Below are 71,240 nucleotides of genomic sequence, written 5' to 3'. Positions count from 1 at the left end.
TTAATCAGCAGGATTTTCTATACATGTATCGCAGGGGAAGAATGTGGCAGTAGAAATCAGAGAGAAAAAGCGAGTATCCACATATGTCAGAATAACTGAATTGAGAAACAGAGAAACAATTCCAAGTGTTGACAAGGGCGTGGGGCACCTGAACGCTCATGCACCGCTGCTGGGGATGCGGCCGGCACAACTGCTTTCGCTCGATGAGTCGGCGATCACGTCGAGCTGTTTACCCCAAAGTGAAAATACACATGCAAAGCTGTTCGTAGCAGCTTCTTCATAACAGCCAGAAACTAGAAACAACACAAATGTCCATCAACTGGTGAACATACTCCAGTATATCCATACAACAGAATACTATTCAATGATAAAAAGGAATGACCCATTTTATTGATTCACACAAACGTGGATGAATCTCTAAGCATTATGTTAAAGCTCGAGGAAGAAGCCAGACTCAAAAGACTATGTAACATACAGCATCTTGGAAAGGGCAAAACTACAGGAACAAAAAACAGATCAGTGGTTGTTGGAAGATGGGGGGAAGGGGAGGGGTTCATTGTAAAAGAAACATGAAGGAACTTTTTGAGGTGATGAAAATATTCTGTATCTTGATTAGTTACATAACTATATACATTTGTCAAAACTCACAGAACTGTACAACTGTGAATCTTGTTATCTATAAATTATATATCTGACTTGAAAATATGTGCACTTCTTTGGTTTTGGGGTTTTAGAATCCTAGGCCATCAAGGGTAAGAAAAAAACTCTCTGGGCAAGAGCAACGTATTGGTAGAAAACACCATAAATGGAAGCAAGCTTTCCCTGTCTCCACCTCTCACTTGAAAGGGTTTCCTAAAGAGATTAGGGAAGAGAGAGGAAGAGGAAATGATCAGACTAGTGTGACCTGAAGATGAAGAGGCTGAACTTAAAGGGGTTCCACAGAAAAGATCAGCGTCCAAGTTCACCAACTGCCCAGCCTCCAGCTGAGTGAGCCCACACACTGCCTGCCTCCAAGCTATCCTGTGAGGTCTATTCCGGGGCAGCAGAGAACACATCACCCTCTGACCACCACCTGAAATGACTCATGTTTGTGCCCCCCCCCCAGAAATGCTTCGCTCTCTATCCAACATACACCATGTGGAAAAAACCTCCTCCTTGCTAGGACGTGAGTGCCAGCCACCCCGGGCTCCCCACTGGGGAATGAATCATTCGAGAACTGTTAACAGGTTCATCAGAGATTCACTGAGCCGCTGGTCCAGCCAGCTGTAGCGTCTGGGCCCCTGCCCTGGAGGGAGTCCCAGGGAAGGAGACAGACCTGGTAAGGACCACAGCAGAGGCCGGTACAAGTGCTCCAGGGACCCAGAGGAAGGGCAGCCGGGGCCCCTGGGAGTATACTTTGTAGTCCAAACAAGCAACTGCTATAGTAACCCTGACCTTCCACTGGGCGACTACCCACGCCCTGAGGGGACTGAGAAGTCTCCCTGAGGGCAGGTTCCTTGTCTGTGTACCCCCTAGCCTAATGCCTGGCTCCTGACGATTTTTTCAAAGAATGTGTCAATTATTGTTTGGGGGGATACTGAATATTTGCCAAATTCCCTAGAAAGAAATATAAAACAAAACATGTTTAGAAAGTGCACGCAAAGAAAAAGGACATGAACCATCCTACCAATAATCTAGTAGGATCTGCCTGGCGATTCACACGCATCTTCCCACTTTGAGTAACATACGTCCACGCCTGAAGCCACCACCCGCCAGGGACATTCCTCCAGCTCCGGAGTTCCAGGCTTCCCCGGGCCCTGGTGTGTGTTCGCCCACCTGGTCCTTTCCAACCTCTCTCACCTCAGCCAGCTGAACCTCAGGTCCCTGACCTGTCCGAGGACACACAGCGAACCAGAGCCTGAAGTCTGCTGTTTAATCCCCACCATCCTGTCAGTCTCCTGCCACAGGCAGAAGGGGTTTTACAGGCCAATCCTGCCCGCCTCGTGGCTCTGCTTTCTCAGGAAAGTCCCCCAGGCGAACCTCGGTCCACCTGAGGCGAGATGAAGTCTTTGAGCACTGGACACAGCAGGTCCAAACCAGTCCTGTCCGTGGCAACTGCGACCTGTTCTTTGCAAGATGAACGCCCACTCCCCGTGGAGAACCAGAAACTCCCAGCGGCCCCTCCCCCAGCGAGGGCCCAGGTAGTGGCACTGCTGGGCACCAGTCCTGCCTCCGACCGTGCCGGCTCCCTCTATCATTTAGGTATGAGCCGTGAACCTTGGGCATGTCTCGTCACCATGGCAACAACTTCAAGCCTGAGTGCCTCCAGGAATGTGGGTGCTGCTTGCCAGGGGAGATAAGGGACCGGGGACTGGACAGAGCTCACACACACTCCTGCTGGATTAGGGGCGGTCTGGGTAACAAACGTGGCATGTTCCGTGTAGGACCATGTTTATATTACGGTCAGCAGCATTAGCCTCTAGTCTCGGTGTCTGACCCTGTGCTGGCTTGGTCTAGAACCAGGGTGGGGAAGGTCTGGCCCGTGGGCTGTATAAGGCCTGAAAAATCAATACCAGCTAATATCACACCAAATTACCAGCCTCACCAAATTAGCCTGACCAAATAAATATTGCAGACAAATTTTTAAGTTGATCATTTTGTACGGCCCGTGAATGCCGTTATAAATGTCCAAGTGGCCATTGGCAGAAAAATGATTCCCGACCCTTGGAGAGCATGTCAGCCAAATGAATGGAACTCAAACAATCCTATTTGTGTAAAGGGACATTTTTTTTTTAATCCTCACTCGAGGACACTTTTCCTTTTTTTGTTTTTCAGATAGAGTGGGAGGGAGAGAGAGAGAGAAACATTGACATGAAAGGGACACATTGAGTGGCTGCCTCCCACATGGCCCTGACCCAACCAGGGCCGAGGACAAACTGCAACCAAGGTAAGCGCCCCCTAGCGGGACCCGAACCCAAGTCTCTCTGGACCACAGGCCGACGCTCTAACCGCTGAGCCAAACTGGCCAGGGCTGAAGGGACATTTTAAACTCTGTTAAGGCCCTGGCCGGTTTGGCTCAGCGGTTAGAGCGTCGGCCTGCGGTCCTGAGAGACCCGGGTTCGGTTCCCGCTAAGGGCGCGTACCTCGGTTGCAGTTTGTCCCCCGCCCTGGTCGGTTGTGCGGGTGGCAGCCACTCGATGTGTTCCTTTCACATCGATGTTTCTCTCTTTCTCTCTGTTCCTCTCTCTCCCTCCCACTCTACCTGAACAAAAAATGGAAAAATGTCCTCGGGTGAGGATAAAAAATAAATAAATAAATAAACTCTGTTAAGGTGGCTCAAGAATGTGGTAGGGTCCTGGCCAATTTGGCTCAGTGGTTGGATGGTTGGCCTGTGGTCCAGAGACACCTGGGTTTGGTTCCCACTAGGGGCGCGTACCTCAGTTGCAGTTTGTCCCCGGCCCTGGTTGGGCATGTGGGTGGCAGCCACTCGATGTGTCCCTTTCACGTCGATGTTTCTCTCTCTCTCTCTCTCTTCCTCTCTCTCCCTCCCACTCTACCTGAACAAAAAGTGGAAAATGTCCTCAGTTGAGGATTAAAAAAAAAAAAAAAAAAAGTGGTAGGAAAAAAACATAAACAGCAATAAATTCCAAGAACATTCTGCAGATGTGTTTTTGCTTCTGGGAATGGGAAACCAAAAACTTCCCAAGAGACTCCATTATTAAGGCCATAAATAAAACATCGCTGCTGCAACGGCTTGGTTGCTGTCGCTGTGCTTGCGTGGCCTTGCTCTGGAGTGGCCTGGACCGGAGGCAGCCGTCCAGGGAAGGCTGGGATGGGAGCGAGGCTGGGAGGGGTCGGCGTCCTCTCTCGGGTGTCGCCTGCGCAGCCAGCCAGGATGCAAGGACAAGGAACACATCTTGCTTTATTGAAGACCACCAACAATGGTTACTATAGAAATTTCAAGCAGGACCCTAAAACTCAAGGGTGTTTTCTAGCTGATGGTATTTTTGTTCCATAGACGTATACACTCTCCTCGAGAAGCAGGTAGTGTGGTGCAGGGACCACTCACCTGGTGGCCTACGTGCTCTGGATTTCAGTTCCTTTTCTGGTACTTACCTGGCCCATGAGCAAGGGTTGGTTTCCTAGTGTCCTTGGTAGAGGCGGGTTAGAGGGATGCAGGTCGGATCCTAAATATCCTATGTGCCAGCAGCGCCCGTCACAGTGAGTTCCTGTCACGCAGCAGAAGACAAGACAATGACACTTGCTGAAGGCTATTTGATCTGGGCCCTGTGCTGGGCACCTTGTGATGTCCTGTGACGCTCACGATAACGTACGAGTGTTTACAGAGGCTGGGAACTAGCCCTGAGACCCGTGGTGGCTTCCTCGGGTGATCACATAGAAACGTGCAATCAGCTCAACATGCCCGTCTGCCCAGCAGCAGAGCCGGCCTCCTTTCTACTTGACCCTGCTCAGGTTTGAGCTTGGGATAAATCATTAACGTGGCTTTAATTTAAAATAAATGGAACTCGATAGTTCTGATAGTTTTCAAGTAATTGGCTAATGCCTTAAAGAATTCAGCCTCTCGTCGTGGCCGGTTTGGCTCAGCGGTTAAGAGTGTCGGCCTGTGGTCCAGAGGGACCTGGGTTCGGTTCCCGCTAAGGGCGCCTGCCTCGGTTGCAGTTTGTCTCTGGCCCTGGTTGGTCATGTGGGTGGCAGCCACTCGATGTGTCCCTTTCATGTCGGTGTTCCTCTCTCTCTTCCTCTCTCTCCCTCCCACTCTACCTGAACAAAAAATGGAAAAATGTCCTCGGGTGAGAATTTAAAAAAAATAAAGAATTCAGCCTCTCTATTCTGTCTCCCATTAAAATGATCTCACATCACTTGGGAATTAGAAGTATCTTCATGTGACATGAACTTTTTTTTTCTTTATTGATTTGAGAGGGAGAGGGAAAGAGATAGAAACATTGATGAGAGAGAACATTGATTGGCCGCCTCCTGCAAGCCCCCCACTGGGGATTGGGCCCACAACCTGGGCATGTGCCCTGACCAGGAATTGAACTAGCGACCTCTTGGTGCCTGGGTCGACGCTCAACTACTGAGCCACACCAGCCAGGCCATGTGACATGCAATTTTAATCCTTGGCTTGTTCCAAGCTAGTCTGGAGAGTTGGTCCCAAATGGCCTCATAGAGATGTTGTCATATGTTAGGATACTTGAGTCACTTCTGCGTGGGCAAGTTTTCGGATTTTTATTTTTTAAGGCAGTCTCAACAACTGAAAGCAACACATTTTCCCCCTCCTAAGAAATATGAAATCAACAGGCACCGCAATCACCAGGCCTGAAACCCTATAAAATAAAGATAATAATACAACTCAACCCTCATCTCAATTCTAAGCTCTTGGCTTCACTGGAAAAGCCAGAATTTCCATTTCATGAAAAAAGAATAAAACAGAAAAGAACAAAATAGCCATGAAATTTTGGGTGTGTGCTTAGATGGCCGGAAAGTTTCCTATTTGGTAGTTATTCCTGCTTCCTGAGTGGCAAGCCAGGGCCACAGATAGAGGGTGTAGGCTTCAGAATCAGAACAAGTTTTAAAATCCCAGCTTTCCATGGCAAGTTATTTATTTTTTTTATCCTCACCCGAGGACATTTTTGCATTTATCTTTAGACAGAGCATGGGGCCAGGGGGAGAAACATCGATGTGAGACACACATCAAGTGGTTGCCACCCTCACGACCCCAACCGGGGTGGGAACAAACTGCAACTGAGGTATGTGCCCTTAGTGGGAACCGAACCCGGGACTTTCTGGTCCACAGGCTGACGCTCTACCCACTGACCCAAACTGGCCAGGGCCCTTGGCAAATTATTTATACTCTCTGAGCCTCAGTTTCTCCTCTACAAAATGGGGAATATTTGCTTCATAGGATTGTTGCAAAATTAAACATACAACGTACATAAAGAACGAACACAATAATCCCCTTTATTCCACTCCCAATTCAAAACAGACCTGAGCAATCTGTTATAATCATTATTTTATTAGTGTCTCCTTACTATGCAGCAGGCACTGGGCTGAGCCCTTCCCATATATTTCCTTTCACGAAGGAAAACAAGTGTTTGAGGTTAGGTTTTCTGACTCTAAGAGCTTGCCCTGTGCCCTGCTCCAGGACACGAGCCATTTACTGGGTCCAGATAAAAGGATTTGTGGGCAATTGCTCCTGCAGGAAACAGCTGCCCGCGAGGCTCGTGGCTGGCGTGGCTGGCGTGGCTGGCGTGGCTGGTCTGCGGCCGGCAGCGGGGAGGGCCGTGCACGGCCCTTTGTTCTCCCACTCAGCACAATTAGTACCCCTGCTTTTCTGCTCCCTGGGGGTCGTTTCCTGACTAGACGGGGCACATATTATGTCAAAAAATGCTTTTTGAATAAATAAACACAAATAACAGTTTGATCGCCCATGGTGGAACCATTTACCTCACGTAGAAAACATCTAACGCTAACCTCACCTCCATTCTCCTCTTAGGGATTCTAACACATCGAACAGATTTTTCCAAGCTGTTAATGCTTCACTCTCCACATTAATTCAGGGTTCACCAAACCATATTAAGTACCTACTATTAATCGAAGGGCCGAGGATTACATATGTAATCCATTAGGGTATTAAGAAATAACAAAGCCCCGATTATGTGCAGCTACGGCCTCTACGATTGTTTCAGGTAGCACTGACTTTAATGGCTTTGTTTACATGAATTCTCCAATTTGCGTTCCCTGAACCCGCACTTATTAGGCAGTCACGTGGGCAGACTGGGGCAGTGTCCTGTGAAGCCACACTAGAATAAGGCTGGAGGAAGAAAGAGGACACAACTGGGCACCCAGGACAGGGAAAGAACCCAGGGCTGAGGAGTCGGACACGCTGTATCCTGACCCTGTCGCCGGCACAGAAACCTTGCAAAACTTCAATTTCATCATCTATAAATCGGGAAGAGTCAGTATTTAATTTCAAATCAGCTTCCCCTCCCGGTGGTGAGGACTCCTAGGGTGACGGGAGGAAGTCAGTCATGTGCAGATCCTAGGTGAGACCACGCAGGCTAAGCGCAGGGCGGCACCGGGCAGGCACACGGTGGACACTCGTGTTCTCACAGCGTGACCCGCACGACCGCTGGGGGGCACGAGCGTGGAAGCAGGAGGACCCACGGGCTGCTGGTTTGAGACGGGTTGTTTCCTGCAAGTTATCTTTTCTCTCCTGTCTGCCTGCCAAAGGCAAGCAAGAATGAAATGATAACAGGCACATCCACTGAAGCAAATCAGGTCACAGGAAGATACCACAACCAAGGACAAGTGAAAGTCAACGGTGTCTGGGCCCAGAGGGGCAGGTGAAAATTCATGGGAAGGAAAGGGATTTCCTATTTTTACAGGGGATTTAAAAATATTATCACCAATGTGAAAACACACCCACTTGTGTGGATTTTATAATAAAGTATAAATTGGTGACATCTGGGCAAAAATGTATGGACTTTTACACGAAGGCACCAAAATACAAAATTGTACGGGGCTGTGCAGGACGGTGTGCGCATGTGGACAAGACTGCAGGGAAGGAAGGTACTTGGAAGGTACTGATTTATTAGGATGTTGAATTCCTCACCCCATGCCTGGAATCTAATAGATGTTTAATACATGTGTGTTCAGTGAGTAAGGAGACTTGAGGTCACTGGTTTGATTCCCGGTCAGGGCACATGCCCAGGTTGTGGGCCCAATCCCCAGTGGGGGGCACGCAGGAGGCAGCCAGTGGATTTTCTCTCTCATTGATGTTTCTCTCTCTCTGTCCCTCTCCCTTCTTCTCTCTCTAAAATCAACAAAGAAAAAAACATTAAAAAAAAATTATTCAGTGATCATGCTGACATAATTTTGTTTGTTTCCTCCCCCCACCCATCTGATGCATTCTTGTTTCCAAAGACACTGGCATAAACAGAAGAGCTAAGAATGTGGGGCTCAGCAGACTTGCATTTCTGATGTCTGAAGCCAGAAGCATTTGTAGATAAGCAGGAGACCCGTTTTAAAAAAAACATATATATATATATATTTTTTATTGGGTTTTAGAAAGACAGGAAGGGAGAAAGAAACATCGATGTGAGAGAACCATCCATCGGCTGCCTCCTGCATGCTCCCTGAGGACTGAGCCCGCAACTCGGGCATGTGCCCTGACGAGGAATTGAACCAAGACCTCTCAGTCCATGGGATGACCCTTAATCCACTGAGCCACACTGGTTAGGCAGGAGACTTGATTTTTATTCATTAATTGGCCAACTGTCCTTGGAGAAAATAATGCCTCAGGGTCTCAGCTGACAGATGTGTGAATAGAGTTCTGGGATGACCTCCTGCAGGCCCTTCAGTTACTTTAAATATTAAATGTCAAGATAAAACTGGCTGAGTCAATTAAGACAGATGAGTCTCCAAAGAGTTAATATTTGAAAACTTTATTTTCTCAAATGAGCACCAACACAGATTGGAAATATGACAGAAACAATGTACTTTTCTCTAATACTGAACCACTATGTACAAATAAAGGAAAAGGTAAGGACAAATTATTTGAAAACAATTATCTTTGTTATTAAAGCAAAGTGACCTGAAAAATGCCAACAACAAAAAAGATAAACGAAAGAAAGTAACAAAACCCAAACCCAACAAATAGTTTGTAAACACAAGCATAAATAGATTCTGTATTTAAAGATAGTCTCTGCAGCGTGGAAAAGGGAACTCACTGTCACTGAAATGTTATACAAAAACCTGGGCAGAGAGAATTTGGTAAAATGAGAAGAGTTTGCTTCTTCTGAGCTTTACCTGTCACTACTGGCAGATCCCAGGACTGTATTTTAATTTTAGAAATTAAACATCTCTGTCGTCTCTACCTAGACCATTAGCACATTTTCTCACTTGAGGCAGACTTTTAAAAAACACGCAAGTTGATTGTGTTTAAGATTTGATTTCTCAGCCTCTTCCTGAACCTGAGGCAATAGCCTTAAAAAAAAAAAAAAAAAGCTGTTTACCAAGAAGGTATGTGCATTCTTTTATTGCTGCTTTGCTGCTGTTTTAACATGATGTGGCTTCAGCAACAACTGGAGCCCTGGGACATGTGATGAACACACTCCCGTCTCCGAGACAGATCTGACTCTGCCCAACCTTCACAAACAGCAGGCTTCCCTTACAGTCTGAAGAGCTGAGCACACAAAGAAAGAAACAGGCATAAACTGGCAACAGCTCCGTGCTCAGGAAAACGAGACCCTCGAGGTCTGTGCTGTTGGTTCACTCAGAAACAAAACCACCATCAGAGAGAAGGAGAAGAAAAATCCATATGTGCCCAAGGTGTAAACCATAGGTATAGTGTCTCCAATAAAAAAGAAAACAGGAGGCACAATGCAAAGTGCATTTTACACACACACACACGCACACGCACACACACGCACGCACACACGCGCACGATTCCAATTTTTCAATTTGTTCCACTCTAAGTTGTTACTAAATGCATTTGATTATGTTTATTTTCTTTTCTAGCCAATACTAGTACAAGAAAACATTGCGATTCTCAACCTGGGAAAGCACTGTAGAGTCCGTTCCATGGGGGGAAACAGAGGCTTTACTGCCTCCAGACTAATGTGATAGAGATCTTTTTTTTTTAAAAAAAAGAATACATTGGTGATCACTGTTTCCCTTAAAATATACTTCAAGAAACGCAGAGAAAACCGTAAAATTTAAAAATGAAAATAAAAAGTGCTCTCAGGGGATCTGAGAAAACAGCACCAAATATATTATTTAAAAAATTAAATATTATTTACAAAAGTATATACTCACAAGCAACTGTTTCTTTTCTATATATCCACTTGAAAATCTTTTTATAAAGGGGGTGCCTTTCTCACGCACCGATCCGCCCACGGAGGTCTCCTCTGGCCTATCTCCATGTTCGTACTGTCGGGCAGGACTCAGGCCCAGCTGACAACCTGTCACCATCAGCTTTGGCTGAATTTGACTCTTGTCAAATCAGCCCATCAGCAGCCTGCGACTAATGTCGTGGTGGGATGGCGGTGGGGCGGGTGGAATCCAGGGCCACCAAGGCCGTATGACCTAGGATGGAACGAGAGCCTGCTCCGGACTTCAGCTGGAAATGAAGGCAGCTGCCGGCTGAGGCACATCCAGGCCTTTTCCTTCCTCCCTTCTCCCTTTCCCTTTGCTTCCTCCCTCAACGCCACCGAAGTTTCTCTTCGAACTCCAATTCCCTGAACCTACCCGGGGTGAATGGATGAGGTCTTTGGTTATGCTCTGAGTCAGTCATTTGGTGAGGAAAATGAAAGCACGAACGGGCTGAGGCCGTGCGCCGATGCACCTCCACTGCTCAGCTGCGGTCTCCCCGCTACCACCAGACATCAGACAGACAAGCCATGAATGGAGCTAACGTTTCATTAAGAAGCACTTTTGGTTTCATTGACACAAAGGGAAAGCCTAATGGGCTGGGTTTTTGTTTTTCTGTAGTTATGGAAAAACCAACATTTTACTCAGCTCTCTCGCACCACGTACGGCGCCGCCCACCCCCTGGATGCTCGGTGGAGAGGAATGGAAAACAGCGAATCCAGGGTCCCAGGGGGGCTTGCTCTGATCTGCGCAACAGTCAGGAGGCCCCATCCCCAAGGAAGAACAGGGGCACATCGGTCTTCTCTGTCCCTTGGAAATTCGAGGGCACCCCATGTCTGGCTTCTATATTTACTTTTAAAGACAAAACATCTACCCATGTTTAGCCCCATTTTCTTTTTATGGGAAGGAGTATCAATCGCCAGGATATTCCCTGAGCAAAGGGGCTGATCAAAATCCACGAACGAAGGCCACTACCTTCAGTGGGCCGACGGGGGAATCTGTGATTTCTGGGCTGCAAGCCAGCTGAGGAATGTGAAAGTGGAAAAAACATTTTTTGGCTATCTTGGGCCTGGGAGCCAGAGGAGAGCTCTCTCTGGGAGCAGAAATGCAAGATTTTTCCTGAACGTCAGCAAACGGGAGAACATCATCTCCCAGGGCTACAAAATCACCCAAAGATGTGGGCAAGAAGCCTTTGAGAACAAAATTCAAGGCCTGAGACTCCCGTTGGACAGAGGCAGCCTGCAGCTGGACCCCGAGCTGCCCTGCTTCCTGACCCGCGGGGCGCTGGGCCCACACGGGGCGCCCTTCTGCAGCCAGCACACCGGGCACGGGAAGACATCTCCATCTCGGACTCTTCCCCCGGGGCAACTGGTTCAGTTCTGAAAACGGCCTGGGTCGGCTGCTTGAATCGTGGTTAATCACTTTTATAGACTCTTGTCTCCGTGAACACTCTCTTTTGAGACTTCTAAGGTGAATATGCCTATCGGATCAGCCTACTTGGAGAAGGAGATACTGAGATTACCTGACATAACCTACACACATCTGGACAACAATATTTTCAGTCTAAGCAATGAAATGAACTCAGCTAAGAGCGTTTCGGTCATGCGCCGTGTAACTGGCTGAATTGCTGTAGAACAGACTTCACAGTGTTGATTAAATGTAACAAACTCCTCCCTGGCTCGTGAGCCTTCCAGCGACTTGTTCTCCGCTTCCCCTAATAGAATGAACTTTGGACAGGGAGGTGAGGAGCCAGGGTAAGATGAAAATTTGCGACCTGGTGCTTGACATCAACCCTAAGCCCTCCCCACTGCTGGGCCACGCTTGACAGTTTTCTCTCCACACAAAACGGTCAAGTCCAAGGAGGACTGCTAGGGGCACGAGGAACCAACCAGCCAAGCTATTGCTAAGCTCAAAGCCTTGGGACTTTGTTTTCCACAATCTACAAAGACAGGACTGGAGAAAACCACCCGAAACTCTCTGTCCGAAGACTGCGGACCTGGCGGAAGCCACTGCAGACCGAAGACGACAGATGCACGGAACCTGCAACGGGCTCAAGCCCGGCTGGCGCTGCCCACCCCCCCTGCCCCTCTGACTGAGGGTCAGGAAAAACGGTCAGGCAGGCACAAATGCTAACTGGCTTTACCCCCCCAGCCCAATATCTATGCCATCTCTGCGGGAGCTCCCAAACCGCAGCCCCCTGGGCTCCCGGTTCTCAACAACTGATTTTACTTGGTTCCTGGTCAAAGCCTTTGGGACGCTGGGATTTTCCACCACCGCGCGCGGTAGCCCCTCCTGTCACCTGTGACCTCAGGAGGAAGCGGAGATACCCAGCGGAGCGGTGGGCTTCGGGGTTGTCAAAACCCCTCTGGACTTGGCCCGAGCCCCTCACTGCTGCCAAGACACCCCGAGTGCCCCGCGTGGCCCAGGAGAACCAGGCCGCTGCCCCGCCAGCCGGGATTGGGGCCACTTCTGGTGCTGACGGGCCCACCTGGCACGTGCGGTGTCAGGAACAGAAGCTTCTGGTCAGAGAGACGCGGTCATGAGGTATTTTTTTCTCTTTGTCCTTTTAGACAACTTGGTTATTTCAAGCCTAAGTTACCAGGACTCCAGGAGAGCACACGTGTGCCCCCGCCTCTACCCTCCCGTCCCCTGCCCACGCCGGGCCCGCGAGGCCCCTTCCCGCACGCTCGCGGCCCGGGCGCTGCTCCCCGAGAGGCCAGGCGCAGCCCCGGGCGGGCCCTCGACGGCGGGCTGCCGCCACGCGCTCAGGCACCTGTTCCTTTCGTTGTTTTGTTTTCAGCCAACACTAGAACAGAGAGAGAAGCCAGGATCGACTCACAGACAGAGAACAAAGCAAAGAGACAGAGAGACAGCGATTTAGAGGCCGGTCACCAGAAAGATGGCGTCAGGGTGGGAGAATGTCCCCGCGGGCAAGGCCCCTAAATGGATGGAACCAAGTGTCCAGTCACTCTCTCACGCTTGGGCAGGTGTTCGGTCGGATGCCTTCACGTGGGCACGGGGCTGGGTGGCTGCTCTCTGGTCAGTCCCAGCCATTGTCCTTGATCATGTGTGCGAGCTCAATGATGTACTTGCCTTCTTTATATTTCTGGCTGCTTTCAAAGGCATGTTCCTAGGAGACACAAGGAAGAGAAAAGGTGCTGAATGACCCCAGACAAGCGGGTGACTTTTGTGGCACAGGAACGCACGCGGGGCCAGTGACGGGCACTGGAGTCTTGCCCCTGCTTTACCCAGACGCACCGAGACGATGCTCATCACTTCACCTGAAGTGCACTCTGTCCCTTTCGATTAACGACAGACTGCGGCGACACCAGGGCTTTGTCAATACTTATAATAGAATTTCTTTAGGATCTCTGCCCATATGTCACCGTCTCGGTAAGCTCTTCCCCAACTACTCAGCTACTTGACGCCATGGCTTCCACCGTGATCCCTCCTCTTTTGCTTTGTCTCCACAGCATTTATCATTTTTTAACGGACATTAACTTGCACACCTATTTTGTGTATTGCCTGTCGCCCTCTACGACAATACCAACTGCACGGAAGGCAGAAGAAATTTCCTCCGTTCTGATCAAGGCCGTGCCCCTGGGGCCCGGAAGGCGGCTGGGATGTGACACGTCTTCAGTAGATAACTGTGCACGCGCGCACGGACACCTATTCTGTCTCAGGGAGACTCGGTTTCTGCCACTCACCAGAGATCTGCCCCGTGGATGGATCTGTGAGATTTCTGTGTCATCATTTTAAACTGGATTTTGTTCGGCTTAGAAAAAGACACTCAGGGACAGAAACAAAGTACTGTGAGGCCAAACAGGTCTTTTCATTTCTGGTCTTGCTGTTTCTGTGAGATGTGCTCCGTGTTTCTCCCTCGCTGTTGTCCAGCCGCACCAGCTGCCAGGCCCCCGGGGACGCTCAGGACCAGGCACCCGGCGGCTGACCACCCTGAACTCGCAGCACCGTGGACGCTCCCTGCTAAACGCCCCACCGAGGGGAGTCCTGCACAGGAGTGGGGGCAGAGGGCTGTTTTATTCGCAGGCAGAGCTACCTAAAACATCTTGGTGCAATCCGTCATTAGATGGCCAAGCTCGGTGTGGAGAAGCAGTGGGCAGCAGCTCTTCCCCCGAGTCCCCACGTTAGGAAGTAAGTCCTCCTGTCCATAGGTCTGGGCGACACTTACATCAACTATGTCTTCTGTTCTACAGCTCAGGGTCTTTGGGTTGCAGAGTTCACGCTACATCTTTGGTTGACAGGAATCATTCCACACAGTGGAGAGGGAGGGGCACTGAGAGGGAACGTGCAACACACTACACACACACACGCCACCCCCCCACCACACACACACATACCCTCACCCCCCATACCCTGCCACACCCCCCCTACCCTCCCACACACCTACCTCCACACCATACCTCCCACACACACCCCTCCCCCTCCCCCCCATATCCCCACATACACACCACACCCTCCCCCCCAACCCCACACCCCTCCCCCTACCCCCCACACCCCTCCCCCTACCCCCACACCCCTCCACACATACACCCCCACCCCACACATGCACACCCACACACAACACACACACATGCACATGACACACACGCACACCCTCCTACACACACATCCACCCCACACACGCAAGAGCTGTGGGCTCAGCAGTAACTTCCTTGACACTTCATTATTCCCCAGCTGTGTGTGTGTGTGTGTGTGTGTGTGTGTGTGTGTGATGTGTATACAGCCAAGAATGTGGTTCAGGAATAAGACCTACTGTTCCACAGTAGTGTGTTCAGGGTGGGGAGACGAACCAACAAAACTAGGAAAGTGAGAATGTATCCTTATTAAATTTAAAAAAACCCACATAGACAAAAAATCAACAGCCCCCAAGCCACCGGGTGTTTCCAAAGCGTCACATGGGCTCCAGTGCACGGAGGACCACACCTGGAGTCCACAGCAGCCAGACTGACCTCCGCTCTGCTCCAGTACCAGAAGCATCATTTAACTGTGTACAACGTACAGAATGATGAACTGTCCATTTACAAAGCTGGGATGATTATCAGCAATGCGCAGGATTACTGTGAGGGTCAGAAGAAATAACGGAATGGAAGGTTGGCGCAGTGGCCCAGCACACAAGAGGTGATCGATCATTACCTGGGGGGAGAGAGATTTCTCCCTGTCCTGTGCGTACCTGTCACACACTTCTGTTTACCTGTGGCTTTCCCCCCTGGTCGGGACGGAGAGCACCCTGAGGGCAAGGACCAGATCCTTCACTTTTGCAGCCAGCACGGAGGCTTCCAATAAAGCCTCGTCAAAGGAGCCAGTCACTTCACCCGAAGGGAGGAGCAAAACCAACCAACTCAGACTGATTGTCTGTAATCCAGCACAGCCAGGAAGAAAGGAACCAAGAGGTTGGGAAACAGAGACGAGGCAGAACATTTGTGGATAATCAACCCAGAACTGTGGCCCCCGGATCACCCGGAGGGGCCAGGGGCCACACAGGGGGAGCCGAAGGGGCAAGGCCAGCTCCCCAGAAGGAACAGCCAGGGCAGCCATCGGAGCGCGGGCTGCACCTTCTGGCGTCACGAAGCGCTGTGCGCAGGTTTCCTTCCTTCTGACCCTGAACGTTCTGGGGAGATGAAGTGCTGCCCATCACAGACTCCAGTATTTAAGATTTGCATATTTTTGAACTTTATTTAAATGCAGGCATGCTTTTATGCCTGGCTTCCATTGTTCCACATCACTTTTTTAAATAGACTTCATATTTTTAGAGCAGTTTTAGGTTCACAGCAGAAAGGGGCAGAAGGCGCAGAGATCTCCCCTATACGCTCTGCTCCACACACACACCCCTCCCCCACTATCAAATCCTGTAGAGGGATGCCCTAGTTACCACCGACAAACCGCACCGGCATGCATTATCCCTGCCGCCGGCTTCGACTCCTTCGGGCTCCCCCAACTGCCTAACCCTGAGCCAGCCCCCCTGACCTTAGGCAACTGACAGACCGAGGCCCGGAATCCACTGCCCTCCCAGAGACAGGGGGACTGTTTTCAATCTCCCCGCAGTGACGGAGGGCGGAGAAAAGCACTGTGGGAGATCAGCCAACAACAATGACAAAAGCAGTAACGTGAGTTTATTTTCATTGAATGTGCCCACCTCCTCCCACCCTGGCGAAGGACTGCTCACTTTCCCAGGCTCCGAGACGACACGGAAAACACGTGTTGAGTTAAACAATGAAGGAACGAATGTCCAGTTGGGAAAAGTCCAGCCGTGACTAAGTCTGACAGTGGCCAGTACCTACCAATGTTGGATGACGCCTAGCACAGGGCCTAGGACCAGAGACGCTCTGGGGACACCTGCTGGAGCATCAGAGGGCATGGGCTCTGCAGCTGGACCACGACCTGGACCCCCATCCTGGTTTAGACAGGTGACCGCCAGATGACACTGGACATACTGTTAACTCGTCAAGCCTCAGTGTCCCCATCCACAAAACAGGACCTACCCTCTAGGGATGCTGTGAAGAGTAAATAAAACAATGTGTGCCTGGAACACAGTAAGCTGTCAAAAAATGCTCTGTGCTAATACTATTACTATTTATTACATTAAAAGGCAAAGGGGTGGGTGTCAGGGAAGGAGAGGGGACTCGGTGACAAGGGAGGAACGAGGGTGGCAAACGGAGGATTGTGCTGGAGCTGCCCTCTGGGCTGTTTCCTGTCCTGTCGGAAACCATCCCACCGGCCACCGAAAGCTCACTTCTGAGGCGAGGCTCCCCGCCATCCCCTTCACGGCCCTCCCTGCACCAGACGGCTCAGTACTTACGTATTTCCAGCCCAGAGTGGTTTTGCAGTTTTCACAGTAAATGTCTGCGACCGCGTGCAGTCCCGTTAGCAACACGCGCTCTTCGGCCGGCCCGCAGCCCACGTTAACTCTGCGCCAAGGGACAGAGAGAGAGAGCGGCAGTCAGTCACGTGCCCAGCATCTGTCGCTCAAGCCGAGCTGCCAATAACAAATTAACCGAGAAGGACATCATCTGTAACCAAAATCAATAACAACCCCCAAAAGGCAGCCACATGGAAATCTCCACTGAAGTGAATTTCAGGTCTGCGAGTTCTGATCCAATAAGTCTACTAAAAATAGGCCTGACGGTTGCGATTTTGCTGGGAAGTTTTCTAACAGGTGCTTTTCGTCTGGTGATTGAAGGGGACACACCATGGAGTCCACAGCCATGGGCACAGGCCCTCAGAGCTTCCTGGGGACTGACTGTAGCCGGAAACGTCCAATATGACGGGCCAGTCTTGCCCTGATAACGAGGGTGAGCGAGCCCTGGGTATCGAATATACTCTCCTCCACAGGGCACGCCTTCTCTCAAGCTGTGCGTGTGCTCCATTTCCACTCCCTCGGCTCGTCAGGCGTGTGAGCTTCCCTGCCTTCCCAGGGGAGAGCCCGGTGAACGCCTGAAGGGCAGACTGCGTGCCTGCAGGGGCTGGGGCCTCCCTCACTAGGCCTTCCTGCAGCCCGTCCCTCTCCGGCGATCCTCAGCCCTGGTGCAGGACTGCACGCGAGGCTCTCAGAAGCACTTCGGCTTCTTCCCATGAGACCGCCGCTCTCTGATGTGCCTACTGGGGGGTAGTGAATATACTCTTTTTTGCCAAAGACGCTGCCCCCCAAAAACTCCCCAGAGATAACTGGCTACCAGTTGTGGAGAGGAACGTGCCACGGGTATTTTAAGGTGGCATAGCCAAGTGTTATTTTCCCCGCCCCTCCAATGTGCACCGAACAATGGACGCGCTGTGGAGACACTCACACTGAGTTAAAGAGGTATGCTCGTCCTTGACTTCCTTGGAACGACTGAAATGCAAGAACACAGATCGACAGTTAGATGTCCCTTTCACCCACCCGCTCCGGAAACCAGCCCAAATCACGACCGTGGTGGCCTCCCAGGACTGCCGCAGCGAAAGGGGAGCAGTCCAGCCGGTGGCTGGCGTGGCGGGAGGAGAGGGCAGAGCTGCGGACCGGGCAGCCCACACGAGGGCTGTCTGCAGCCGCCCGGGTGAGACAATATGAAAAACACCAACTCCACGGTATCATTGAAAACTTCTTTCCTCCTGACATCATCTGATAAACGAATCCACCGAGAGAACCGATTCGCACTGGCCTTTCCTAGACCCACCTGATTTCAGCCACCTGTGCTGGCCACAGCCTTCCCGAGCTGCCTTCCTGGGCAGGGAAACCAGTGCCGGCACCTTTGCTCGCCCTGTTGGTCCAACTCTGCAGCAGGCAGCAAAGAATCCCTGGGCCGAGAACCACCAAACCCACCTTCCTGTCACTGCTGCCTTCCAGCAGATTCTAACCCCCAGGACAGTTACCATCCTCCTGAACGGGAGGTCTCCTTCTGAGGTGGAAGAAACCTGACCTCTAGGTCCCGGGAATCTCATTAGGCAGCAAGCCCATTAACTTTCAGCTTATACAGTGTCTTTCTTCGGGCTGGAGGGTGGCGGGGAACAGGAGAAACAGGAGCCACGGCCTGCCATGCCGGTTGGCGTCTACTTCCACTAACACCAGCCCTATCCATGTTCGCCTCCTCTGGTTACACTGAAATGTCGGGCTGACATGAGCCAGCCGTGTTCTGCATTGCTGCCTGCATTTTTAATGAGGTCTGACGGTTGTACCCTGAATTAAATATTCTAGGCTGCCCTGAAATCCACTCTCAAAACTACCAAACGCACAGGGGGGCTCTCCCATGGCCTCTGTTATTCAGTGGCTGGAGAAATCTGGGGGTGACTGGTTAACCAGACTGGATACAGATCACTGCACATGAGACAGTCATTGTCAAGAGCACAGGAATTTAGGGATCAGTGCCACCAGCCGGAGACAGAGGCAGAATTCTTGACTTGTGGCAAAGCTGCCTTTGGGGCAGCTGAACTGTTGGTTGCCTCCAACATACAAATATACCAGAAGCCTTTGCTCCCAGGTGTAGCTCCAGATGTTCCCCAGCTGCTGCTCAAACCTAAGCCAGCTCTCTTGGGTCCTGAAGCGTCCCTAGGGAACACAGGAACCGCCCCCCAGACTAGAACTGAGCATGAATATGAGTATCACAGCCTGGGACCCGGGACCTGAAAGTCCATGCCAAGTGTTTGCATGAGACAATGTTCCAGTGACACAGACCACAGATTTGGTCAACCTGGCAGCTCAACCCTAGAGCACAAAGACCGCCGAGCCCTCTGGCCCCACCAACCTCCGCGGTGTCTTCTCTTGCTCCCTTCCCATGGTAGCCTTTGCTCTAGTCAGGCGAAACCACATGGAGTTCCTGGAACTTGCATTTCACCAACTTTGCCCACAATGTTCCCCTAGATGGGGAGGCTCCTTGCCTACCAATCCTGTCTCGGCTCAGCTTCCTCTGGCCTCCCCAGGAAGAGGTACCCCACAGGCACCTGTGCTCTGGACGCCTCTTGTTCCCCATCTGTTCATTTTCTATTCAATTTTAAGAAGGAATTTGGACCAGCTGACCTCCAAGTCCCCTTCCAGCTCCAGAATTATATTCGCGTATGGTTCCATGGTCGTACATCATGGATAACTGAGAGTGTCAGCCTCTAAGGAACACCTGTGAAGGCCTTTAAGTTTAGAGTTGAGAAGAGGTGGCTACGGGGAGACGAAGTCTACAAGAACCACAGCGTCACCGTTTACGCCAGGAAGTCTGTCACTCACAGCTCATCTAGTACCCGCCAGGCATGACTGGGACACAGGAAGAGAGGTGGTGTGCTAAGACTTTTCAGGGCAGCGGTGACCCCAGAAGGTATACAGGACAATCTCCCAGGGCAAGAAAAAAATGCTAGAAATTTTATCTATTTAGTTTTATCTTTAAAAGTTTGACTAAACAGCCACAAGATAAGGATCACCTCTGGGCTCTTGCTGGTAGGTGTCCTGAATGTGAACCGGCACCTAACAGGAAGAATGGGGCTCTCGCTGTGTGAGTGGGGGTGGGCACCCTTCTGCCTTGCTTTCAGCATATTGTGAATACCGGTATTTCCGTGCAGGAGGACGGCAATAAGGAGGCTGATCTCATAAAAACAGATCTTTAAACAGTAGAATCCTTGCCCGGCCGGTGTGGGTCAGTGGTTGAGCGTCGACCCATGCACCAAGAGGTCACCAGTTCGATCCCCAGTCAGGGCACATGCCCAGGCTGTGGACCCAATACCCAGTGAGAGGCATGCAGGAGGCGGCCAATCAATGTTCTCTCTCATCGATGTTTCTGTCTCTCTCTCTCCCTCTCCCTTCCTCTCTCACTAAAAACTAATGAAGGAAAAAAATTTAAAACAAAACACACAAAAAAAACAGTAGGATCCTTGCAATTTTTGTAGTGGGATAAAGTACCACAAAGAGGATCGTTTACATCAAAGAACTTAAAAATGTATAGGTAAATTATACTTTTCTTTTTGCAAAAGATGAGTACTCCAAACTAGCTGGCCTTTGTGGCAAAAAGTAGGCTAATTTGCAGTATTTTCCAAGAACATAAACACATTAAATCTACCCCTTAAAAGTAAAGGTGACATTTTAACAGGGAATGGAAATAGAACTTTTCAAAAGAAACTTTTGCTATGGAAAGAACTGGTATTTGGCAATATATTCATTTTATATGACCTTTGTAGTTTAAAATTGATATACCTATAAAACATTAACTAAAAATTAATGGTATTCAGAAGAAAATGCAGGAGAAAAATCTTTGTGAAATCTTTGTGACTTTATCTTAGAAAAGACTTCTTAGATACAACACCAGAAACAATTTATTTTTAAAAACCGCTCAATGGAACTTCATCAAAATTTCAAACTTTTGCTCTGAAAAAGACACTATTAAGAGAATGAAATAAAAAAAAGACTTAGTTGGGGAGAAAATATCCGCAAATCACATATCTGACCAAAGACTTGTACCTAGAATATATAAAGAACTCTCAAAACTCAACAATAAGAAAATGGGCAAAGGATTTGAACAGACTTTAACAAAGATAAACAGATGGCAAACGGGCCCATGAAAAAATGTTCAATATTATTGGTCATTAGGGGAAATTCAAATTAAAAACACAAGGAGCCAGGAAGCTCAGTTGGTTCAAGTGTCTCCCTCATGCCAAGATCCGGGATTCATCCCCGGGCAGGGCACACAGGATCAACCAAGGAATGCGTAAAGAAGCCGAACAACAAATCAATGTTTCTCTCTCCTTTCCTCTCTTTCTAAAGTCAATCAATCAATAAAAATGAAGACAACCACCACCAAAACCACCATGAGGTATCACCACACACATCCGAGAGTGGCTAATTTCTTTCGTGACTGACAAAACCAAGGGCTGTGAAGAATGTGAAATGGCCACTCGGGACAAGAGTTTGGCGGTTTCGTTTCGTCGAGTAAAATGTAAATCTGTGTTTACATGAAACCTATGAGAATGTTTCTGGCAGCTTTATTCGTGATTGTCCAAAACGGGGAACGATCGACATGTCTCTCAATTGGTGAATGAATAAACAAACTGGTACGTCCAGGTAACAGGACTCTAACAAACAGAACAAGGACCGAGACAACCATGTGGACGAACCTGAAATGCATTAGGCTGAGAGGTCAGTGGATGCCAACGGCTGTGGGACAGGGGAGACTCTGCCCATTGGACGGGGAACTATTCTGACAGCTTCACTGTGGGGGTGGATACACGATTAAGTATTTGTCGAAACTCACAGGACTAGACACCAATGAGTGAATTTTATCGGGCGCATAAAAATAATTTTAGTAATTCAATTAAATAAACAAACAAAAATTAAAATCCAACAAAAATGTAAAGACTATGCCATGTCTAAAAGTCCCTGTCTCTCTCCACTGCCCTCCCACAGTTGCACAGTGAAGCATTATAAACAATTTCCTTATCTATTTAAAAGAATTCCAAACACAGCGTTTCAGAGGGGTTTGTGGTCTTGTGAAAAAACCACTTTTCTGAAAAATTTTCAAGAGCAACTGCCAAGTTCAGCAAAAACCTTTGTGTAACTGGTGGAGGTTTGGAAAGTGGCGATCAGGATTTCTGGAAGCACAAAGATGCTGCCGCCGTCGCATCCGCGTCTCCCCTTCTTTGAAAGTGAGTTTTCAGCGAGGGAAACGGAAAATGAAGTACCGAAATGCACTCTGCTCAGGACACACCTTTGCATCACCGTGTCAGAAATGATACACAAGTTTTATTTTTGTTTTTAAAGAGTATATCAGTGACATATACCTTCAACAAAGTAAGATTAAAAGCAAATTTATCATGGTTTTATTTTTCTTCCATCCTTTAAAATTACATAAATGGAAATTTTCTTTTCCTGTATGTTTATAATGTACACATGACGTAGCAGCACACGTAGACCACTGACCAGTGCACGTGAGGAGTGCGTGCTGCAGTGTACCGACGGGGTGGGGGTTGAACAGGAGCCCCCGCTCCGGGGCTCCAGGGCAGGGCCGGGGGGAACTCTGTCTGGCCTGCCTGCCGCAGATTAGAATTCCTAGACAGTGGGGCCAGGGGAGGACACAGGCACAGGAGGAGACGCCAGCCAGCCCCACGCGGCACCTCGCAGGGCCACTTCGGTTTTCGCAGGCTTGTTCCACGAGAGCGCGCTGGCAGAGGCCACACTCTGCAAAAGGGTGCAGAACCCAAGCAGGGCTGCCTCCCGGCAGCATCCCCTCAGGTGGCCCCCAAGGACAGTGCCTGTGAACCTGCTCCTATGCCTGGCACTCAGGGGCACCCGAAGTCCCGGGGCAAAGCTCCTCCACCCTGCCTTTCACAGTGGGACCCCTGCCAAGTCCGCGGTTATGATGGGAAAAACAGCATCTGAGAACAACAGGCATCTTGCAAACAGACACAGACGAGAATAGCCCCGGCTGGGTCACTGTATCCTGTGGGGCCCGGCCCAGCCTGGCACCACCAGGCACAGCCTGGCACTCCCCTGCGTGAGGGTGGTACCAAAGGTGGGGAGCCTGAGGGAGGTTAAGGGGTTAAGGAAGCAGTCAGAATGAAGCCAGCAGAATCGTGGCCAGGAGATCCCAACCGGCTGGCTGGCTGGCAGACACCCCGTCAGTACTGCCTGGCAACCGGCAGCGCTTCCCCTGCTGTGTGTCAACCACGGCTGGTGCTCAGGGCTCCAGGAAAGGTCTTTTGTTATTTTTTTGTTTTTTAAATCACACAAAACTTTTCTTCTGTCCTTTATAGGAAAGTAATCATTTCAGGCCCAGCCCTTCCAGCCTGCTCAAAGGAACGGAAAAGGCTTTGAGTTTCCTGTTTAGTAGCCAAAACCACTGGTTTCTGGCCCCTTTGAAAGTCTGGAAGACAGCAGTTCCTTTTAAAAGCAGGAGGACCACTGGAAAACGAATGCTTCTGGGGGGAGGTGGCAACAGAGCAAATGTGTGGGCCCCTCCCCCTTGGTGGCAGGCGCTGGCCCTCGCCCTGCAGCCCTGTGGACTGGAAAGACTTAGGCGTGAAGTCCTCCTGGCTTGAGGCAGGGAGTCTCAAACATAGGCCCCCCCTCCTCTCGCAGGGACGCCCACCAGTTCCGACTGAGCACGTGCGGGGTGAGGGAAGCGGACGTCGCCAGGAGCTGGCCACGCACCTGCAGAGGACGCGAGCACTGCGTCCTGCACCAGAGATCCAGGCTCCAATTCTGGTGTGACAGCTGCACTCTCTAGAGCTTGACCTCGGGAGAATTATTTAGCCTCGCTCAGCTTCCACACCTTTGTATCTGTAGACGGAAACCATGTCTACGGCTCGTAGGATTGTTGAGAATGATACTCTGCCCTGCAGATCTGCAGGGCAGAGTAAAACGGTCAGTTCCCTGTCCGTGCTCTCTGGCCTTTCGGGAGCCTGGAGAGGCGCGATGGAAAGGTGACTCTAATCCACTTGGCTCTTCAACAGCCTCTTCTTTGGTGACTTTGGTCTCCCTTCTCTGCTATTATGATAAAAGACAAGTCTTTCACTCTTTGCAACTCAATGTCTCTATAAAAATGGAGGGCCCCATGCCTGGCCAGTGTGGCTCAGTGGACTGAGCCTCTTCCCACGGACTGAGGTCCCGGTTCGATTCCCAGGCAGGGCACAGGCCCGGGTTGCGGGCTTGGTCCACAGGAGGCCTCTCTCTCACATACATGTTTCTAGGTCTCTCTCCCTTCCTCTCTCTCTAAAAAAACCCTATAAACATATAATTTTTTAAAAAGGAGGGCCCTGGCTGGTTTGGCTCAGTAGTTAGAGCAGTGGCCTGTGGACCAAAGGGTTGCGGGTTCGATTCCGGTCAAGGGCACGTACCGCAGTTGTAGTTCGGTCCCCAGCCCTGGTCAGTCAGGGTGTACGGGAGGCAACCAATCGATGTGTGTCTCTCACATTTATGTTTCTCTCTCTCTTTCCCTCCCACTCTATCTGAAGAGGTGAGGATTTAAAAAAGAAAAAAAAAAAAAAAAAAGGAGGAATGGGACTGAAGCTCCCCACGATCCTTTCCACTCATAATGTTCTGTGAATCCTTTAAACACTTGGTGCTTTGCCTGCTTCTCCAACCCACCAACCACAGGCATGCTTTTAATTACATGGGCTTCAAAGACTGAAAGTTTGAGCCCTCGCTTTGCCATACACCAGCTATGTGACCAACCTGAGCAAGCCAATTAACTGGTCTAAGACTCAATTTCCTAATCTGTAAAATGGGCACAACAAAACAGTATTCACATTCACACCAGGTTTGTATACAAAATCAATGAATGTGTATGAAAAAGAAAGTGCCCCCTAAACTTCAAGGAATTATGTAAATTTTGTTGTTGTAAGAACGTGATTCATTATATAACTAAAAGAACTTACTGGCACAAATACAAAGCTGAGTTTTGTTTAATTACAATGTAATTCACATTACCATGAAAGCCACCCTTGTAAAGTATACAGTGCAGTGGCTCTTGGTGTCTTCACAAGGTTGTGCAACCATCACCACCATCTAATTCACATCCCCTATCATCAGTCCCAGGCTCCTTCCAGGTCCCTTACCCCTAGGCCCAGACAACCACAAATTTACCTCCTGTCTCTAGGGATTTGCTCAAGTCACTATGTAGTATACTACAAATCATCTCAGTGAGAAGGTAGCATAAGTGTTAGGTAGAGATACAAAAGAGAGTTGGTGAAGGCCCTGCCCTTGGGGTATTAGCTAAACATCGGACTTCAACAGAACTGACATCAGGCTGGGGAAGGTCGGGCCAGGGGCCAGGTTTTTTCCTTTCTCATTCTTTTCTCCATCCACATTAGACCTGGTGGAGTTTCCTATTTAGGGTCAATGTAAGCCTCAGGGCTCTATTCCAAAGACCTGAAACCCAAGCAAAATAATACTGGATCCTGTTTGGATTTCACCCCGAGGAAGCATATGGAGAAAGTGGAAAGGGTGATAATAAAGAACAATGAAGCCCTGGCAGGTTTGGGTCAGCGGTTTAGAGTGACTGACCCAAGGGTCGTGGGTTCGATTCCCGGTCAGGGGCACGTACCCGAGTTGCAGGTTTGATCCCTGACCCCAGGGTCCTGGGGGAGGCAACCAATCAATGTGTCTCTTTCACACAGATGTTTCTCTGTCTTCCTCCCTCCCTCTCTTCCACTCTATCTAAAAACCAATGGAAAAATATCCTCAGGTGAGGATTAACAACAACAACAACAACAACAACGAACTATGAAAACTTCCAGAACTAGAACTCAAATGCAACTTAAAAAAAACAAACTGAACAGTGTGCTAAGAGGAAAGGTGAGAGGAGATGGCTTCCCTCTCCTCTGCAATAAGAACAAGAGGAAAGGGCCTTAAATGGAAATAAGGAACCCGGGCTCATTATAGGGAGAGTTTCCTGACTCCACGCCAGGACGCGGGTCACCAGGAACACTGGGTCTACCAAAGGCACTCACAGATCCGTCTGGAAACTGAATGGGGTAAAAGGCCACGTGTGCGGCCTGGGGGCAGAGCAGAGCCCCACAGCCTTCTCCCCTGGCTCTGAGCTCTGGTAGGTCTCCACTCGACCTCACATCCCCCAGCACACGGAGGGAGGGGCGGGGAAGGGACTGGCTCAAAAGGAGGAAATATCTGCAGTGCGGAGTCATAAGATTCCAAGGACACGGAGCTTACCCTTCCAAGAAACAACCCTGAAGGCCGAAAACAAAAGGTGGTGAAGGGCATGGGTGCCACATCTTACTGACAGGGGGAAATCCCGGGACCCGTCACTTAATGATCAGCCCTTTCAAACCCACCTTCCTGTTGACCTCCGTGAACCCAGCTGCTTTCAGGGATGGACCCAGGAGACAGAAACAGAACAGAGAAAGGCCCCCAGCTCGGCTCCCTCGCAGTGTCGCGCCCGCCTGATGTGTAGCGGGGAAGGTGCAGGCTTTGGGGGGAGGGTGGCCTTGGACCCAGCCCTTCTAGTTGTGTAACCTTGGCCAAGACACTTGTGAGCCTCCAGGTCCCATGTGCAAAAGGGAGGAACACGGCGCCTCTTCCGAAGGGGTACTGTGAGCGTCAGAAGACTGCCTGAGCTCAAAGCACAGTACTGGCACCACCACGGGCTGTGGGATCTAAAATGGGAGCTGCTTGGTTCATCTGGAAGGGCCGGGCTGTCTTACTAGACTCTGTCCTAAACCCCCCGACAGCCACGGACCTCCCCCACTGCTCCCCTCCTCCCCCAGCTGTCCCAGGACCTCAGCTGTGGCTTGGGGCTCTCTCGTCTGCAGCAAACGGTTAAGACAGCAGATGCCAATGGAAACATACAGCCAGTGGGCAAACACGCTACCGGCCCTCAGCGCCCTGCCTCCCCTCGTCGCTTTCCGTAGAGAAGGCTGGAGAAGCAGGCTTCTCCGGAAGGGGAGGGAGCAGGGGATTCCCACAGCCACGCACGCAGCAGCCTCCGCAGAAGAAAGCCGGCCATGCCACCCTCACTTGGACTCTTCGGGGAGACTGGTTTCTGAGTGACAGAGGAGAGACGGTGGATCAGGGTGTAAGGGCAACAAGTCATCCACAGCTGGGCTCTTCACAGTTCAACTCCAATATGAAACTAAACCCCGACGGGCGCTGACACAATGGCGCTCAAATTTCTCTCAAAACCATTAGGCCTTTGAAAACCATTCACTATAGCCCGGCTGGTGTGGCTCAGTGGTTTGAGCATTGACCTATGCACCCAGAGGTCGCTGGTTCAATTCCTGGTCAGGGCACCTGCCCAGGTTGTGGGCCAGATGCCCAGGGGGGGAGGAGCATGCAGGAGACGGCCAATCGATGTTCTCTCTCATCGATGTTTCTATCTCCCTCTCCCTTCTTCTCTCTAAAATCAATAGAGAAAAAATACTAAAAAAAAACAACAAACAAAAAAACCATCCACTATTATCTGTATACCTAGGAAAAACAAACACCAATTTCTTAGATTTATGTTTCAATCTACACTTCCGTTTCCAAAGCCAACTGGACACTGGCAAATGAAAATGTCCTCACACTACAAGGGACATCTGTGAAGTCAGCTGGCAAAAACCTACAGACTCTCCAGGTAAGTCCTACCCTGCAACCAATCCAGGCGAAAAGGCCAGAAGAGGTTTCCCTCCAAGACTGAAGCTATGGAGGAAACAGCTTTCTTTCTTTTTTTTTTTATCCTCACCTGAGGACATTTTTCCATTTTTTGTTCAAATAGAGTGGGAGGGGAAGAGAGAGAGAGAGAGAGAGAGAAACATCGACGTGAAAGGGACACATCGAGTGGTTGCCACCCGCACGACCCAACCAAGGCTGGGGACAAACTGCAACCGAGGTACATGCCCTTAGCGGGAACTGAACCCAGTCTCTCTGGACCGCAGGCTGACGCTCTAACCGCTGAGCCAAACCGGCCAGGGCGAGGAAACGGCTTTTTGATTCTTTTCTAACAAGCAATTCCTACAGTGATACTGGAGAGAGATTACAGATGAGATTGAGGCGGCTCATTAAAGCGTGAAGGACAACAGTGACGGCTCCCATTTACAGTGCCTACTCCATGCCAGGCAGGATTCAAACGGCTTGACATGAGCCAAGTCGCTTAATCCTCTTAACAATCTAACGAGGTAGGCACAATCATCGTCCCCATTTTACAGGTGAGAAACGTAAGGCAGAGAGAAGTTTAGACAGGTGCCCAGGGTCAATCAGCCAACACAGGACAGAGACCCAGGTCGTCTGGCTCCAAACTAGGGGAGAGTAAAAACGGGATAAACAGGGTGTTGTCCAAGTAACTTCCGAAAAGAAAGGAGCCTAACATAATTGGATGGATGCTGATACGTACGTAAGACCTCAGAATGTGCAAAGCATTTTCACGTACGTGAACGAAATCAACCTCCCAAACAACAGGAGGAAACTGAAGCCCAGGGCCGCTCAAGTGACTCACCGAGCTTGTAAGTCAAGGTCAGAACTTAAACCTATGGCTTTTACTCCCCGCCCCCAACATTTTTCAAGAGCAGGCTCACTTGGAAAAGCTGTCTCCTTGATGAAGAAGGATGGAGCAAGCCGTCAAAACTGATGAAAATCTCTTAGGCTATTCAGCTTCCTCTGCTCTGATTCCACACTTACTCAGCAACTGCCTACAGCAAATTCTCTTGCTCAAGTGGGTTTACCTCCAAGGAAGTGAACACCCAGGTCAAGCTTTCAGGATTATCTGTAAATTAATAAATGAGAATTCTGGTCTACCAACTAGTTTCCTGTGAGTTGTGTTAGGGTGAATCACTCCACCAGAGCACGGTCACCCTTGAGTGAATAGATAGAGTTAAATGTGTAAACCTACAATGCTTAAGAATGACTGAGGACCACCAAGGGATATTCTCTGCATCGTGGCCTGAGAACAGCCTTCCTAGCTCATTACTGAATGAATGAGTCTTATTTTACAACCCACAGGAAAAAAATAATTAACAGCAAAGAAGCCCCTTAAAATCCTCTTTCTTCGGCACCTGAACTTCATGGTAAAAAGACTGAACACCCAGAAGAATGCTTGGGGAGGCTGTAGAAGAGAAATAACTAACTGCAGTCTGCAGGGATCAGAGTACACAGTGGAGGATCTCAAAACCAAACCAAATGTGCACGTGACTTTATCTAGTTTTAATTTCATAGGCCAGTGAGATTAGAAGCTCCAAAGGCCAACCACTCACCTGATGCATGGACCTTGTCCACGTTTCTACCAACCCTCTGCTTAAATACTTCCGGAGATAGAAAACTCAGTACCACCCATTCTGACAGTAGTAAAAGCCCTTATATTTGCTGAATGAACTCTGCCTCCCGAGAGCTCCCTGAATCCTCCATCTTTACACCCTTTGGTGCCCCAAATCATCTCAAGTTATAGCCTTAATGCTGCCATCCTGCCCACACCGAGGTTTCCTTCTATGGGCTAAACTCCCCCCGTTTAGCCCCTTGGTATGATGACAGAATTAAGCAGTGGGATGAACTGGATTGGATTCCCAGTTCTGCCCTTTCTGTAGGACATATTATTGGATACGACCACCTTTCTGATCTCAAGTTTCGCACCTGCCAAATGGGATGACGGTGCTCACCTCACAAAAAGTCAAATGCCTGGCATCTAACGGGCCCTCAAGAAATGGCAGAACCTTCCTTCGACGAGTTCCTTCAAATTTCCCATATATGCCAGGCTCTACCCTCACCAAGTCTACCACTGTCTTCTGAGGCTAACCTTTCGTTTCGTACCTGGTGTTCTCTAAACACTTTCAACGCGTTCCCCTCCTGGACTGCTACCCAAAGCGCACGGCCTGGCGCACACAGCTGGGCTGGACGCCGCACAGACACGAGAGCAGGTCCATCGGCGTGTTCCCCCCGCCGTGGCCGCGGCCCCGCATGAGGCTACCCCCGAGCGTGTTCGCGTGGATCTACACTCCGCCTCTGCATTCCCACACTCCCTGGGACTGGCCTTAGGAGCCGAGTTTGGGCTGGGTGGGAATAACCGGCCGAGCACTGGCAGCCCGGCCAGGCACCGCTGGATCATCTGCCTTCAACTAGCATGATGTCCTTGGACAGACCCCTGCTCCTCTGAGCTGGAAGTTGCATCATCTGTGAAATGAGGGGGTTGAGTAAGGTCTCTTAGAAGGGTGAACATTTTGTGAGTCCATATTCTCCAGAGAGAATACGCCTCGCACATTAAACAAACATTTCTGACTCAGAGTTAGACCTCTTCCCTGGTGTTTTTAAACTTCCTGTTTATCTGCAGGAAGGTCTTTTCTACTCATCGGCTGGTCTATTTTATCTGGTAATTTCACGCCGACACTCTCGTCCTCGAGACACAGACAGTGAATCCCTTTCACATACTCCGGCGGCTCAACCTTCTCCTCGGCCAATGTCAAAGTCTCAGGCCCACTGGAAAATATCGCCCACTGGAAAATCATCTCCCAGGCCAAAAAGTTGTGTCACACGGATGTCGTCCATGATATTAAAAGATTGGGGAGGGGGCGCCCTGGCTGGTTTTGCTCAGTGGTTGGAGCGTCAGCCTGTGGACCGGAGAATCCTGGGTTCGGTTCCCGCTAAGGGCATGTACCTCGGTTGCGGTTTGGCCCCAGCCCTGGTTGGGTTGGGTCGTGCAGGTGGCAGCCACTCAATGTTTCTCTCTCCCTCTTCCTCCCTTTCTCCCTCCCGCTCTATCTGAAGATAAATGCAAAAATGTCCTCAGGTGAGGATAAAAAAACAAAAGGTTGGGGTGGGGGATCTACGGTCCAGTTATAAGGGTGTGGCTCAGACTCGTGTGGTGTGGCCATACAAAGGAATATTGTCCTTCCACAATTGCATATCAACAAGTACCTGACGAGCGGTGTGGCACAGATTCCTGGGCACCATGAAAACACAGCGAGTCAGCGCCGCCCTGAAGGTGCTTACAACCTAGCCCACTAGAAAGTGGGACTGAAATACGTCACGCATGTCCAAAACAATGTATGTCGCCATGATATGTGTGGGTATGAAAAGGATTCTGCAAACACGAACGGGGCCCGGAGGATGCGAGCACCCGAGGTGTGCGCTGGGGGTCAGCAGGGGGCTTCCTTTGGGAAGGAAGTCAGGGGGAAGAAAACCTGGAGGACTAAGCACAGTCTGTGTGTATCCTCATCTCTTTCCTGAGGGGCGGGGGGGCTCCATGAAGAGGCTGCGTGGTCCCTAGAGGTTTGCTACAAACAATAATAAAAACAACAGAGATCTGTGTCTTCCACAGTTGGAGACCACCTCAGGGGCACTCGGGGCACTGTCTCAAGTCCTCTGGCACTCCGTAAGTGAGGACAGGCCACAGCCAGCAGGAGGGGAGCCCCTCCTAGAAGCCAGGGTCTCCAGAAGCCCCTCTCTCTGGGACACCTACTTTGTTTTGAATTGAGTGTGAGCATTGTCTATTGTGCAAGCGTCCAGACACAGGGCTCTCTTATCACTCCCCTATGCATGGATCTCTCCTTACTGACGGGGGTGGAGAGGGTGTGGGATCCTTAACAGCACTGGACAGCAAATCTGAAAGCAGAACTTGTTCATTTTTAAACAAGGACCAGCCAGTTGGACCACGGAGTGGGTGTTCCCCATACAAATTCCAGCACTTCCAAGTTGCTCCATGAGCTGAGCCCAGCCAGGACAGCAAGCTGTGGGCTGGTTTTTTGTGTTTTTTTTTCCCCCTTTTCAGCCAGCTCTTTGATTAGGTCTAGAGAGGGACTCAATTAGCATCATGGAAACACAGAGCAGATTTCAGAAAGGAAAGGTCATCTGCAGGCCCCAGTTCGCGATCAGCCATCTGCCGAGCAGGAAGTGCTACTCAGATCTATTTTTAATCATCTTCCCTGGGCGAGGGCTCCTGGGAGAGGCAGAGGCCAGCCTGATTCCAAGGCAAACATTTAATTGCTACCTTTCCGCACACATTTTAAAGTCGTCTCTGGACATTCTGGATACCGTTTTCAGGACATTCTGGGTACCAACCTAGACACAGAGGCCCGCTCGTGGGTTCTGTTTCTTGGGCATCGCCTCCCAAGGTTGTCTTTGGAAGCCATGGTTGGGGACCGCTTCTTGGGGACATGGCCTGAGCTGATCTGGAACTCCAACTACTCCACCTAACAATCCCTATAACCAGGTTCCAGGTATCTGCTTCGGTTGCGAGTGGCAGAGAAGAGATTAGGCAGAAGTTTCAGTCCAGGAGACGGGTTCGTTCCCCAAAAGCAGTGAGACGAACGAAGCTAACTGTGCGGATTTCCTGGTCGCCCTCCCCCCCCTTTTTTTGTTAATCCTCACCCAAGGATATTCTTCCATTGATTTTTAGAGTTTTGGAGAGAGAGGAAGGGAGAGAGGGAGGGAGGGAGGGAAAGAGAGAGAGAAACATTGACGTGAGAGAAGACACAGGCCGGGGATTGAACCTGCAACCCAGGGACCTGTCCTTGACCAGAATCAAACCCGTGACCCTCTGGTCCTTGGGCGATGCTCTAACCACCGAGCGAAACCAGCCAGGGCCTGGTCGCTCCCATTTTGACGTTAACAGCTTATATCACTTCAGAAGGTAAATTAAAACCAGTTCATCTGGCAGGACATTTGTTGCTCAAGATATGGACTGGCTGAAAGAGGAAGGTTTCGCTTCTCCGCAGGGGCCCAGCCTGCGCTGAGGCTGGTCCATCCCGGCCAGAACATTCTGTCCACTGGCTGCTTCTCCCTCCAGACTCCCAGCAGCACCCAGGGCTCAGGCCCACCCAGCCCAAGAACGAACCATCGCTTCGAGGCCTGGACAGGGAGTCTGGCACGGCCATGGCAGACTGTGCAGGAACAGCCTGGCTCAGCAGCCCCTGCCTTCCAGTCCACACACTGAACAGAGTTTCTTTGTCCCTTGACACTTACAAACTCGCAGCCTCCAATTTCCACCCTGAGGTAAAGCCGGGGCTCGGCCAAGTCAAATTCCATCTGCCAGTCAGGATGGGGCCAGGCAGCTGGGCACCACCCCTCACCCCAATACTGGGGGGCTGGAGGACCTGCGGTACCCCATGACAAAGGGGTCAGCCCAGGTCTTCCCCACCTCTCCACCTCCCCTCCTCCCTCCTAGGGGCGTATCTGCCAGTGACCGGTGATGGGAAAGCAAGCGGAGCTGCAAGGGCACCTTGGCTGTGGGATCTTCGCCTGAGGATGTGAAATAAGAGACTGGGTATTTGGGGCAACTTAAAACCAGCCGGAGGCCAGCCAGGGAGCCAGGGAGCCAGGGAGGAAGGGACCGAACAGGCAGACATGTGCTTCACAGGAGATCTAACTCCCCCGCTGGGGAGGGGACCTGGAACCTCTCCCCTCAGTGCCCGGGAACTCTGCTCCAGTGAGCTGGGCACACGTGTCCCTGAAAAAAAAAGGGGGGGGGCCAATGCACAGGGTCACTCCCCCTGACCCAGTTGGACCATAAATTAATCAGGGCTCTGAGTCCTGCTGACTCTTGAGTTCCTCTTCTTTCTGGTTTGAGGAGCAAAGAGAGTTAATCAGTAAACAGCTTAAGAAAGAGGAACTCCTCCGCCCCTGCTGAGGACTGAGGACCTCCTGTCTCGTCTCCCCTTCCCGCGCCACGCTCTGCGGGCAGGAACCCTACTCACAAAACACACTCACACACAGAGGGAATCTGGGGTCCTGTGTTTGGTCTCAGTGCAAAACCCCAGGAGCAGGGAGTTACCCGGAGATTGCAAAGCCAGGCAGGAAGCTGGGAAAGACCAGGCGAGGGGGCTGAGCTGGGTTCCTCTGCTAATTCAGAGCAAGAAATAAGCGTGGCAGAGTACTTGGGGGCACGGACTGGGGATCCGGCCTAAATTCCAGTTCTGGTTCCACCATTTCCTAGCTGGTCCCCTTGGTCCACTCAATTTGTCTAAGCTTCAGTTTCTTCACCTGAAAATGGGCACAAGAGCAGCACCTCTCTCTCTGGCTGGGTATACGACAAAAGGTATGCGTCATATAGAAAGTGCCCAGGGCAGTGCCTGGCATTTAGTATGCACTCAGTAAAACGATGGCTATTGTCATCATCTTTGTCCTCATCGTTAGAAGAATGCCTCCCAGGAGCTGTTTCCTTTCTCAAACACAAACGTTAGCCAAAACCACCCTTTGGGCCTTCAGCAGTGGAAAGGGCTACAGGGTAGACAGTGGGTGGTCAGCCCAGCACGGGTAGCTATTTTCCAAGTCCCGGGAACATCTGTCCTCGAGCCGTGGCTCCCACTATTAGTACGAGTTGCATCAATCTCAGGGGGAAAGCGGAGGTACTTACTAAAGACACAGATCCTGGCTGGTGTAGCTCAGCAGTTAGAGCGTCAGCTTACGCACCAAAGGGTCACAGGTTTGATTCCCGGTCAAGGGCACGTACCTGTGTTGCAGGTTTGATTCTTGGCCCCAGTTGGGGTGCGCGTGGGAGGCAACCAATCAATGTGTCTCTCTCATATCCCTGTTTCTCTCCCCCTCTCCATACCTCCCTCCCTTCCACTCTCTCTAAAAATCAATGGAAAAAGTATCCTTGGGTGAGAATTCACAAAAAATAAAAAATACAGCCCTGGCTGGTTAGGCTCAGTAGTTCCACAGACCAATGAGTTGTGGGATCGATTTCCTTCAAGGGCATGCACCTCGAGATGCTACCAGGTTTGGGGATCACGGCCCCGGGGCCCGGTTCTCTGATGCCAGCTTCGATTGTGCGCGGGCAGCCCCGGAACACATGCAGACTGCAGAAGCCTCTTACTGCCCTGCCCTCACTCTGCCCAGTCCTGAACCTCAGAGCTACACCAGGAGCCACCTGAATCCTGCAGCTCAGTCCTCCCTTTCAAGTGACAGAAAAACACGTAAGTGTGGGGTTGTGAGTGGCCTGTGACCGCGCTGTGTGCCTCAAGCAGCCACGAGGGCCACCCAGGAGGGAAGACCTGGCCTGGCAAAACTGGGAACAAAGGCCCTCTTCTCGTTTGGGGTGCTTGGTGTTGGCCAATGATTTATCTGATTGTTGTTTGGCTAAAGGCACCACCGGGAAAGGACTGAGCCTGGTTATTAATTGCAGACACTGGTTTAATTTTCGTGCTTATTAACTTTACACAACATTCCTAGTCACACAAAGCTCATGAATACATGGTTTATGGAAATGAGAGAAGCTGAGTCAAATGCTCTGACTTCCTTGCTTAAAACCAGTTAGTGGCTCCCACAGCACACAGAACCCAGGGTGACCTCCTCTGGGCCCCACGACCCGCCCCTGCTGACCCCCGTTTCCCGCTCGCACGCCTGCTCCACCTCTTACCTGTGGGTCCCTAGGCTCACTCTCCTCTGGAATGTTTCTCTGCCTCTATTCGGAATGGACTCCCCTTTCTTGTCCACTCAGTCAATACCCATCCTGCTCTTTGCCCCCAAACATCCTGAACGGTCACCTACTCAAAGTCTGTGTTTCACTTCCCCGGCTTTGTTTGGCTTCCCTGCTAGACCATAAGCTACTTCAGAGCAAGAATTCTGCTGCGTCCATTTCTGAACCCCCAGCGTCTCAGACAGTGCTCAGTATCTGCTGACTGGTCAGAGAGGTTACGTGACTTATCCAGAGCCACAAGGAGTAGTTAGCGGTGGAGCCAGACACAGAGCAGAGGTGGCTGGACCTTACTCGGGGAGTTTAAATGGTGCAGCAGACTCTCCAGCAGCAGGGCCCCACGCTGTTTCCCCATCAGAGTGCTGAGATTGTGGAACTACGTGCCCTGTCTGGCTGGGTCACCTTGTCACCTGTGGTGGGAACCTGTGCATGCTCGGTGGCTGAAGTGGAAGTCTGGCCTGTGAAAGTGGAATCCTCTGTGCAGCCAAACTGACACCTGAGTGTTAATACACCTTGTCAGTGAGCTCAGAGCATCAACTCCTACACTATCCGCACCACAGGTAGCCACCTGCTGATTTGGAAGTCCTCCTGAAGTCACATAAACCATTTCTCCAACATGCATTCAGCTCTCTGTTAGAGTAAGCAGCAGCTAGAAAGATAAGAGCTGGGTGAGGCAGTTGGGGCCTGGAGGGGAAACCAAGATTAGACAATGAAGGCAACAGACCCCTATGTGAGAGAACAGATTTAGAGCCCCTCCAGGATGTGGTTCCCGTGGCATGACACCTGGGTGAAGAGCCTTATAGCTTGAAGATAGCTCTGTGTCTATCTGTCTATGGATAAGGGAGAGGGAGACTTACTTAGGGACACTCCAGCCTAGGGGCATAAATACCCCAAACCCCAACCGAGTGGGGCGCTTGGCTTGGCTTCTCTCAGACTGTATCTGAGTACATTCCTCTTTTTTTTTTTTTTTAAGAGAGAGAAACATCGATGTGAGATTGACACATCGATTGGTTGCCTCCCATACAACCCCTGGGGAAAGGGATGAACCGAAACGGAGGCATGGGCCCTTGGCCGGAATCGAACCTGGAACTCGTTGGTTTGCAGGCCGATATTCTAACTGCTGAGACAAACCTGCCAGGGCTGAGTGTATTCCTTTTCTGCAAATAAATTCTTGCCTGCTTTTGCTGCTATGTGTTGTCTCTTGTTTGCATTCTTTCTGACAGGAAGACAAGAACTGAGGACACAGAGTGCCAGAGTGTTGTCTCTGGCCCGAGGCCATCTCCCTGGCCACCACGGACACATCTAGCCTAGGAGTCAGCACACAACACACAAGGGCCAAACTGGGCCTCTCACCTGTTCTGCAAATAAAGTTTGACTGGAATGTTGCCACGCTCGTTTGCTGATGCATTCTATGGGGGCAGAATTCAGCAGTCGAAACCATATGGCTAGCAAAGCCTGAAGTATTTACTATCTGGCCTTTGCAGAAAAGTTCTGCCCACCCCTGATCTAGCTGAAGGAACTGGGAATTAAGACTTCAAACAGCTCCTTAGTCTCCCATGAGCCTGGCTGCCCCCACTCTGGAAGTTAGTGGACTGGCTTTTGCATGATGTCATTTCTTTTTTTTAGCACTAGTTATAGGCCTGGGATCCAGGAGGAGATTTTGCCTAATGGAGACACAGAAGGGCCTGAAATACCCACCACGTGGCCTGGAATATAATGGTGCTCAAGAAATGCTTACTGAATAAACAAATGAAGGCATGGGAAGTTGGCCAGTCTGTGCCCTGAACAAAAGTCCATCCTCCCCCTCCTGTCAGTTTCAAGGTGACCAGTCATACAGGTGCCTAGCAGCAGCCTGGTGACCTAGATGTGTCAGACCATATCTTATCGGCTTTCCTTCCTCCTGTATTTACCCAACACCTGCCCCCTCGGCGCCTGGGGCAGATTGGCCTGTTATTTTACAGGGGGTGGGGCTCTCCTCCCTCAGATAGACTTGGCTTTTTTTCTTTCTCCTGCTGGGGGCAGGATCAAAAACTCTGGTGAGTTACGGAGCTACAGGAGGTCTGGCTTCTCTGGCTTCTTCCCGCCTCAGGGTTTCCTGAGGGAATGTGTCTGAGGCAAACCTTAAGGGACCCTGCAGAGCCCTCCCTGTCACTTTGAACATTTGGCATAGAAAGGGGAGGGCCAGCTTTCAGAAATACACAATGCAGCTACCAGCAACGGTGAGAGGCCTGGCCCTGCACGGACATTCCTGCAGAGACACAGCAGAGGACAGCACGGGCCACCTCGACCTGCAAGAGCCCAGCTGGTAGTTTCGTGAGGCTGGACTAGCCTGGGTTGACATGACACGGAAGGACAGGGACAGCCAAGTAAAAAGCTGCACACATTTGGGCATGGAAATCAGGCAGACGGAATGGAAAGCAATGAGGAAATGTTGGCCTCTCAGCTGCCCCAGACACCTCAGTACCAGGTTCAGGGTGGAGACCCCCACCTCTACAGTCACCAGCTGCTCCTTTAGACGGTGGGTTTCCCAGTAACCAAAGGGTACTGGGGTGAGCTGGGTGAGGCCCAGCTTACACCCAGGGCTCTCCAAAATCGATCCTTTAGCTTTTGATAATCACAAGCTGCCCCTTTGAAGACCCAAAGGTGCTGGGGCCCAGGGGGATGGGAGAGCCAGTGCCACCGGCTCTGCCTCTTGACATCACCGTGGTCTGGAGGGAGGGGCGTGGGGACTGATTAGGTGCTGTTGTTTTTAGCAGCAGCTGGCAGAGCCAGGCTCCTCCTCCGCTGCCCTCCTCCCTGAGTCACTGTCCAGCCACCAGCAATAGGCGAAGGAGGGTGGGGAGGCCAGAGCTCCTTGGCTTGGCAGCTCTGGGTCACCAGGTCAAGCCCTGCCCTCAGGAACAGGCTAAGTGCTTTGGAAACAAAGGTATCAGAGATCCTTTTTGGTGGTGTTTTTTTTTAAGATAAGCAAAAGGACTTCTTTCAAAGGAAGCTTCCCCACCCCCAACTCGCCTTCCGCAGCATCACAGAGTGAACCAAACTGACAAGCAATTCTTAGCTCCGGCTTTGACACCCAGGCCCCACATTCTCTTCCAGCTGCCTGGGCTGCTGTTGTCACAATGGTCTGAGGTCTCTGCAACCCAGTCGATCTGTGGTCGGAGGCAAAACCACCACCTGACAGAAGAGAAGGGAAGGGGGTGGGGGCAGGCTTTCCATTTAAATTCTAGAGAGACTCGCAGCTGCTGGCGCGAAGGCCCCAGAGAGCAGGGCGAAGGCTGCTGCGGCTGTGATTTAATTACCTCTGGAGACCTGTTGGTCCCTTTGGAATTATAAGTAACAAGAGACTCAAGGATCACAGAGGCCTCAGAAGACCAGCTGTACAGCTAAAGGGCAGAAGCTCAGTCTCTCAAAAGAGAAGGAACAAACATACCAGGACAGTTATGGGTGCCAGGCCCTGGTTGTATTTTGAGTGCCACTTTCTGTTTTTATTTTGCTTAATGGGCACAGAAAACAACAGGTAGCAGCATTTATGGAGCCTTTACTATATGTCAGGTACCATGAAGTACTTTACAGTGATTACCTCTTTGAATTTCCACAAAAACTCTATCAGGTATCTAACACCCCATTCTCCCAAGGAGGGCGTGAAGACAGAGTGGCTACGTAACGTAACTTGCATAACGACTAAGCGAAGAAGCCAGAGTTTGAACCCAGGGAATGTCCTGGCTCAGACTTTATACTGCTAATCACTAAGTAATGTTGCCTCATATCATCTGCTGCTGCTACATTAAATCAGAGGATGGGGGATATGGAAGGAGCCTTTAACGACAGTCTAATCCGACGCCTCCTTTGGAAGGACAAAGAGAGAGGAAGCTGGAGAGAACAGTCTTGCCCAAGATCATACAGCTGGATGCTTGAATCCTCTGGCTGCCAGCCCTCCCCCAGGGCTGCCTCCAGCATTTACAAGCGCCTGTTATGTGCAAGGCAGTAGGTGGTGTGGCGGGGAGGAGGCGGCAAAGTACAAAGTCAAGAGGCACTCCGATTCTCTGGGCCTTGGCTTCTTGATCTGTACAGCAAGGAGCCGAACTAGAAAACCCAGGTTCAAAGGCCCTCCAGCTCTAACGTTCTGAGTCTATGACTCCCGGGCATTTAGAATCTTGTTAGGAAGCGAGACAATTACACATAAAAAGTGCATGGAACCACAACAACACTGACTGTGTTATTACAAGACAGTCATCATTAAATGCCCAATGGAACAACCAGGCAGGGAGTTTTATAGACAGTCAGCAGAGGGAGAAAATCCTCTAGTGCAGGAAGACATCCGAGAAAACCCTGAGGCTGATCTTCCAGAATGGGTTGAGCCTACTTAGTTTGCTATACGGTTGGACAGAAATGCTTATTGCTGAGGAGAAAATGTTTTCCGTAACGGTCAATGAAGAGGGCTTTTCCCATATCATTCTCTAAGTTTTTGGTACAACTGCCTACTATACTGTCTCGGGTACATTGCAGCTTTAGCATTTCTCATTCAGCCCTTCCCACATCGTCTTCTTACCACGAACAGAACAGTTGTCCAACCTTTTCCTGGGTGGTTGATAAAGAATGCACGGCCTCCTAAGCCTGACTCCGCTTCCTTTATGCAAGCATATTTAACCATATTATAGTTTGTGTTTTAAATTTTTCCACCACGTATTCAATTTTAATAAATGCATGGATACAAAATTAGAAGGGCAAAAAAAAAAAAAAAAAAAAAGAATGGGTAGAGATTGAATACAGAGAAAGAAAGGATTCTCCGGGCAAGGGAAATAAGAGGAGGGAATACAGGGTAGGATTTGCCACCAATATTACTGAAAGACACCAGAAAAAAGTCAGTGCCAAAAGGAGCTACCTGGGTCCTCCAACGGTAAAGAGGGCATAGACCTGTCTGGATCTGTATCCCACACAGCTTCTTGGTAACCTATGGACTTAGGCAAGTCACTTGATCCCCACCTCCAAGGGATGCTGTCAAGTGAGGAGTAAGGAAGACGTCTAACGGAGTCCTTAGCACACAGCAGATGTTCCATAAACAGTAGTTAATAGCAGCAATGCAGACTTTTCCATCCTGTGTGTTGTATGTCACCAACACAACCTCATCTGTAACACTCTGCCCTCCCCAGAGAGCCTTTCATTCCCATGCACCCCAAAGATGCAGGACTCTTGTTGGCTTCATCTCCCTATCCTGATACCCAGGCGAGGGCCTGGTGTGTTGTTTCAAATGCAAAAAATGTATCATGGAACCAAACAAGCAGTGTATGACCTCGGCTTCTGGGTCAGGCCCCCAAACGGCCACACCAGTAATGTTGTAGCATTTTCATTCCGGGGGAGGGAGGAGTGCGGGACTTCGACAGAAACACAGGCCAGAGGTCCTGCCCCCACTTCTGCTTCCCGGGAGAACACCCTGTTGAAGGGTGCCTTGGGATTCTGACCAGGAACGCAAGCTTGCAGTCACCAGCAGCCTACTGAACGCCGAGACCCTAAGGTACAACCCAGCCTTATGACTGGACCCTTACAGACATCTGCACACCACAGAGCTAATTTTCAGGGTGTACCTCAGAGCTCGAGTCCACATTTCCTTTTGGTATTTAAAGCAACCACTGAGAAAGGACCCCGTCTGAGCAGGTTGATGTGCTCCTGCTGCCTGTAATCTGCAACAAAACACAGATGCACCAGACTCCGTCCCTGGCAGTTCCTTGGGTAATGAGTTGGGGAGCAAGTCCAGGTGTGCCCAGATTAATTTTCACTGTGGGACAGGCCTGCCTCCATCCAAAGAGTGTGACTTCCTGAATTCAATTCCTCCCGATCTTGGGCGACAAAGGATAGAATGCTTGTGTTTCTTTTCCAAGCAGTGGTCACCAGGCATTTGCTGAAGGATCACCACATGCCTGGGACACTTGCAGATCACGGCGATGCATCTGCACCAGCTTCTCCGTGTCTAGCCTCTCAGCAGTTCCCCTACCACACCCCAGCAACGTTCCCCATCTCACAGCGAAGCTCTGGTCACGTAACTGCTTGCTCAAAAGTCTTCAGTAGGATAAAGTCCGAATTTGTATTCTTTTTAATTTTTTTTTCCTTTATTGATTTGAGAGAGAGAGAGAAAGTGAGAGGGAGAGAGAGATAGACATCGATGAGAGAGAACATAAATTGGCCGCCTCCTGCACGCTCCTCACTGGGGATCGGGCCCACAACCTGGGCATGTGCCCCTGACCAGGAATCGAACCGGCGACCTCTTGGTGCATGGGTCGACGCTCAACCACTGAGCCACATCAGCCAGACTCGAATTTGTATTCTTTCAACAACCTGGCTTCACCCTACCCCTTCGATTTTTTGGCACACAGTCCTCCAATATCTAACCCAAAAGAACGGCTGCTCCCTGCACACTTCCTACCTCCACTTCTTGGCTCATGCTGCCCTTCCCTGGTCCCTCCGCATCTGCTTCCACCCGTCTAGGTTCTTCAAGACCCATCTCAAGTCACTCCTACCAAGTCTTCCTGGAACTTCAGTTTCTAGACAGATGGATTGTAACGTTTTTAAAACTTTTTATTTATTGATTTTACAGAGAGGGAGAAAGAGAAACGTCAATTTATTGTTTCACTTATTTATATATTCATTGTTTTTATCTTTTTTTATCATCCTCACCCGAGGACATTTTTCCATTTTTTGTTCAGGTAGAGTGGGAGGGAGAAAGAGGAACAGAGAGAGAGAGAAACATCGATGTGAAAGGGACACATCGAGTGGTTGCCACCCGCACAACCAACCAGGGCCGGGGACAAACTGCAACCGAGGTACGTGTCCTTAGCGGGAACCGATTCCGGGTCTCTCCGGACTGCAGGTCGATGCTCTAACTGCTGAGCTAAACCGGCCAGGGCTATTCATTGGTTTACTAAAAAAATGTTTTTACTAATTATTTTACAGAGAGAGAGAAGGAGAAGGAAAGAGAGAAATAGAAACATCTATTTCATCAGCTCCCTCCTGCATGCCCCCCACTGGGGATTGAGCCCACAACCTGGCATGTGCCCTGACTGGGAATCAAACCGGTGACCTCTTGGTGCATGGGACAACACTCACCCAACTAAGTCACATAGGCTGGGCACAGTGGCTGATTCTTATATGCGCCCTGACCAGGGATTGAAACTGCAACCTTGGTGTATGGGGATGATGCTCTAACCAATTGAGCTACCCGGCCGGGGCCCACAAAGGTGTTTTTGACCAACAACCCCTTTGAAAACTTTATGAAAGCCATAGAACCCTCCCCAGAAAATTATACATACACATGAAATTAAACATACAACTTCAGGGATCCCTTGAAGCCAGCCCATGGACCCCAAATTAAGACCCCTGATATCTGTCTCTATCCTACAATACTAAAAGTCATTCACGCCAATACTTGCTGAAATCATCCACCAGCCTTTAGGAGCTGCGCCAGGCACTAAAGATGCAAAAGTGACATCACAAGCATCTCCTCAATAGTTCACAAGCTAAGGGCAGACATGTATCATCACACTGTAGTAACTGCTTTAAGATAAACAGAAAGCAAAGGACAAATTTCAGAAGGGATGACTTGTGAACTTATTATCTCCCCCTACAGTCAAAGTTCCCTAAAGATAAAATCCTTAAGGATAGTATCATAATACCCAGCACAGTGCTACACACACACACACACACACACACATACACAGTACATGTTTGGTATTTGTGCAATGACAGAACAGAGCCAACGAGACAAAAGAGCAAGAACGGGCACAGTCCCCACTGCCATCACCCACACATACCAGAGGCCACTGAGATCCTGCTACGATGGTCCCGTCTTAGAACAATTGAGCTATACAAATTATCCTGGCCTAATTTATGTCTGATCTCACCCTGAACTGATTCAATCTCTGTCTCTATTGGGGGGAGATGTTATAAGTTATTACATTTTATAAGCTCCAAATGGTTTCTTTTCACCAAGAAACACCGTAATCCAGTGACATCCCCTTGGAGGTTTTCTGCAGAGACCTGGTTCACCTGTCACTCCCCTCCCTGGGTGGTCAATGGATCATCTCTTTTGCACTCTTCCAGAACTAATACTTCATGGGTAGGAGATCAGGACTTTCAACGGTCAAGTAGCTGCAGACAAGAAGTAAAGAAGTAATTTTAGGTTAGGCAAGTGATTTTCTTTACAGAAGCTAAACTGATTGAATGTGTTTTGAAACTGGGCTTATTGGCTTATGTAGGGACTCCTCTGTAATTTATTACTCTGCCTTTGCTGCGCCTCAGAAATGCTCTTTAGGAAACAATGACAAACATTCAACAACGACTTACAAACATTGCAGAAGCAACAAAGACACTCTATGGTATGGGTTGTTCTCAAGTGTTTGTTGCTTAAAGCTCACTGGTCACTACAGCCTGGGTCCCACTATTTTATTATATATTAAAAAAAAAATTTTTTTTTCTTTATTGAGTTTAGAGAGAGAGAGGAAAGGAGAAGGAGAGAGACAGAAACATCTATGAGAGAGAACAATGACTGGCTACCTCCTGCATGCCCCCCACTGGGGATCAGGCCCATAACCTGGGCATGTGCCCTGACCAGGAATCAAACTGGCGGCCTCATGGTGCATGGGTCAATGCTCAACCACTGAGCCACACCAACTGGGCTGGGTCCCACTATTTTAGAAACAAAAAGTTCACTTTATGAGACAGATATTTATAGGTTTACATACAATCTGGTTTTTCTCAACTTGCCAGGATAAAAATACTAATTTTATTGAATTGTGGTTTTTATAAAAATCATTGGCATATATCCATTGGATACCAAAAATCTCTTAACTGATAAAATTAGAATTCAAAATATAATTTGCAAGAATAATCTAAGTGATATCTTTTTTAGAAAAAAGTTTTTATTGATTTTTCAGAGAGATAGAAACATTGATTGTCTGCCTCCTGCACACCCCCTACTGGGGATCGAGCCCACAGCCGGGCATGTGCCCTGCCGGGAATTGAACCGGGACCTCTCAGTCCATGGGACAACGCTGCAACACTGAGCCACATGGGCCGGGCTAAGTGACACATCTTATTGTGCATGTTCTTTACGGCTTATTCTGCTTGATGTGGCACAACAGTCACTAACGCCACTGAACAATCCAATGCTGTAACATTTTCTAAAGTACTTCGAGAAAATGAATTGAGTCGATTTTTAGATATTCTGTTCCTGTATTTTTTACATGAGACTTTCAGGACATAAATAATTGCATTAATACCCTGGAGAGTTAGTTTTATTGTACATTAAAGACAAGCTGGTGGGTGGGAGGAATTAAGAGAAACGGACCCGAAAGGTAGTCAGAATGGGCCAGATCTCTGTACTTCCATACTGGTACCCCTCCGTGCACACCACCTCCAAGGCACTGTGTTGGGGGTACAGGTCTTTTTGAGACTCACTGGTATGGAACACTCGTGCTCAGAAGCAGAGCTGGGAAACTGAGGCAGAGTGGGCCTCTCAGCAACTATGAGACCCATACAAGGCTTCAGAACACCTTGCTCCCTGCCACTTTCCTCAGAGTGATGACAGCAAGGCTTCACCTGCTGTCCAGGCAGGAGGGGACACCCGAGCCACCACTGGAAGCCCAATGGAACCCCACAGGGAAAAAAAGAACACCCCCCTAGAAGCTCCCCACCACAGCAGCAAACACACGGGCCAGCGCCCGCCCCGGAGCACAGCTGAGGGTGTGCGGTGGCAGGGCGGGCGGGGGCAGAGGCCGTGACCTCAGCTGTCACTGCTGGCCTGCGGCCGGTCTCCTCCCGAGCGGGGCTGGGCTCCATGCTCGGCAACTCTGGGAATTCTGTATCTGCTACCAGATGACAACTGACCTGAGCGTGTGACATAGTAGAAAACCGCTTGGGAGGGTGAGCAAAGGATTTCTTCCCGTCACCTTCACTGGACCCCAGAGCCTCCGGCACTGCCTGCCCTCCAAGGGTCCACCACACGGGAGCAACCAGAGTCTTGAAATGAAGCCACTGTCCCTGGAGTGGGACCGTGATAGATACACCCAATTCACTATGCCCAAGTGGCCTTCTCCACGATGCCACGGAGGGTCAGCAGGCAGGGGAGGAGGGAATGACTACGGACAGGAGGTTTCCAGGGAAAAGCTGTGCGGAGATCCAGGTTTCCATAACAGGACCCGCTGAAGTGAGCATTTAGATGGTTCTCACTCAGGGCAACTAACTGTTCCAATCGAAACCACTCTTATTTTATAGCCAAGGTATATTTTTATCCTGGGACTTGCACCACTAAGCAACAACAGTGTGAGCAATTCCTCATGCTGACTCGGAACACTGCTGCACGCAGCCGCTCCAGCGCCTAGACCACAGCACTCCCGAGAAGGAGATTGTGGGACGCCTCAGCACATTCCCCAGATAGTTCTGTCATCGATTCGGGGCTCTGCACTCCCCACCCCAGCCCCCAGCCCCCAGCCCCCAGAGCGATGCTGGTACCTTTCTGCAGACACGCACAACTTCGCTGTCGATTTCTTCTATTGCATTTTCCTCTCTGTCTAATTCCTGGACTCTATGGTCTAAAGTGAAAGTATCTTGGCTAATCGAAATCTGCTTGGTGTCAGGCAGGAACAATACAATCCCCCCCACCCCCCCACCCCACCCCCGTGCCTTTCCTTTTTTTTTTTTTTCCGACAGCAAGGCCAAGAGAAGCAGAGGAACCACTTCATACTTGCATAGAGTTTTCTTTGATTTGTTAACCACCCACATATCCATGATCTCATCCAGCCTCATAACAACCCAATGAGGTAAACCTGCTCCCCCCACCCTCAAAGAAGGTGCACCTACCGCACAGGACTGCCATGGCGCTGGCACCCAGAGAGCGGGCACATAGCGCCGGCTACTTGGCATTAGACGCAGCCAAGACCACCTCGCTCCTCTGATCAGTGAGAAACTGGGGATCAGTGGGCAGGGGATCAGGCACCCAGGGCCCTAGGGCCCTAAGCAAACTGGGAAGGTGGAGGATTCCTCACACCACATGTCAACAGAGCCCTGATTGTTTAACACCTGACAACTACACGTTCCCATGCAGGCTCAGCCAACAGGACGGGAGCTGCGGTCCTGGTTCCGTCCCCAGTTCTCCGCTGGACACACACTCAGCTCGAGTTCTCTAGGCCTTGTGTCGCCTTCTCCACAATGAAGGCAGCCCCCCCCCCCTCCCCGTTTTTGTTTTTGCTTTTGCTTCAGACAGAACAATGGACTGTCAAGCTCCCCGATGAAAGGCTCCATTACAAGCACCGCGTATCGTTTAATTACACGGCTGTTCCAGTTATCTGCTTCCCGGCGCCCAGCTCCCACTGGGCAGACTCTGAAAACGCATGGGAGATTGTGTCGAGAGGGGAGAACAGGAGAAACATTCTCTCCCTGAACTTTCTTACAGGGAAGAGAGGAACAAAATGAAAAGAAAGGCCCATTTGCCAAGGAGGGGGCTGGGGCGATGATCTTTCCGTGAAGCGGACCTGCCTAAGAATCTATAGATTATTTTAATGCCGGGGGTGGCTGTGGCGTGAAATAAAGGAATCTTTGTGCGATGCCAGCCACGGCTCCCTCGTCCTTCCCCACAGGCAGGCATTTAACCCGACTCTTTAAATCATCAGGCTCTAATACGCCCCATCTGTGCACCAGTTGTGGCCAGTGAAACTGAAGCCTGTGCTGACTTTGGCCTGGATTCGTGAATGAGCCTTTCTGCCCCAAAAGGCGCAGGAAGGAGGACAGGGGGCCAACCAAGTCTCTTTTGCTCATCGCTTGTCTTCTCCCGAAGCCCAGGCCCTGGCCATCCATTTATTTGATCATTTATTGGGCTCTTGGCACGGGTCGGATTCTGACCCAGAGAAACAAAGCCGGCAGGAGGTGGCCCAGGTGGAGAGGGAGACGTACGAGCTCCTGGGAGGGGACGGTGAGGAAGCAGGGCTGCTCTCGGCCGAGGCACGGTGGCCTGCAATCCCCCCACCTGTATCTCCTCAGGGGATGCTGCTTGCTTCCAAGTGGCTGAGCACAAAGCGAGGAACTGGCGGGGGCCCTAACTCAAAAGGTCGGCTCTGCCAGAACACCCCAGGCCCTGTCCACCAGGCCGGAGGCCAGACACCACCTTGAAGGCCATTCCCATCTCCACGTACTCTCATCGCCCTCCCACAGGCCCACCTCTTCCAGAACCCCTCTTGGACACGCTCCGTCCTTGCTCTCTCCTCTGAGCCTCTAATTTGAGCTCTTGGACAACATTTATAAATCTCGACGTCTCCATCCATATAAAATATGACTATTATCACCTACTTTAAAGGCTTCTTGCAAAGGTTAAGTGAGACGACCAAGTGTCGAGAGCAGTTTTTAGTACACGGAAGGTGCTACCACACATTTCACCGGTCCCTCCGTTGCTCGGGAATCGGAGCTCTGCTTCCTGGTATTAGAAAAACGTCTTGGCTCCCACTTCCTCTGGAGGATTTTAGAAACAGGACAACTCACATGTTCCCTCCGAGCTTGCGGGCACTCTTCCAAAGCAAAGAGGACCGATTCCCGTCCCCCCTCACTGACACAGACTCCCCACCCAAACGTCCAGACTCTAGGGGTTCCCAACAGAGCCAAGGAATCTGAGACAAGATGAGTGAGGTGACAGAGAAGGAAGCTACAGACCGGCTGGAACAGAAGGGAAAGTGGGCCAGACGCCAGCGCTCTGAGGGCTCCGGGTTCAAGCCCTGTGGTACCCCGAGACCTGGGAGAGGCCTAGGAGGAGGGGTCCGCCCTCAGCCCTGATTTAAGGATCCCCATACCTCACGTGGTTGCTCAGGCAGCCTCCTCACTTCCTGCCCAGTCGGCCAGCTGGACGGCACTGCTCTAGACTGCTATCCTTCACCCCGCCCTGGCGGGGGCTCCCGGGCCACAGGCAGAAAAAGCGATGCCCCCTTTTCTTACAATTTTTTAAAAAACTTAGTCTGGGTCTGCATAAAGGTTTCTTTCTTTCTTTTTTTTTTTTTTACTTGAACGGCATGCAGTCCAGGTCCCGAGGAAGGAGGTTTGTAAGGGAAACGTCCCCATGATCCCTCTGCTTTCCATGCAGCCTCGTAAAACCTGTTCCCCCTGCCCCGGGAGCCGGCCGGGAGGGAAGAGCTCCCCACAGGAGAGCCGCACAGGACTGCACGGCGGAGACCGGGGTTCTTTCTTTATGAACAGCACCCCAGCTTCAGGAAGCCGTTGCTGAGGCTCCTCCAGAAAACGGGGCTCCATTTCGACGTCTGACTCGGACCCAAGGCCGTGCCCTGTCCCCTCACGTCAACGCCCTGGAGATGCCCACAGGCCAGTGAGCCAGCCCTTCCTCCATCACTCTGGTCCTCCCCAGCATCAACAGTCTCACGACCCCGGCCGGCAACATCCTGTCTCATCTCAGCTGAAACCCGCTTTCTTCACACTTGCTTCCCTGGCAGGCAGTGTTCCAGCGGGTTCGTGGGCCAGGCCGGGTTCGTGGGCCCGGCCCGAGGCTCCACTCCCGCCTCGGCCCCGCCCCTCGGGCCTGCCAGCTGGGGTGACATCTAACTTCCCAAGAACAAACGGAACCAGCACGTGTCTCCCCAGCTCAGGCAGCTCTCAGCTGGACGAGCCGGCCGCGTGGGGCAGCCCTCCCTGCGGAGAAAACCGGGTGCCAGTGTCCCGGGCTCTGAGGGAGAGCACGGCACCCTCTGCGACCGTAGGGGCGGGAAGTGCCCTCCCCCGGGAAGGCAAGCAAGGCCTGCAGGGAGGTGTACCTTGGAAATGAGTTCGTCGTGATTGGCCAAGTGGGCTCTGCAGTGAATGCAGCTGTAGGTCCGGTGGCAGGAGGGCAGATACGCCTGGAAAGTCTTGGATCTTGTCATCTTCACCATTGGCGCCGCGGAGCGTGGGGTGAACTCTGGGGTGGCCCACGGGGCACTCCCACAGGACGGGTCGCAGGGGAAACACCGGAAGACACAGGTAAAGGCCGTGGTTTGGCAGGGGGTGGGTGTGGGGCGCGCTCCACACACTGCGACGTCTTCAGAGGAAGGGCCCTCAAGCAGAGGTCTCGGGCTGGTTCTCAGGAGCCTGCAGTGCCAAGACAGGGGGCATCGTTAGAAATGGATCTGGGCTTCCTGCGAGGCAAGCAGAGTCCAGCTGCCACCGAGAGGTACCGTTCATAGGATGAGAGGACCCGCCTTCTGGTTCCTGCACTGTGTCAAGACGGCCCCTGAAGGAGGGAGAGCCCACTGGAGAGCCAGAGCGGCTGCTTCTCCAGAGCTGGAGACAGGGCTTCAGCCGTCTCGGTGCCCTCCACCACCCAGCCCACTGGCATGATCGCCCTGCTAGGGAGCCCTCGGAGAGGCCAGGCTTCAAGATGCGCAACTTCTCGCCCCCGGGAGAGGACGCAGAAGGGCCCCTCTGTGGCTGGAGTAAGGAGAAATCCAGCCTCCACAGAGTCACTACATCAACAGTCACAGGTGGACGTCCCATCCACTTCCACATGCCAGGGCTGCTCCGACCCCCACCCGCAGAGACAATAAGCCCCGCACCACCCTTTGCTGGTGGGCTAAGCATGGGGTACAAAGGATCCAGTTCCCAACCAGCAAGGTCCCCCGTGGCTGGCCAGCTTTTTTGGGAGAAGTGTTTCCCCTTGCTATATCTTGCCTAGAAGTAGATATGCTTAGTACATTTTTTAAAACTCAAGTGAATAAATGAAAACAATGAAATAGAATCCTGTACCTAAAATTCACAATGACAGTGAATTTTACCAGAATTCCTCTTCAACCCTCCAACTCCCCAATGTTCATCCCACAGTACCAAATATCTCTCCCACTAGAGCCTCAGCTCTTTTATTCTGCTAGGACCCAAGAACACTGAGACCGTGGGTGGCTCCCAGGGTACGTCCAAGTGGAGGTCTGAGGGCCCCGCGGTCTCGGACGCACTCTGCCTTCTCAGGCCCCTGCCCACTCCCTGAGCCTCGCCAACAGGGTGGTGTTCCCACCTGCCCACCTCCAAGATGAGCCACATGTTAATTAACACCTGTATCATGCTTTGAAGATAAAATAATTTAGAAAGACGGGAGGAAGACAAACGAAACCAATCTTCCTTGCTGGATTATGTCTGGGATCCAGCTGGGTGTCTAGAGAGAGTGCAAATCCTAGTTCTCCTTTTCCTCCAAACCTCACTGGAGTCCAGTCCTCCCCAGGAAGCTGCCCTCCCCGACACCCCCCAGCAGCACTCACTGAAGGCCCTCTACCCCTGGGGCTCTGCACCCTCCTGAGTGGTCAACGCCACTCACCAGCACTGGGCTGAGGGACAACTACCCCTTGTCCTTCATGTCCCCGTGCACCCCGGAGCCAAGCAGGCTCCACGTCCATGAGCGTCCAACTGTTGAAGGAATTCAGACCGAGAGGGGCCCAGGCACAATGTCTTCCCTGCACAGTCTATGTTTAAAGGTATGAAATCGGGTTAAACTGAACATTATAGAAATACTTGATGAACGTGGAGGTGAGAACCGACTGACCCAGTGGTAGGCGCCTGGCCATAGCAGGACATGAGGCAGGAAGATCCATGGCCCTCGGGTCCAGAGCCCCTTCATCCCACCCTGGGCACACTCTGGAGTGGGCGAAACCAGAGCCCATGGGGGACCAATGCTGTTCGGTGTGGAAATGTCACAGGTGGTACGAGTCAAGTACCCAACTTGGGGTACTGGGTTTCCTGAAATACCCTTGAACTTTCCAATAGTCCGGTCCCACTCTCAGGAAGAACACGCGGAGGAAAGGAAGGGGCGGCAGGGCGGGGTGACGAATAGAGGAGGCAGGGGAGCGAGCAGGAGGCTCGCCCAGGCCACCCGCTTCCGAAGTCCAAGCCTGAGCTGCCCAGCGGGGAGCACGAGGAGCAGGGAGGGCCCTTCAGTCTCAGACACTCGGGGGGACCAAAGGGAACAACGGCTGCCAGCCTGGGTTTATAGAGCAGCCACAGGGTCTGTTTCCTCACACACACAGCTGGCTGCTAACGCCGCATTTCCCCAGACTAGAATGATTTCTTCCCTCACTCCTCCTCTATAGGAAACGCCAAAAAAGCTCAGAGGCAGGGGTTTATGGTTTTGCTCCACTTCAAAACTGAACGCCAAAACTTCTTCAAAGCTACCTTCTGAGCAATAAGCACTTATACAGTCTGTGTTACATGTATGTCCCATGCAAACACATGCCCACGCACACACTCACCGCACACCTCAGCACTGAATGTGAAGAGACAAAAGAGAAAAACCAACCACGTCAGCAACATCCCAGGCTGCTGGTGCTAGGAAAAGCCCTGGAGAGGCCCCGCCAGTGTGGCTGTGGCCTGAGCGTTGTCCCATGCGCCAAGAGGTCACTGGTGCGACTCCTGGTTAGGGCACATGCCCAGGTTCAATCACCAGTAGGGGGCGTGCAGGAGGTAGCCGATCGATGTTTCTCTCTCTCTCTCTCTCTCTCCAAAAACAATAAAAACACATTTAAAAAAAATAAACAAACAAAAACCCCAGAGAGCCCAGCCAGCAGGCATCAGTCTGCTGCACCCAGCCACTGTCTTCTCGCTCTTTCGCAGGAGCGCACAGGCACCCATGGGCTGGCTCCTGCCCAGGGAAAAAGGCACGTGTCCTGCTGAACCGTGAATCTTGTTCAGCTGGCGCAGGGCGAACGAGAGGGGGGAGGGGGATGAGTGAAGAGCAAGGGAGGTGGGATCAAGACAGGGTCTTGGTGCTGAGAAGAAAGGAGAGTGAGAGGAAAGCAGATGGCGGCCAGGGACGGAAAACAATCCCGTTACCACCTTCTTCCCTCTTGGGGGGAAATTTTAAAAGCTTCTTTGAGTCCTGGCCGGTTGCCAAGTGGTTAGAGCATCGGCCCACGGACCAGAGAGACCCAGGTTCGGTTCCCGCTAAGGGCGTGTACCTCGGTTGCAGTTTGTCCCTGGCCCAAGCTGGGGTTGTGTGGGTGGCAACCAGTTGGTGTCTCTCTGTCACATCGATGTTTCTCTCTCTCCCTCCCGCTCTATCTGAAGATAAATGCAAAAATGTCTTCGGGTGAAGATAATAAATGAATGAATAAATAAAAGCTTCTTTGAATCAGTTGGTAGGAAGCAATATAAAACAGTTTTTTCTTTTTAAGGAAGAAACAGAGGGTGTGGCTGCAGAACTCACCCACTGGGTACCTGTTAATAGGGCTACAGGCTCCCAAGTCCAACTGGTCGAACATACTGTGAAATCCAAACTGATTTCCAATAATAATCAAATGAGCTCAATAGTGGAAGCCTCCGGGCACATGTACAAATTAAACCCCATTTCCAGTGGAGTGATAATCCAGCACAGTGGAAATGAACGGGAGATTTGCTACCACCCCCAGCTGGCTCCCGCTGATCAGCATGGCAAGAAAATATGCAAACTATTATGATTAAAAACAAAGACCTTCGATGCACCACTCTGAGAGCCAAATGCACAGGGAGCGCACACCGCAAGGCTGGCCACTGGACAGGCCTGTGCAGCGGAGGCCGCAGCGGCAGCTGGGACTCCGCGTGGCGCCTCTGCGTGTCCCCAGGCTGGAGGGTGAGGGATGAATCCTCAGGCGCGCCATGAAGGACCTCGAGAAGAACGTGGGAAGAAGGCAGTACTAACTCACATGGCCACAGAAACTGAGAGGGTGGAACCACAGGGGAAGTAACACCTCCAACCACAGGACGGACTGTGCTAGGGTGTTGTTCCCGCAGGGTGCTTGGTAGCTGGTAGGTAGACTGCCTGCAAACAAAGTGCGCTCTGGAATCACACACCGGTTCTACCCCTTTCTGGCTGAGTGACTGGGGTAAGTTATTCAACCTCTGATCCTCAGCTCTCCCAGCTGATCAGCACCAACCTCCACAGGGAGCTAGGGTTAAAGGAGATGATGCAAGGGCACGCACGAGTCCTGGCACACGGCCCTGGTAGGCCCGAGCTTCCTTTGCCCCTAAATCCGCCCTCTGCATTTCGGCCAGCACTGACCATGTCACCACTCTCGTCCTTCTGAAAGGCAACACAGGGCAGCAGGGAAGGCAAGTTCTGGAACTAGACGTGGATATTTCGAATCCTGGTTTTATCCTTTACTAGCCGTGTGACCTTGGACAAGTTCCTTACCCTCTCTGGACCTCACTTTCCTCATCAAAAAATGGGGAGTATCTTCCTCATAGGACTCTTGTAAGGGTGCACTAAGTGAATGCATGTCAGGCGGTCAGCTATGCGCCTGCATGCAGTCAGTATACAGTCAGTTCCACGCGTGTATTACTGCTGACACCACCCACCACCGACACCCATAAACGGCTTCAGACTCCTCTCCACCACGTCTTCTATACTCCACTTACTGCAATGTAAGGTCAACCATGCGTCAGGAACTCTAAACGTTCAGATTCGGCATCCAAACCCTCTGTGGTCCCTCCTAATGCACCACATGTGCATGTCCCCCTTGCATGTCCTGGTCACGCTGTTCCCTCAGCCTGACACGCCCTTCCCACACTGTTCCCCAGGCCCTTACCTGTCCCTGAAGACAAGCTCAACTGTCACCTCAGCACTGGACTCACTGGCCCCTTCTCTGTGTGCATCTCTTTTTCTTTATTGATTTTTTTTTTTATCCTCACCAGAGAACATTTTTGCATTTATCTTTAGATAGAGCGGGGGGGGGGGGGGGGGGGGGAGACATCGATGTGAGAGAGACACATCGGCTGGTTGCCACCTGCATGACCCCAACCAGGGTGGGGACAAACTGCAACCGAGGTATGTGCCCTTAGCAGGAACCGAACCCGGGACTTTCTGGTCCGCAGGCAGATGCTCTAATGGCTGAGCCAAACCGGCGAGGGCTTCTTTATTGACTTTAGAGAGAGAGGAAGGGAGAGGGAGAGAGAGAGAGAAACATCGATGAGAGAGAAGATCGACTGGCCGCCTCCTGCATGCCCCGCTCTGGGGATCCGGCCCACAATCATGTGCCCTGACCGGGAATCGAGCAGGCGACCTCTTGGTGCAGGGGCCAATGCTCAACCAGTGAGCCACACCCGCCAGAGTGCACCTCTATCTTAACACTTACCCTTCTGAAAGTGAAATTACCCTTTTCTGCTTCTGTTTCCTCTACTAGAGATCAGCTCCAAGAGCAGGAACCATGTTTTAGTCATTCGTCCCCCTTGAACTAAGCAGCACAGGGCACACACTCCCTCTGCTTCTCATTGGGCTGCCGGCTAGACCAGTCCACCCACCCAGGTGGGGAGCAGATACGACTGAGCCCCACTCCCCTTCTTACAAGTGATGAGCTGGGAGGAAAAGTTACTCTGGGTCCCCTATTCTTCCCCAACACTCCCCACTCAGGTCCTGGGCCGAGACGCCCAGAACTACAGTTTTTCTGGGCTTCAGGTGAATTTTTAAGTCCTACGAAGACCTGGCATTGGCCGCTATGCCCACTCTTTGCATTCGCAGGGTCTGGGGAAACATACATATAGTCCAACTTTTCCATCTCTCACTCACTGTAGGAGTTCTCAGAAGCCTGCGAGGGCTTTATGGCAGCTTGAAGGACAGGTGTGGGAGCGGGACCAAGTCTGTCCTGTCCCACCATCGGACAGGACAGAAGAGAAGCCCTGACTGGAGGGAGTACACAGGGGACAGCAGTGGAAAGGGAACAGACCAGCCATTTCTGGAACCGGGCGACAGCATACAGACAGACAGATGGCCGTGGACACAGCCTTGATCCCGGAGGACTGCCCTCCTTCCCCATCCCTGCTCTGACACGAATCCCGAACCCCGGCCAGGGAGCAGAGAGACCCGGGCTCCCTGGGCTGCCCAGTCAGAGGAGTGGGTGGCAGTGTAGTCCAGGGGTGGGTACAGGATGGGAGGCACATGGACTGGGGTCCAGTCGCGGCTCTCACTAGCTGCATCACAATGAGGCAAGATGCCCGAAAGGGCGTGACCACAGTGCGTGCCCTACGGAGGAGGCAGGAGATCATGCAAGGGGAGCGTTCAGCACAGCACGAGGCCACGGTCAGTGCTTAATAACCTTGATTGGCTGTCACCGTCCCGACCGGCAAGCGTGAAAAAGCACAGGGACTGTTTATTCACAAAGCCCCAAAATGGAGCAATGTTCCTGTCTTCTAGGTTGACTCATAGGTGGTTAGAGGGTTAGGACCCAATTTAATCCACTTAAAGGTGCACTGTGGTTTAGTCAGGTTTTTGTGGCTTAGCAGGGGATCTGATACTATTGCTATGTCATTCCAAACAGACCACTCCATCCCTTAGTGCCGCGGACAAGCTACCTCTGCGGTCTGCATTGACTCTACTAATCCCAGGATGAAACTACTAATGAGAACTTTGCTGAAATGCCCCATTAAAACTGCCATGAGCCCTGGCCGTCAGCTGTTTGGACATTGTCCTGTGTACTGAAAGGTCACCAGTTCGATTCCCAGTCAGGGCACATGCCCGGGTTGCAGGCCCGATCCCCAGTACAGGGTGTGCAGGAGGTAGCAGGTCAATGTTTCACTTTCATGTCGATGTTTCTCTCTCTCTCCCCCATTCCTCTCTCTCTAAAAGTCACTTTTTTTTTTTTTTAAATCTTAAAAAAAATACCGTCTTTACACTGTTGAAAAAAGGCTGTGGTCGCCCAGCCAGTGTGGCTCAGTGGTAGAGCCCACGCACCAAGAGGTCACCAGTTGATTCCCACTCAGGGAACATACCCAAGTTGTGGGCCAAATCCCGTGGGGGGCACGTAGGAGGCAGCCAATCCATGTTCTCTCTCATTGATGTTTCTATATTTTCTCTTCCTCTTTCTTCCTCTCTCTCTAAAAATCAATTAAAAAAAATTTTTTTTTAAAGGCTGTGGTCATTTAAAACTGCCATGAAGCCTGGCTGGTGTGGCTCAGTGACAGTGTCGACCCATGCACCAAGAGGTCGCACTTCGATCCCCAGTTAGGGCATATGCTCAGAGGCTGGGGGACATGCAGGAAGCGGCCAATCAATGTACTCTCTCATCAATGTTTCTCTCTCTCTCTCCCTCTTTCTTCCTCTCTAAAAAAATCAATAAAGAAAATAATTTTAAAAATATATAAAAATAAAATAAAACTGCCATGAAGCTGATGTGCAAGGCACAGAGGAAATTAAAGTAAGTCATTGTGTTTCATAGTTCCCCACTTTATAGCCCTGGACCCAGGGGGCACTTCAAATACATCCAGTTGATAATAAAACCCAGCTTGGATATTCAAGAAACCACTCTCTTTCGCAAACAAAACCAACCATTCGCCTCTATCCTGGACACAGGGCCTCGTGGTTCCGGGAGGACTGTCTGTCAGATGACAGTCCTACACCCTCTCCAGCCTTCCTTCAGCTCTTCCAGTCCTGTTGTAACGATTCTCTGCCAGCTGAATCCTGCCCCAGAGCAGAGTATCCATCCACCGACCTTTGATCTGTTAAGACCTTGATTTCAGCGAGGTCACAGAACATGCCCGTCTCCCAGAGTCCACTCAGAGGACGCTGCTGGACTGCAACAAAAACATGGGCAGCTGCCAACATGCCAAGTCCAAACACTTTGCAACATCTGTTAACCCAGCAATGCATTTACCGCACGGCCCTTAGTTCAGCACTATGCTTGGGGAGGCCCCACATGAGGCTCGCATCTGTCTGCACATCTGCACGGAGAAAAAGGCAGTGCCCCTTAACAATCCTGAAACGTGCGTGTAATACACTAGATACTAGGTAGGAATAGCTGTTGATAGCTGGCTATGAAGAGATCAGGTATCTCTTTGGGTTGTTTCTACAATTTCAATAAAATAATGTGGCGCTCCCCCTCTCATGAACACGCCTGCACCCTTCCTGCCCCGACACCCCCCCTTTTCCCGCTTCCTCCCAGGTGCCCCTCCTCTGCCCTCCTCTCTCTCCTGAGCCCCAGGGGCCCTTCTTTTGCTTCTGTAACTTGTTTCCTGAGCCCATTTCTCCTACAGCTCACTTCTTTTACCTCTGTGGCTTTCCAAATAAACTTTCTCTTATTATTAATAATAATGGTGATGATGTAAAAAAGCCCAGATTATCTGTCTGAAGCTAGGTTACCAAGGACACTTGTTTGAAGTTCACCGATGGCTTCCTTCTCTTTCTTACACACAACTCCTAGCTCCAAAAAGGGGCTTAAAGTCATTCACAAAAACATAAACAACCCAATACTATTAAAACAGGTTAAGAAATTAGGGTAGGAGGAATAAACGAAAAAAGGAGAGTTAGGACATAGAAATGCATGCGGTTAAGTGGCTAAATATTTACTAACTTTCAAGTGTACATCTGGCTTTCGGCGCGCCACAGCAACCAAGGCAGAAAGGAAAGTAGCAGTTACATGGTTTATATCTCCTATAAAATATAAGCATCTTGGTTGTCCAGGATGTGGATTTTTCTCAGACACGTTCTCCTACAGGTGGTTGTCGGCGACGAGTAACTCAGTGGACAAGATCCCCAGCGCACCCCGAAAGTTCCTACCATGTAACCCTCTTGCCAGACTGTTCCTCCATGAAAACAACACAACAAACACCAAAGGGCAACACAGTGACCCCTGATGGGGTCAAATCAGGGCACCCCCAGAGCACGGCTCTCTGACGGTGTGGCTGGACCTGGGACGCGGGCTCCCGGAGGAAGGGAGAGCTCAGGAGCCTTCCGGCAATGCTCCGCCAATATCATTCACCACCACCAGGCTTTTGAGTATCAGAGACATGGGCAGCCTCCACCATGCTGCGTCCACACACTGATACTCCTGAGTGTGAACACTACTGGCCCTGGTGCTGCCTTCAGCTCTCTCGCCCGCGGCTTTTCCCTAAAACTGTCCCTTATGGGCCGCTCGGTGCCTTCCCACGTCTCCCTGCGGCTCTTCCGTCCTCCTCTCCTCGAGGGGCTCCGTGTGCCTGACTGCTTTCTCAGCTACACCCTCCAATTTTCTAACCTCTGCCTCCCGCTCCTGAAACCTGGGTCTCTATCTGGGGTCTAGGATGACCCGTCAAACCACACTCGTCCGAAGCCATCACCACCTCTCTCCCTCCCTGGGCTCCTATCACCTTCATCCTAACTCTATTCCTTCTTCCCAGAGGCCCAGTTGCCCAAGCAGAAATCACCCTTTATTCTCTCTTCCTTGTCATACTCATCTGTCCCCTAGACAGCTGGTTCTGCCTCTGAAATCCAACCCCCACTGCCACCCTCCGCCACCGCCAGCGGCACTGTGTGAGCCAGGCCTCTCCTCCTGAACTACTGTAACAGCTTCCCAACCGAACTCCCTGACTCAGCGCTCACCTCTCCAGCCCATTCTAGAATTCTATTTATACAACACAATCTGATCACATCTCTCTCAAGTTTCAAAACCTCCGGTGGTAGCCTAGCAGCCTGCAGGACACAGCCCACACCTCAGGTGGCTTCAGGAACCCGGTGGCTTATCTGCTCTTCACCTTCCCACCTGGCTCCAAACCTGTTTCCCCGGCAGACCGGGCTCGCTCACTTCCTTCTCTCAAGTTGTGTCAGTCTCTGCAATGCCTTATCCTACCTGCCCTGCTGGTAAGTGCCTGCTCACCCCTAAGCACAGCCGGTGGCCCCCTTCTTGCAGCATGCAAAACACATGCCCCCCAGTGGTCTTTATCACAGACTGGGAATTCTTCACCCACCCCCCAGCCCCCAGTGCCATGGTCTGCCCAGGACTCCTACTGCCCAGCACATTAGAGATTTTTTTTTTAATTCTCACCCGAAGATATTTTTCTATTTATCTGCAGATAGAGTGGGAGAGAGATGGAGGGAGAAAGGGAGAGAGAGAGACATCGATGTGGGAGAGACACATTGACTAGTTGCCTCCTGCATGACCCCGACCAGGCCGGGGACGAACTGCAACCAAGGTACGTGTCCTTGGCTGGAATGGAACCCGCAACTCATTGGTCCACAGGCTGACGCTCTAACCACTGAGCAAAACAGACCAGGGCCTGAGTTCTTAATAAGTGTTAACTGAGTAAAATGAAGCGTCATCAGTGAAACCGTGCTGCCCTACGGAGCTGGTATTTCTTAAATCTCCTTACTTAACTTTGTTCCTATCCAGGACATTTAAAATATCGAATTCTGGCCCTGGCTGGATGGCTCAGTTGATTAGAGTGTCTTCCCAATGCACCAAGGTTGCAGGTTCGATCCCCAGTCAGGGCACATGCAGGAGGCAACCAATGGATGCATAAGTAAGTGGAACAACAAATCAATGTTTCTCTCTCCCTTCCTCTCTCTCTCAAATCAATTTTTAAAAAAATCAATCTAATTTTGGACATGACATGAGGTTCATGCTCCACACAGTTCGGAAGACAGCAAACTGCTGTGATGTCGACGCACCGGGACTGGCAGGAGCCTAGGACTCAGTACTGTGGAGCCGAGTCTCCCAGAAGCCACAGCACGTGGACCTCCGGCGATGCACTGGCTGCTGTCTGATGGCAGAAATGTTTCCCACTCCACCAGCCCTGGCCCTTCACACCATCTCTGTGTGCCACCTGGGGCAGCTTTCCCGGAGGCCCTCCCCAGGCTGGCTGACTTCTGGGCCCCTAGAGAAACCCTCAGACAGCCAACCCAGGAACCTTCTTTCTCCCAGGGTGGTCCACACAAATCCCCGAGGGCAGCTTCAGTTGCTGCGCTAACAGACAGTTAGAGAAAAATGAAGTACTGGGCTTGGTTCAGGCCAAGAAGGAAAGGGGTTCGTGAAGACTGCCTCTGCTCCACATGTACCCCGAGACTGCCACCCTCAGCATCAGCCCTTTGTTTTGTATTCGGCCGTGCTCAGAAATAATAATCCTGGTTAAAATGATTATATTTTCCCCACAATCTGGGACCCAGAGAGGGACCGGATCCACTCCTCTGCCCCCAGACACAGCTATTCTGGACTATAATGGCAAACAACCATCTAGAAGCTCAATAAAATCACATCTGGGCAAGCAGGCTGAGAGAGGCGGCCAGTCTTCAGAAGCTCCTTCAGCAGGGAACCCTCCCCGCGGCCTCCTCCAACCCCACGCAGCCGGGCCCCGAGTCCACACGCGGCGCTTTCACAGTCGTGGCTATATTTTTATTGCAGCAATTATTTGATTGTCATCTGTCTCTCACACCCTCAAATATCAAATGTTATTTATTAAATAAATGACTGTCCTTTGGACTACGGGCACTGCGTGACCTTCATTTCTCTGTAACTGCTGCTCCCCAGGGCACAGCTGGGGCCCCAATTAGTCACAAACCATCCATCCCCGATCTGCCAATACGAGTTCATTGTTCAGCTGTCAGCATGCCTTTGGCTTTCCCACTTTAATCTCCCAATTCAAATAAATCCAGACTCTAGACTCCGACATCTGCGGCTGGGCTCCCTGCCTTTCCACAACTGGAATTTGGAAAATTAAACTGAAAACTCAAGAGAAAGAAAGGGCAGAGGCACTTTCAAAAGAACGCCTGGATGTCTCAAGTCCCAGCCTCCACCAGGACGAAGAGGGATGTATTTTGTTCTGGGAATTATTAGACGGTCATCTCGTGTGGCCATTTCTTGAAGGAGAGGAAAAGGAGGAGGGTGGGAGAGAGAGGGGCTGATCTAGAGCAAATGTCTGATGGCCCCTGTTATGGGGGCGGCAGACAGGTTTTAGTAAGATCCCCTCTCTCTTCCTTTCACGCCTGGCACATCGAGGAGGGGCGGGGGGCTATGCGCAGGGCCAATGCGGCTGCTTCATATGATCTGAGAAACCTCCACAGAGCTCGTTGTTTATGGGTCAGTCTTTTCACTGGGTGGTGAGCCACTGCTGGCCAGAGACCAGGACTGGTTAATCATCCCTCATACCCAGCCCAAAGTCTGGCTGGCAGTAAGAGCTCCCAAAAGCCTTGGTGGAGAGGTAGGAAGTGAGGGGAGGAGGGAGGGAGGAGTCACCTGAGGCCCTGCAGCAACAGTCAGCAAGCCTCCAGGACGCTACAATTTACTTTTTAAAAAAGTTTAAATGTGTGTTTGTTGATTTGAGAGAGAGAAACAGATGAAAGAGAACCACTGATGGGCTGCCTCCTGCATACCCCTTACTAGGGATTGAGCCTGCAACTGGGACATGTGCCCTGACCAGGAACTGAACCTTCGACCTCTTGGAGCATGGGACAGATGCTCAGTCCACTGAGCCACAAGGGCAGGGCCACAATTATTCTTTTCCTATTATGGGCCCAGGAGGGGGCAGGTGCTCGCTATGCATTATCTCAGTTAATCCTCATGACAACCCAGGGAGGCAGGCATTGTGATGACCTGTTTGAAAGTACCAGAACCAACATCTGAATCCTGGGACCTCCCCGTCGGCCCCTCATGGCGCCCCTCATGGTCCTTCCACTCGGAGAAGCACAGTCGGTCTGAATGTGCACCCTCGGTTCTGGAGCCGGCTCGAGCAACAAGCAGCATGTCTCCCAGAGGGAGCGTCTACATCAAGTAATTATGGTGCAAAACAAAGACGTTAAGTTCTCTTAAAACATTTTCAGACTCTCAGGGTTGGCTCCATGCTACAGCTTTTAATTACAGAAACCTGAGAAAACAAATGAGGGAAGGGAATAACCTGACCCAGAAGGTGGATCAACAGATTAGGCACAAGAAAAGCTCGTTTTCTCAGTACCTTCCTGCTACTGGGATAGGGCTTTCGGCTGCAGTCCCGTGTGGGGTACGTTTTCCCTCAACTCCTGAAGCAAACAAACGAAGAATCACATAAGCGAAATGAACCAAGAGCCCCGTGTACGTTTCCACAGTGCGTATTTAGACCATTAATACAGCACATACCGAAAGAGAAGTCATGTCTACCTTGTGGTCCATTTGGCAGTGGGTCAGTTTAGGGAGGGATCCCCAACAGACAGGGACCGAAGTGGTAGAAGAATAGATGACACACACAGGAGTCACACAAACAAAAGAAAAGGAAGTGGCAAACGGAGAGAGGAAAGGAGGGCAAAGGTCAAAGAAACCAAGTGGCTGGTTTCTGCCGGTGGGAGCGACTACCTCAGTCATTTGCAGACCTCAGACCTGTTGGGTGGGCTGCAGCAGAAAAGCCCGGGCAATGTTTCCTTTGATTATTCAATGCCTGCTTTTGTTAGATGCCCCATCCTGAGCACTCTGCTGACTGAGCCCGCCTCTGGCTGGGCTAGGAATGCTCATGGTAGCCAGGCTGGAGGAGCCCTAGGGACAGCCTCACTTCTGAGGAAGCCTACTCTCTATGCCAACTAGCCACTGCTCACAGGTCTTCATACTGTGAATGGAAGCCACAGTCCACGTCCACGGAGTTGCTGAACTGGGGCGGCATCCAGGCTGCTCTGCACAGCTCCGGCGCCTGCTAGACACCCCCTCGGGTTCACACTGCTGCGGCTGTGCACTGTTCCCTCGGAGTGTCCCCGTGCTTACACCCTCTTCCAGCCTCGTCTTCAAAAGGCCTGCCCTCGTGACGACTTTAAACTCTACCCGGTACTCTGGTTAGTAACTAACACACATGCCTTCGTTGCTCTCAGGGGCAGGGGCCATATTTTAACTCATCCTTGTCTCCCAAAGGTCTTCTACCTGTTCAATAATTACCACCCAGGAAAATAAAACAAAACCCAAGGTTGAGTTTCAGCCCCAAGCCAGAGGTTCCTCTTCTCTCAAAATAGAAATCAAAATTTTCCTGACTCAAGCAGAATGTGTTCCAAGCCTACGTTCTCCTGCTCCAGGTACTCCCAACCAGAACACCCTGGGAAAACAGAACAAAATCAGTATTTCCTATAACTGAATGCCTCATCAGACACAATAAAGCCGCGTTCTTAGTCCAACCAAACGCAGCCACTGTCCACACCCAAGAAGACCCTGTCTGAGCCCATCTGCCATCTGAATATCAAGCCTTCTTTCCAGGAGATCAACAGACAGACTCGAGAACTCCAGACACTGGAGGGCGTCTGCACTCTGAGCTGGCAATCTGGTTTCAGATCAAAGCCACTGAGTCTGGATACACCACATTCTCAAGACCTCAGGGGCGGGCTGGGTGCCCGCACAGGGGGCGGGCGAGCACGGTGGCGTCGCTGACTCAACCAGGAAACAGATGTGGGTGTGGAGGCAGCACCTCACTGGCAGAATGCTCCTTTGCCCCATCGCAGAGAGGAGGTAGGCTCTGCCTAGCATTGAGACATTATGGGATTTTTAGGTTTTTAGTCAGGAGCTGGTATTTTTCCCAGAATGTACAGGAGCAGAAAGAGCCCTGGGCCGAAGAAACAAAAGGTGTGGTTTATAGTCTGTGCTTTGCCCCAATTAGCTCTGTGTCTTAAGTTAAGTCCCTTTTCCTCTTTGAGCCAGCCTCACTGTTTATATCTCTAACGTGGAATACCTAAGATAGATGTTAATACCCAATCCGGCATATATCCAATTAATACAAAGTTATAAATCAACTTGAAATTAGGGAAAATAAAAGTTACGAGGTTCACACCAGAAAAGGTTAGGATGCAGGACCCTACAGTTACTAAATTCAAGCCACAAATTTGGCTTTGTGCTTCCTGGCAGCCAAAGCAAAAAGAGAAACATGATCAGCTATAAATTTCCAATTGTCCAAAGGAAAATCATTCCAGTTCCTGGGAAGAGGCAAAGCTTTTCCTGGAAACTGATTCTGAAAGAACTTTCTCCAACTCACTTTTTAAAGTTGCAGCTTTAAAAAGTAAATCCTTATATGAAACGTAGTATCAGCTTATATATAGCTCCTTCAGACAGTGTACCTCCATGGAAGCAAAGGGCAGACACTCACCACAGGGAAACCATTCCGAAGGGCAGAGAGAGATGCCCCAGTGAATAGCTCTCAGCTATTCAATCCAAGGATAAAAGAAAGAATGGCCAGAGGAGCAAGTAGATAACATTTCCTTCCCCAAACTTCTATAAATATTATTTCTTCCATATGGATACTTATTTACAGTTGTGCATTTCTAACTTCCATTCCAGTTCTGCGAGATCTAAGTGACATTTTTAGTCTTCATTTACACTAATTTAAGATTCTGTGGATGAAAAGTAGTTCTCTGGAAAGGAACCTTACAGGGTGATCTCATCATAAATTCCTAACAGGTCATGGTGGGTAGTCACACCTCAGACATACTTTTTTTTTATAGTAAAAGGGTTTATCTTTGACCGGCAGGTATGGCTCAGTGGTTAAGCAGTGACCCATGCACCAAGAGGTTGCCAGTTCAATTCCCAGTCAGAGCACATGCCCAGGTTGTGGACCTGATCCCCAGCAGGGGGCGTGCAGGAGGCGGCCAATCGATGTTCTCTCTCATCAATCAAAGTTTCTATCTCTCCCCCTCTCCCTTCCCCTTTCGATAAAATCAATAGAGAGAAAAAAATTTTTTTTTAAAAACCAAAAAGGTTTATTTTTGCCTTAAGCATGCCCTGTCCATTGTTCTTGAGCATCTAGGTTAACATACCTTTTAAATCACCACCCTCAAGAGGGCACATAAACTTAACTGCCCTGTAACCCAATCCCAGCCTTGCTTTCTCCCACCCAATCTTCCTTACATTGGCTCAAATAAAAAAATTCCCTACAGGTTTACAGGTTCTTTTGCTGACAATTTGGTAGTTTTCACTTCTTAATGCCCATTCCCATATCAATGGATTGGGAATTCCTGCCAAAGAGAGGGAGAATCTAACTATTAATATTGGTGGTGTCACTAAGAGCTGACACCAAGTGCCCAAGTGCCAGGCTCTGAGCCTGGTCTCTACACATGCTCTCCTTTAGTCCTCCTGTCAGTTCCCTGTGACAGCAACTATTATTAGTCCCATTTTATAAATAAGGAGCAGGTATTTAGAGGATTTTAGCAAACTGCCCAAGATCACAGAGCTAACTATTCAGATTTTCTGGTTCCAAAGCTCAGGATTTTAACCATACTTATAGAGCCTCCTAGTATTGATGAAATGTGATTACTGGTAGAAATGCTTGTGTTGTTTTCCCTCTTGAGAATAAAGCATCAGTTCCTACTCTTAGAAACTCAGCTTTGGCTCTTCAGTCTCTCCTTCCTTCCTTCCAACAACAGACAGATATGTTATCCAGGGCTACTCCACGCCAGAGAGCAAGACAGATGCTCTGGAGCTTCCAATCTAGCCAGCAAGTAGACCATGTATTTCCAGATGGTATTCCAGTTCTTGGAAAAAATTAAATTAAGGGGGTTTATGAGAGGCAGGGAGGGGAGGAGCTGTTCTAGATAATTGGTCAGGGAGGGGCTCTCTGAGACCCAAGTGGGAGAAGCCAATCATGCAAAAATTTGGATGAAAGGCATTCTGGAAAGAGGAACTACCAGTAGTAAAGGCCCAAGGACAAAAACAAACCTTCCTCGTTTTAGAAACCTCTCGGTGCACCTGGTCTGGAGCAGACCAGGTGCGGCCTGGCAGGCAATGAGGAGGAAGGCAGGGGAGAGGGCAGGGCCCTCAGGGGAAGGAGTTGGATTATGACTGAAGGGCAATGGGAAGCCACTAGAAAGCTGTTAACGGGAGCAGCATAATCCAATTTACTTTTACACTGCTCCCCGCCCGCCCCCCCATGTTCTCAGCGCCCAGGGAAATTCAAGTAGGTTTGGTTCTTTAAGATGAAGGTAAAGTACCATCACCTTTTATTTTGTTAATTATAACATCTCTGAAAACTATCAACTCTCAAAAATACCTTTAGCCTGCAGGCCCTGGCGTTCCATCACTGAAGGCTCAAGTTAAAAAAGATGCTTCCTTTTCCAGAGCTTAATACCCCCTCATGCTAAGAATGCAATTGTCAGGGCACCCACTGCTTTGGTCCACAGACCCTAGGGAAATGCCAAGACACTAGACAAAGGAAACTGATCTGATCCTCCACTGAATGCACCTGAACGTCTCTTCCCTCTGCTTTTCCTATCCTAGGATATCCTATCCGTTGCCATCCTTTTGTTGCTTTCTTTTTTCCAGAGGCTCAAAACTAAACATTCTGTGTGAGCTGCTTGATCCAAACTGAGCATTACCAAAGTTAATTTCAACAATCCTACCATTAGTAATCCCATATAAGGCATACCTTTGGCTGAAAGGACCACAGTTCAGTTTGAATTTGGAGAATTCAGCTCTTTTTGAAGCTAATATGCAGCTTTGAGTCAAGGAAATTTCTTTTACCAACACATGAATGCATCAGATTTGTGTGTTTGTGCTTGAAGGCAGAGACAGACAGAGGTAACGGCATCAGAAACAGGCTGACGAACAAATCCACATGCAGACAGGAGCCCACAGGAGCAGAGCTGAGCTGTCACCACAGGAAAGAACCAGGGCTGAAGTAGGCAAGGAGGTGGGGAACTGTGCCTCTTATTAACAACTGTTGACAGACAAGCTTTTGACACTCCTGCCCCGCCCCCTAAGCACTTCCAAACAAAAATAAAATCATCGGCCTGCCCCTCTCCCAGGCTACACAGCTAGGAATACCAAGATATTAAACAGTTAACCTCTTCTTCTGGCCATCTGTTAACATCCAAGGCACAAGGTTTATGTTGCAAACTCAAAACCATTAAAATAGCGATCTTCACACAATCTGTGAATAGTACAGCTAAGTCATCCGCACTACACATGACCCCAATCCCGCGCACCTTAAAACATTCAGGGGCACAGAACAGTGAACAGCAACCCTCAAATGGGGTGGGTGGGGTTAGGAGGGAAGGGGCGTCTATCTCTTATGGCCAAGCTTCATGACAGCTGACACGGAACACACGTACACTGCAAAGCCTAGGCCACTGTGACTAGCAGATGAGTCTGCATAGTGTGGGTCATATACCTGACTGAGGCTTTGCATACTTCACCTCCAAGTTAATACCTTTCATTGTTCATTGCCTGCAATTCCCACTAGCTCAGGGTTTCTTATCAACCACCTGCATCACAATCTCACGGCCCATTTATTAAAAATGTGCCCCACTGAGAATAAACATCTCCAGAGTGGACTGGCAAACTGTATTTTTAAACACTCCCCAAACACACATTAAGTGTAAGAACCTCTACCCTACAGCAATGTCTCTTCAACTGTGGGCTATGAGCTATTTGGTCAAGAAGTCAAATGAATGGGTCATGACCAGCAGTTGTTGTGTTTAATCAAGTAGACAAAAATTATAAATAGAGTACACCACAGGTATTAAGGACAAATGTTTCCTGGAACTTACTGCAGTTTGGGACCTCTGTGCAGGGATGTAAAATGTATTCCTTACTGGGGATGCCACTCTAAGTCTGAAAACTGCTCTCATAGAGGGAAGAAGGAAAATAGTCTTCTGTGTATGATGTTTAATTTTATATTTTCCACCACTAATCCCAAGCTTCTTGATTTCAGTTCAAGCACAAGATATCAAGACAGATCCCAGTAATGCTGTTATCAAATCCTAAACTGATAAGGCAAAACCAAACTGAGGGGGATGAACCCAAAGCCCCTTTCTACTCCTACATGAAACCCTTACCATTGAGCTGGACAAGGGACAGTGTCAAAAGGAAGCTTGCACAACTCTCCTCAGGCTGGACCTGTTCCTCGATAAAAAACAAAACAAACAAAAAAAAACCCTTGTAGCCACTCATATCACAGTCCAGAAGAATTAACATATTCCTCACCAGGGCAGACTTGCCTCAGGATTAAGTGCCCAAGCAGTGAAGGAAAGGCTGGGCAGAACTCGCATTCCGGTCTGGCCCACATGTGAAGCCCTGTGGCAGTGATTAGGTCAAAGGAAGGCCAGGGAAGGTTGAATCCAATCCCACTGATTACAAGGCCAAATTCTCAGAATCAAGAGCACTGCAGAGCATCAACCATCTGAGGTCAAGTCCCACCCCAAGCCAGTGGCATGTTTACCTTGGGCAAGTTGCTTAATTTCTCGACCCCCCCCCCCCCCCAGGTCCCTTGCACCACTAGCTTTCTGTGAGCAAGTGGGATCCAGGGTGGCAGTTCCTTCTCTGGCCCAGTGCTCTAGGATGGGGGCCCCATGTTGCACGTCTTGCTGGACCAGAAGAGAAAAAGGGAGGAAGGGCAAGGAAAAAGGATGAGAAGCTAGGTGTCTTGTTAGCCTTCAGACTCACAAGAAGCCAGGGCTCCTTGAAAAGAGCCTCAAGACTCCAGGAGAGCATATCGGAACAGCAGGCCAGAAAGCAACCCTCCCCAGCAAAACCCTGAAGCAGTTTCACGTGCCATTCACAGCAGCCACTGCAGAACAGAGAGAAACGAAGGACACTCACTCACTCAGCTTTTTAAGTAATTGTAAACTGAGAGTGAAGTCGGAGGTGGCAGTCTCCTGGGCTGGGTCCAAAAGAACAGGTGGTTTCCCCAGCTCCCAACGGGAGAAAGGCCACTACGTGGGTAAAGACACCCAGAGGAGGTCAGCGGCCACGGAGGGTGAACTTGAAGCAGGGAGAGGCCGGGCTGCCCCGCAGCGCCAGCCCTGGGAGGTACTCGCTGCAGAGGCCCCTACATTCCGCCCGGCAGGAGCGAACTCGCGCCCACCCCCTTGGCAAGGACGCTGGGGAGGCGCCGGGAAGCAGCCAGGCAGGAACTCGGCTGCGGTCACTTCGCCCGGGGCTGGCGAGCGCTCCCGGGAGTTTCGAGGGCGGCCAGCCCCACAGGAGGGGGCCCCCAAGGGCGGCGCTCCAGGACCCACTGTCTCCAGCAGACGGCCAGCGTCACCCGGGACAGAAAACAGCCGAAGTCCCCGCGCTGGCCCCCCCGGAGTCCGAACCCACGGAACTAGGCTAAGGAAGAAGCAGCGACCGCGTCTCCAGGTCCCCTCGGCCAAATCGCACACCCCAGACTTGCTTAGTTCCCCGAACAGGTCCCGGACCCGAGGACCCCACGCCATCTCGGCTCCCTCCGCGGGACACCGCCGGCCCGGCAGTGTTTGTAAACAAACCGGTCACGTGGCCCCGGCGGCCAGCTCCCCGCCCCCTGCGCCCGCGGCCCCCACGGAGACCCCAAGCCCGACTCTACCTCGGCCGGGCTGGGCAGAGGGCGCCGCGCCCCGCGCGGTCGGGCTGGAGGGGCCACCGGACCGGTGCCCAGTGCTGGGTGCCCGGCGCTCGCGCTGACAGCGCGCCCCATGCCCAAGCGCGCCTGGCCTGCGCCGCGCTCCCGGTCTGCTTACCCGGCAGCAGGCTGCCCCGTCCGGCCAGCGCCGGGCTTGGCTCCGCGGGGATGCGCCGCAGCAAAAGACCGCCCGGCTGACTCCCGGGCTCCGGGCGCTCTCTTAAAGCCACAGTCTCCTCCACTGCCGCCGCCACCACTCCGCATCCCTCCGGGTCGGGCCGGGGGCTGCCCTGTGACGGACGCGCCCCCGCGCCTATCCCCTCCGCTCAGCACATAGCAACACGTCGCGGGTTGGCTCGGCACGGCCGCAGCCATCCACCCCGAGCCAATCAGCGAAGGACGGAACTCCGCCCCCCGCTTCCCCTACCCTCCACTCCCCCACCCCTCGGCCCTGGCGGGGCTTGGGTGCGGGGAGCGCTGTGAGAGTCGGGTCTGGCCCCGCGAGGCTCCGGCAGCCGAACCTGGCTACACAAGGCGACTGGCCCGAGGAACGGGGAGAAAGGATGATGAGGATGGGAGAGCTCTCAGCGCCTGGGAGGAGACCTTTTATTTGGGTTTGGGATTTGTCCCCAGGTCAACACTGGGATTCCCAGAACATGGGATAGGGAGGTTGTATAGTGCTTCTGCTTGGAAGTCCAAGACAGTAACTCTCTCCTTACACCGTAGCCGTCCCTAACCCAGAGCCCCAGTTACCTGAGGAGGCCCTCAGATTCCCGGGCGCGGAATTTAATAAGATAATGCCAGCCCAACCCGGCCCCACCAGGCCCTACTCAGAAGCAAGGCAGTTCCCATCTTCTCTTGCTCTGCTAGAAACTTAGGGGAGCTCAGAGTGGAAAGGAGGCTTTAGGGAAATTGGACGGCGTTCAGCTCTGTATTTCTGCTGCTTTTCCAAAGGCTTTAGAGAAGGAGGGTAGATAACAGGTTGGTCAGTGACCAGAGGGGAGGAGTCCACATTCTGGGTCAGTGGGGTGGTGCTTTTCAAGGAACTGAAGGTTAAAAAATAAACCCAGGGCAGTCAGGAAATTCAGGGAGGCACCAGGTGGGTGGAGTGGGGCAGCTTCCCAGCAGGAAAACAGGTCAGTTTGAAAAAGAGTGCTGGCAGAGGTAAGGGGAAGAGAGCAGCCCAGCCTTTTCACTTGGCCACTGAGGCTCCTGCAATTCCTCAAAGACCAGAAATGAGAATGGGACTGGAGTGGATCCCCTGGTGGCTCAAACTTCATCCACAGCTCCACCCAGCTGTCTTTAAAAGATATTTGATTTAGTTAACATACATTGCATTCAAATTGTATTCAGTTACTATAAGTTGCATGGTTGGGTGTGAATCCAGTCCGAATGTTAGTAAAAACTACAAAACTACCTCAAATACATCACTGTCGTACAAGTGTATCAGGCTCAAATTTGCAGTTGCAGCAAAAGTAGGAGCACCATGTTTCTGTTCACAGTGGTCTAACTTCAAAAGTCTAAATTGGGGTGGTGGGGGGAGGCTTTTGAGATAAGAAAGAATCATGAAAAAAGAAAGGTTTAACACTTAAATCCTTAACTAAGAATGTGTGATGGATACTTTAGATTATCAAGAGCTTGATTTCTAGCCTTGGGTCTGCCTCTTGGGAAAATGTTTTTGTCTCTCTGGGCCTTGGTTTTCACTGTTTAAAAAGAAGAATGAACTAGGATGATCCCTAAAGTCCCTTCCAGCTCCAAAATTCTAAATAGGGCCAGAAAGTCAAACCTGTTAACAATGTTTTGGCAATACCCTCCTAGTGAATATTTGTGTTGACAGATTACCACTCCCCAGAAGTAGATACTACATTAGTTTAACACCCTAGGATATTGCTATGTTATGTAACAAGATTGGTGGCTACTGTTTCTGTTTAAATAAAAGATAATGTTAGCAAAAGAGAACAAGCCTGGTGCAGTGGTTCAGAGAGAGATCTGAGGACCCCTGCCGGCCTGCTGTGTGTTTGCAGGGGACTGGAAGAGGCTATCAGACTGGTAGGATCAGGAGAC

The 71,240-nt window shown here is 50.8% G+C and overlaps 1 protein-coding gene across 2 annotated transcripts; it reads right to left on the bottom strand.

Annotated features, from left to right (window-relative positions):
* Positions 1-12,614: 12,614 nt before the first annotated feature.
* YPEL2 (yippee like 2) lies at positions 12,615-69,347 on the bottom strand. Of its 2 annotated transcripts, XM_036268502.1 has the most exons (6): positions 69,295-69,346; positions 67,633-67,693; positions 48,953-49,265; positions 17,673-17,716; positions 16,688-16,796; positions 12,615-13,000 (listed from the first exon to the last, which is right to left on the bottom strand). In XM_036268502.1, the coding sequence occupies exons 3-6, from the start codon at positions 49,067-49,069 to the stop codon at positions 12,911-12,913; spliced, it is 360 nt and encodes a 119-aa protein (XP_036124395.1). In that variant the 5' UTR covers positions 49,070-49,265; positions 67,633-67,693; positions 69,295-69,346; the 3' UTR covers positions 12,615-12,910. The 2 variants fall into 2 exon arrangements, with proteins under 2 accessions (XP_036124395.1, XP_036124396.1); XM_036268503.1 differs by lacking the exon at positions 67,633-67,693 and having other exon boundaries at positions 69,295-69,347.
* Positions 69,348-71,240: the final 1,893 nt, after the last annotated feature.

This window comes from Molossus molossus, unplaced genomic scaffold, assembly GCF_014108415.1.
Source record: "Molossus molossus isolate mMolMol1 unplaced genomic scaffold, mMolMol1.p scaffold_m16_p_19, whole genome shotgun sequence".
NCBI lineage: Eukaryota > Metazoa > Chordata > Mammalia > Chiroptera > Molossidae > Molossus > Molossus molossus.
This window is presented reverse-complemented; position numbering and strand designations above follow the sequence as displayed.

What these genes read in the sequence shown, in the direction of transcription:
- YPEL2 (XM_036268503.1), bottom strand. Translation starts at nt 49,069, where the DNA reads ATGGTGAAGATGACAAGATCCAAGACTTTCCAGGCGTATCTGCCCTCC. An exon ending in GCATACCTCTTTAACTCAGT is followed by an intron (nt 16,797 to 17,672) that starts GTGAGTGTCTCC and finishes CCCTTGGCGCAG; the next exon opens with AGTTAACGTGGGCTGCGGGC. An exon ending in CCACTCTGGGCTGGAAATAC is followed by an intron (nt 13,001 to 16,687) that starts GTAAGTACTGAG and finishes TGTGTCTCCTAG; the next exon opens with GAACATGCCTTTGAAAGCAG.